Raw genomic sequence first — 54,289 nt, forward strand, 5'->3', positions numbered from 1 at the left:
GCGGGTTAAACAATTACTCAGTCCATAGGTATTATGAATCCCCACGGTCCAAAGGGCGGTGGCCCCACTATAGTTTCTAGCAGCGTCTAGACCCTGTTTTACATTGTGTTTGTTCAATGATCAATTATTCTTTTACATGCTTTCCAACTAATTTCAAATATAATATCGCTGATAGTCTAGTTATTGTGTGAATGTTTCGCCGACAGGATTGTATCCAGTGTAAATATGTTTGCTATTAGCGTATATGATTTGGGTTATGTTTCATTTTAACTCACCGTCCCACTCACTCACTCAATCGTGAGAGGTGTAGTAACCTATAATGGCTGGGATAGAGTACAATTTTTCGCAATCAGTCAGTATCTCTGATCCTTTAGAAGACATCCGTAAGGATCTGGGTTAGAACAGGTCTTTAGTAACCCATACTTGGTCATAAGAGGCGACTAACGGGATCGAAGGTGGTCAGGCTCGCTGACTTGGTTGACACATCGTATTCCAATTGCGTGCATTGATGATCATACTATTGATCACTATGGATTATCTGGTCCAGACTCGATTAAGCTGGAATACTGCTGGAAGAGTCAACGATAAACAACCAACCAACGAGCCAACCAACCTAGTGTCGACCAAGTCAAAACATTGATTACACAACAGTTTCGTTTCCTGCTGACTGGGTTTCCGTCTGAAGTGCGCATATTAGTACAATAACTAGTCCAGAATTTTGATACCAATTCATTCAACTGGATACATAAATATTAATCAGTATTATATGATACATCTAAGCACTTGTATATTGCAACACTACGCTCCTTCTAATCCTTGCAAACACGTCGTGCAGCGGGCTCTGTCGTACAGCGTGCTGTGACAAACGGATATCTGGAAATCGTAGAATCTCAAAACGAGGGTTCTCTGCCGTCTGGTACGGACTTGATATTATATCAATCACATTGTACCTTACACAACTACACTGAATAAGCGCGAAGAACACATAACAGGTGTAACCGGTGAGCCAGATGAATTGTGAATCATTTTTACGACCTCATCAAACTCGACTTCTTAGTTAAAGGCCATGCTGCCAACACCCCATATAAAATATAGAAATACAATGTTATTAAAGTTTAAAATTAAAATTAACTTTTAAATACCATTTTCTCTTATGAAACAAGGAATTGGAATTCAGTGTAACCATAGATGTTTGTAGTGTCTCTTTTCTCTTTCACACGAGAGAATTCGGATCGGCTGAAAAAGTAGGTCATTGTCTGAATAGGTTAATGAGACTCATGTTTCGGTTTGGTGATTTTCAGTGATCTATTCTATGCTTTTCACAGCTGTTTGTCCTTTACGCAAACTGGCATGTATTAGTGTGGATCATCAAAACTCAGCATTCATTTGCGATCACGTTTTAATATTTACCAAACTGCGAGCTCTGGGGATGACACTGGTGATAGTGGAACGCGTTACAGGAGGGACATTATGTGTGGACCTGCGCGTAGAGGTCAGAGTCACAGATCAGTTGAAGTTAAGCAACGTTGAGCGCGGAGTTGTCTTGGATGGGTGACCGTTTTTAGCGAAGTTCGACTCCTGAGAGTTTCTAGGACTTCAGTCCTGCCCCTCAAAGAAACACGTGTGATACATGTGTTTTCTCACCTTAGGCAAGTGAGTTTGTTCAAAATTGCCTCTGTCTCACCAAGCAGAAAATGGGTTATCCGGGGTAATGTTAGCGGTGGATAGTAAAGCATGTTTATATATCAACTCACTTAGCGCTTTAGGAGCACACTTTTGTGTGGTGTTTGAGATTGCAATATAAGAATCCCTATTTTTATCATCCCCAGCCGTACATTTAGCGCGAAGCGGGCCTAAAGTACGAACGTCCGTTTGTCAATTGGAATATCTTAAGAACCATTGACTAGATTCTTTTCATGCTTAGTACCTAGGTCCATCTGGCAGTATGCAAAAGGTCCCAGTCAAGGTTTGGTGACCATGACCTTTATTTCCAAGGTCACTAAGATTGAATTTAACTTTTTTACCCTTTGCCAGTGAGATATCTCAAAGACCGTTCACTGGATTTTCTTTATATAAATTTCAGAGACTTCTCTTGAATATTTTTGATAAGCAAACTCTTTATTACTATTTTTGCATTATACGCATACACCATGACATTCATGTGAAGGTCAAAGTGGGTCTTGAAAATATATGTGTTTGAACAACTTCCGGAACAAGATATCAAGGGAGGTTGCCTGGTCATGTTTTGTTGACATTTAACTTCATCTTAAACTTAAAGTTTGATTTGATAATTTGCGGTGGGGGATTATGTCACCTTAGTGATAACCGCTTGTTCTTAGTATTATTATTTGCTTCAGAGATATTACGTCAACGACAAGTTCTACTACAAAGCCGGGTGGTCCTGCGTTCTTGTACATAGGTCCGGAGACAGCCCTGCCTGCCATATATGCTGAGGAAGGTGCCTGGTTGGAGTACGCCAAGACCCATCATGCCATCGGTTTTGCATTAAGAACATCGGTACTATGGACAAAGTCGACCAACAACGTTCGTACAATTTATAATTTGTTTAAAGATGGATATTGGGATTTCTACTTGAGTATTTGTTCCATGTCACTCGTCTTATAATGAGTCAGGGGCGGTTGGGTAGCCTAGTGGTTAAAACCTTTCACTCGTCACGCCGAATAATAATAATAATAATAATAATAATAATAAGCCTCTTCGTGGTGGGCCTAGACAGGGGAATTTTATTCCCTGAACTGAACGTACTTCACCCAGTTAGGGCTGACCCCCCGAAGCTGGTTTTTCACTGGGTTACAAATAGACAAGAAGAATTTAATCTTTCAACTCCGCAGCCCAGTCAGCCTTCCTCCGGTACAGAAACAAACCATACTGGAGATGGGACTTGCCCCGGGGAAGGCACAGAACCCGGCCAAGAATATCTTGGTCAAACCATCTCAAATCCACACTACTAGAGTGTGCGAAAGCGACAGGATGACCTGATAATCCACGCATCAATGGAAAGTCGCTTAAGCTGCATTGGGACAATGCCATGCCCATGTATGCTTACCTGACGGAGCAAAATCTCCAAGATCAATTCCGGCGGCTTAAAATCTCTTGCCCGTGAGCCAGTTCAACCCACAACTGGTGCCCGTCAGGAACCTTTGCATGAACAGAATGCTCAAGTGGCACCAGACCCAAAACTTCTGTTGGACGTCCGTGTCAACCTCCTCTTTCCTCTTGCTGATGGAAACTCTTCCGGCGTAGAGCCAATTGGCCCCGAAATTTCAGACACTCACTCTTCGTCTTCTTCAGTTGCAGATCTTTCCGAAAACCCTGTGTATATTTTGTTTCATTCTATTTATGATGAAATATCTGGCATACCTTTAGAAAATCGGAGGCCAATTAAACAAACAAATGAATCTTTTCCCAAAACTGAAATCATTTTATTAAATGATATTATTTCTATGAAACTTTCATCGGACTGTTCATTGCATGAAGTTAATTGTTGTGTCTATGCTGCCGCTCGAACCTTGGAGGAAATTCACACAGTTTCCAAGAAAAATCATCTAATACTAAGAACAATACACCAAAGAAAAACGGTTTCAAGTAAAACTAACGGAAACTCGAAAATACATTTCCTGGATAGAGCTGTGCCTACCAGTTAAGATCATCAGTGAGTCCATGTCAGTGAGCAAAGGCAATTTGGAGAAAATTAAAATTACAATACAAGACAACAAAGAAAAGGTACTTTCCAAATTGTCGATTCCTTAAGGCCAAAATAAAGGTTTGGACTGAAAGAAAGAAAAATGGGAAAAGACAAATAAATTTATCAAACAAAATAAACTTTTTAGAAATAATGAAAAGCACTTCTACAGGCAATTGAAAACAAAGGGTGATGGTGAACATGATAAACGGCCTCCCATGGATGCCAATGAAAGGTTCTGGAAACAGTTGTGGTCTGTACCCGGCAACTGTAACCTTGAGGCACCATGGGTCCGTGATTATGACCATGCAATGCATGAGAAAGTAACTAGGTCGTTTGTCTGTTACATCTCACCAGATTGCCTGAAAAGTGTTATAAAAAAGTCCAAATCTAATACAGCTCCAGGGCCTGATGGCATTCGAAATCGGTATTGGAAACTGTTCCCCTGTGTCCAAACACCATTACTACACTGTTTCAATACTATCGTGGACACAGGTGATGTTCCTCCATGGTTCTGCAAAGGTCGCACAATACTCCTTCCCAAAAAAGGAGACTTGACTGATCCCAAAAACTTCCGCCCTATCACATGTTTGAATACACAATACAAAATATTCACAGGGTGTTTGACAAACCTCGTGTCATCTTACTGCTCTTCCAATGATATAATTTACAGAGAGCAGAAGGGAGCAAGAAAGGGATGTTGGGGGTGCAAGGATCAACTTCTTGTACAGAAAATGATTTTGGAAGAGGCTAAAGCATATCACCGCAACCTCTCCATGTGCTGGATTGACTACAAGAAAGCATACGACTCTGTCCCTCACGAATGGATTCTGAAGTCTCTTGATTGTATTGACCTCCCTGAGCGACTACTTGATTTACTCAAGTCTTTAATGAGTTGCTGGTCGACTCAGCTTGAGATGTACTCACAAGGGCAGGTGCAGACTTCGGAATCTATTCCAATCAGAAGGGGAATATTTCAGAGTTCCTTTAGTCCTTTGCTTTTAATAGCAATAGCAGATTGATAGTTAGTTGATGGTAGTTTCACAACGTCCGTTATTGTCACGCTTTCGAGACGATAGCGCCCATTGTCAACAAACATACTCAATTTGAGATACTTATCCACATACCCACACTTTCAGCATGCATGCGCAATCTGAGAGACTGATTCAGATGACAACAGTTTCTGCTCAATAAAGAGGAGGGTTACCATCCCGGACCTCCTCAGCACAGATCCCCAAAACCTCTTACTCATCTCCTTTACATGGATGATATCGAGCTCCTTGCCAAAGGAGATTCCAATTTGAAAGAGCAGGTTCTCCTTGTCGAGTCCTTTTCTAATGATATTGGCATGACATTTGGACTCGACAAATGTAATACTCTTCATTTGAAACGTGGCAAGGTAACTAATGATGGCTCGGTCAAGTTACAAGGGGGAGGAGTTATTGAGCATCTTGTGGAAGATCAGGCCTACACCTATCTTGGAATGCAAGTTCGAGACAAGCTCCAGGATGCCCAGATTCAAGACAAACTTCGGGCCGAGTATAAATCTCGTTTAAAGAAAATCTGGAGCTCAGAGCTAAATGCTCGAAACAAGGTCAAAGCCACCAATACTTTTGCTGTGCCAGTCCTTTCCTATTCCTTTGGAGTAGTTGATTGGACGAAACAAGACATCCAGAGTCTTGACCGTCTGACCAGAAGGATCATGTCTGATAACAGAGCCCACCACCCTCGTTCCTCTCTTAACCGTTTATACATGCCAATCAATTCTGGAGGTTGGGGTTTGATTAATGTGGAGGCTCTTCATGATAGAATTTTATTGTGTACTTTTGCACATATTTATTTATCAGATGATCCTCTGGTGATGCATGTGAAGACTCATGATGAAAGCAAGGAATTCCACAGCTATTTTAAGCGTGCCAAGGTTGTTGGACAGAATCTGAAATTTGAGGTTGACTTTGTTAATGGCGATGTACTGCTGGACGGTACAGTGATGGGAGTAAACCAGGTGAAGTCCTTCACCAAGTCTGCCCAGAGTCGGTCTTTTGTGGAGAAGCTTTCTGAGAAGCCATTGCATCGTGTGTACATGCAGTGTGTTGAACAGAATAGCAATCCCACCGACTCCTTTGCCTGGATGAAGTCGGCTGGTCTTAAATGTGAAACTGAGGGCTTCCTTTTTGCTGCTCAGGACCAGTCACTTCCCACTCGTAATCGCCTAAATGTGATTCTTAAAGAGAATATTAACATGAAATGTCGACTTTGCAATGAATTTACAGAGACTGTCCAACACCTTGTCAGTGGATGCCCTTCCTTGGCACAAACAGCATATCTTAAACGACATGATGGCATGGCTCGTTGCTTTTACTACCGTCTCCGACATGCCTGTGGCTTTGACTCCGAGGTCCATCCATGGTACGACCCTGAACATGTCCAGGGCGTCATGGAAAATGATGCTTTCAAACTTCTGTGGAATAGGCCCATATACAGCCTCAGAAGAATTCCAGCCAACAAACCTGATCTTGTCCTTTTTGATAAAGCCAATGAATTTATTTATATCATTGAATTTTCTGTCCCTTTTGACACCAATGTGATTGGCAAGATTAAGGAAAAGCATGATAAATATGCAGACCTCGCCTTTGAAATGTCTCGCTTGCATCCCAAGTACACTGTCGTCAGGCTCCCCATTGTTCTCGGTGCCCTTGGTTTGGTACCTCCTGATCTCTTGGCGCAGATCAGGAGAGTGCCCGGGTTCTCCACCGGGAGTACAGCCCTTCTGACACTCTGGGTAATGCAGAAGGCTGCAGTGTTGGGGAGCCTTCATATTCTCGGAAAGTTCTTGGTGGGTCTGACTAGGCAGCGTTTCCTTCGACTAGGCAAGGGCCCAGCTGATGATGAGCCTTACCAGCCAGGATGCCAGGATCCCGAACCCTCTCTGCTGCATACAATCTTTAATCTTTAAAACATAATAATAATAATAATTCGACTAGGCAGCGTTTCCTGGGAGAAGTCCCATTCGCTGTCTGGGCTGCGTGTAGAGGGGGCAAGGGCCCTGAGCTGATGATGAGCCTTACCAGCCTGACTGTGCCAGGATCACCCGAACCCTCTCTGCTGCATATTATCTTTAATCTGTAAAACATAATAATAATAAATGCATTTATAACGCGCCTGCTTTCCAGCTTACAGCTGTTCATCGGCGCTAAACAAATCTAGGGTAGAGAGACTCCAGAGAAAAGGAAGGTTTTTAAGTGAGTTCGGAAGGATGAGACGTTGTCGATGCAACGAAGTTTGAGGGGAATAGAGTTCCAAAGAACTGGGTCTGTCACTGAGAAGGTGTCGCTGCCCATGCTGGTTTTGGTCACAGGAATACGCAACAAACGACTTCTTTCAGATCTGAGTTCTTTCATGTAGATGGGAAAGTCATCCTCATATAAAGATATGTGTGTTAGTAAGAGAATATTGAATCTTATCCTTTGTTGGATTGGTAACCAGTGCAGTTGCTGAAGTACGGGTGATGATTCTGGCTGCACCGTTCTGAACTATTTGGAGACTATGAATATTGCCAGATCCGTTGATGAGGGAATTGCAATAATCAAGGCTCGAGGCAACGTAGGAGTGGACTAGGAGCTTAGTTGTCTCGGCGTCTAGGAATCTCCGTATCTTGCCGATGTTGCGTAGATGGATGTTAGCGGCTCTACAGGTGTTCAGCACTTGCTGGTTAGATGACATGGTGTTCGTGAACATCACTCCTAGGTTCTTGACTCTTTCACTTGGATCAACCAGAGCATCTCCAACTACAAGGGGACAATTTGGGACCTTGTTCAGTTGCTGTTTGTAGCGATGACCATGTACTCGGTCTTGTCAACTTTAAGAAGTTGCTAGACATCCATTTGCGAATGTCCTGAAAAAATCTAGTCATCTTGTCCTGGGATCTTGCAACTGCGGTTGGTTTCACACTGATGTACCACTGGTTATCATCAGCGTATCCATGAAACTGCAGGCCGTGTTTTCTGATGACGTTCCCTAGTGGGGAGATGTAGACAGAGAAGAGCACTGGTCCAAGCACTGATCCCTGGGGCACGCCAAATTTGAGAGGGTGTGTCTTCGAGTAGGCCTCAGCCACTTTTACCTGCATTACTCGACCTGACAGGTAAGATCTGAACCCCCCGCAAGCAGTTGCGCGAATACCGAAGGTGTGCTGTAGTCTTGAAAGCAGCGTTTCGTGGTCCACCGTGTCAAATGCTGCTGCCAAGTCGAGTAGAACCAGCAACACCACTTCCTGTTTGTCAATGCTGCGAAGGATGTCATTCTGCACTCGCACGAGAGCAGTCTCGGTGCTGTGCTTCGCCTTGTATGCAGACTGGAACGCTTCATGTAGACTACAGCTAAACAGGTGGGCGTTGAGTTGCTTCAGCACAACTTTCTCCAAGATTTTCGATAGGAAGTGAAGATTTGATACAGGGCGGAAGTTCATCAACACTGTTGGATCCAAGTTTGTTTTTCAAGATTGGAGTGATGACAGCTCTCTTGAAACATGACGAAGGCCCGGGTTCGATCCTCCACTTGGGTACGATGTGTAAAGCCCATTATGAGTGTTCCCCGCCGTGATATTGCTGAAAGCGACGCAAAACTACACTCACTCACACTCACTACAACGAGTTGTCTCAAAGTGATCGATAAATGAGTCAGATACATTTCGAAACGAGTAATTGAAAAGTAAATTGTATCGGAAAAAATGCGTTTGCGTAAAATCGCATTTTTTCGAAGAGTCGGCTCTTATTATGTCTATTCTCATGATCACATTGGCATCAATACTAAACAAACTGTCATTTGTGAAGTGATTCTTTTTATTGATTATTACCCATGCTTGTGTGAATCTACGCGATTCACCAGATGTTTTGATTATTAAGGCGACAATGATAATGCAATTTAGATAAGACGTTAGCACTTTTGTTGACACTCTAAAACCAGATAGATGTAAGAATGGCAATGTAAGACATTGTTTTGACATATTTAATCCGCAAAATTGCCTAAATATGGACTACTGTTTCATGATGGCGGAGAGCAAACTAGATTTGGCGAAATATTCCATACTGTTTAAAGGTACGGTTTACACATGAACTGATGTATTATGAAACAAATTCGTAGCGTTGAAAAGATTTTTGTCATGAGGTCGATAAATGATGAAACTCAGTGAAAATTGGCGAATTCTTAACAAAGCCTTACACCAAAACACAGCTGTTCACATACACGATATTTGCACAGTCATGCTTTTCAGCAATTTCATGCATGATCCTCGTGCAATTCATCTGCATAAGGTTTGCAGTTGCTTCCCCCAAGTCAGTGGAGAAATTCATCTTCGATGTAACCATATATATATTCATAACATACAGTGTGTGCTTTAAGTGAGTCTAAACTTTTGATGGGTAGTATATGTAAGGAGTAGTTTTTTTTGCGATGACATTATTAACCAAAAGCTATATGTGCATATATGCTTCGCGGATTTACATAAATGAAAAGAACTGAAATGAAAATAAATGAAAAACATATGATATTGAAGTATTTTTTTCAACGTTTCAAAATCAGTGATGTGAGCACGGCTAACCTGCGATACCTGACCGTTGAACAAGTGTTAGAGGATCTTGCCAGTTTCATCGTAGCAAACAACAAGGAACATAATTTCAAAGACATCAAATGGATCACATTTGGGGCATCGTATGGAGGTAATGCAGATGCAATGTATCCACAGCTAAAGGACCCACTAACTCTACTTCGCTATAACAATAGTTCGTAAAAGGCATTTGAACTAAATTAGACACCACGAAGCCGTGATAAAAATATAGTTCGTTATATCCATTAGCTGTGTTTAAGCTTGTACGATATAAATAAGCTTATTGTATAATCGAGATCGTCCATATAATCTGAAAATACATTCCCCGGGAAGATCTGGTCCGGATACATGCACTCCGTGCGTGCCGTAAGAGACGACCAACGGGTTTGGCTCGCTGACTTGGTTGATTCATTCCATCGTACCCCGATTTCGTGGATCTCGATACACATTTATCAATCACAGCCTGTCTGAACAGCGAAAGTTTAGCATGTGTCTGAACATTCAAGAGATAAGTCCACTACGTGAGTGAGTGAATGAGTTCAAATTAAACGTCACCTCGGCATCATTTCAGCCATATAGTGACAAGAGGTTTTGCATACACAATAAAGACAAGTTGTTAAATAAACAATCATCAAAGGCGATTGTAGGAAAGTAAAGCCATAATTTAAAATCACAAAAACGCAACGTTTAAGAATCTGGTAAGTTTTCATGTACTTTGAAAGTGTTGGGACTTATCTACCTTCTCAGGAGGACAATAATGTGACGATACAAGTCCACTATGTCTTGAAATTTGTGGCATTATAACTTTAGATTAGACACTGCTAATCTGGAACATGAAACATAAGTAGAAGTGATAACTTCCTGATTTGTTGAAGGACTATTGTCAACATGGATGAGGCTCAAGTTCCCACACCTGGTCGCGGGCGCTGTAGCACATAGCGCACCCCTCGCCATGCCTACGTTTGCTCCAGGTGAGTCCAACAACAACCCTCAAGGGTAGTCGTGTTAGGTGTCACCAGCATCTTTCAGTATGTCTGAGTAGGTCGTAAGGCCCTGTGACATTTCATGTTGTCAAAAAGACTCGTCGCTACTGTCTGTTTAATATTAATATTGAAACTGCTCTTTTTGTACGCTTAGCTAAGCGTGCTTGAAGTAACGTGGAAGCAATAGCTGGGCATGCATAACATAACGTGGAAGCAATAGCTAAGCGTGCCTGACGTAACGTGGAAGCAATGGCAGGGCGTGCCTGAAATAACGTGGAAGCAATACCTAAGCGTGCCTGACGTAACGTGAAAGCAATATCAGGGCGTGCCTGACGTAACGTAGAAGCAATAGCAGGGCTTGCCTGACGCAACGTGCAACCAATAGCTAGGCTTGCCTGACGTAACGTGGAAGCAATAGCAGGGCGTGCCTGACGTAACGTGAAGGCAATACAGGGTGTGCCTGACATAAGGTTGAACCAATAGCTAACGTGCCTGACGTAACGTGGAAGCAGTAGCAAGGTGAGCCTGACGTAACGTGGAAGCAATAGCTAAGCATGCCTGACGTAACTTGGAAGCAATAGCTAAGCGTGTATGAAGTAATGTGGAAGCAATAGCAGGGTGTGCTTGACGTAACGTGAAAGCAATAGCAGTGGTGTGCCTGATGTAACATTGAAGGAAAAGCAAAGCGTGCCTGACATAACGTGGAAGCAATAGCTAAGAGTGCCCGACGTAACATGGAAGCATTCGCTATGCCTGCCTGACGTAACGTAGAAGCAATATCAGGGCTTGCCTGACGTAACGTGGAAGCAATAGCTAGGCGTGCATGACGTAACGTGGAAGCAATAGCAGGGTGTGCCTGCCGTAACGTGAAAGCAATAGCAGTGGTGTGCCTGATGTAACATGGAAGGAAAAGCAAAAGCGTGCCCGACGCAATAGCGTGCCTGTAACTTGGAAGCAATAGCTAAGCGTGTCTGAGGTAATGTGGAAGCAATAGCAGGGTGTGCTTGACGTAACGTGAAAGCGCAGTGGTGTGCCTGATATAACATTGAAGGAAAAAGCAAAGCGTGCCTGACATAACGTGGAAGCAATAGCTAAGAGTGCCTTGGAAGCAATAGACGTAATGTGGAAGCAATAGCAGGGTGTGCTTGTAACGTGAAAGCAATAGCTGCCCTGACGTAACGTGGAAGCAACGTAACAGAAGCATTCGCTATGCCTGCCTGACGTAACGTGGAAGCAATAGCTAGGCGTGCATGACGTAACGTGGAAGCAATAGCAGGGTGTGCCTGACGTAACGTGAAAGCAATAGCTGGGCGTGCCTGACGTAACATAGAAGCAATATCAGGGCTTTCCTGACGTAACGTAAAACCAATAGCAGGGCGTCCATGAAATAACGTGAAAGCTATAGCAGGGTGTGCCTGACATGATGTGAAAGCAATAGCTAAGCGTGCCCTTACGTAACATGGAAGAAATAGCTAGGCGTGCCTGATGTAACGTGAAGGCAATATAGCGCGTGACTGACATAAGCTTGAAGCAATAGCTAAGCGTGCATGACGTAACGTGGAAGCAATAACTGGATGTGCATGACGTAACGTGGAAGCAATAGCAGAGTGTGCCTGATGTAACATGGAAGCAAAAGCGAAGCGTGCTCCACGTAACGTGGAAGCAATAGCTAGGTGTGCCTGATGTAACGTCGATAGCAATGACAGGGCGTGCATGACAAAACGTGGAAGCAATAACCAAACGTGCCTGACGTAACGTGAAAGCAATAGCAGGGCGTGCCTGACATAACGTAGAAGCAATATCAGGGCTTGCCTGACGTAACGTGAAATCAATATCAGGGCTTGCCTGACGTAACGTGGAAGCAATACCTAAGCATGCATGAAGTAACGTGGAAGACATTGCAGGGTGTGCCTGACGTAACGTGAAGGCAATACAGAGCGTACTTGACATAAGGTGGAAGCAACAGCCAAGCGTGCCCGACATAACGTGAAAGCAGTAGCAGGGTGTGCATTACGTAATGTGGAAACAATAGCTAAGCGTGCATGACATAGCGTGGAAACAATCGCTATTCGTGCCTCATGTAACGTGGATAGCAATGGCAGGGTGTGCCTGACGTAACGAGGAAGCAATAACTAAGCGTGCCTGACGTAACGTAGAAGCATCATCAGGGCTTGCCTGATGTAACGTGGAAGCAAGAGCAAGGTTTGCATGACGTAATGTGGAAACAATAGCTAAGCATGCATGACATAGCATGGAAGCAACATCAGGGCTTGCCTGATGTAACGTGGAAGCAGTAGCAGGGCGTGCATGAAATAACGTGAAAGCAATAGCAGGGTGTGCCTCACGTAACGTGAAAGAAATATCATGGTGTGCTTGACGTAAGGTTGAAGCAAAAGCTAAGCATGCCCGACTTAACGTGGAAGCAATAGCAGGGTGTGCCTGATGTAACATGGAAGGAATAGCGAAGCGTGCCTGACGTAACGTGGAAGCAGTAGGCGGGTGTGCCTGATGTAACATGGAAGCAATAGCAAAACGTACCCGACGTACCGTGGAAGCAATAGCAGAGCATGCCTGAGGTAACGTGGAAGCATTAACTAAGCGTGCCTGACATAACGTGAAAGCAATAGCAGGGCATGCTTGACGTAAGGTTGAAGCAAAAGCTAAGCATGCCCGACTTAACGTGGAAGCAATAGCAGGGTGTGCCTGATGTAACATGGAAGGAATATGCGAAGCGTGCCTGGCGTAACGTGGAAGCAATAGCTGGGCATATCTGACGTAACATAGAAACAATATCAGGGCTTGCCTGACGTAACGTGGAAGCAATAGCTAGGCGTGCATGACGTAACGTGGAAGCAATATGAGGGTGTGCCTGACGTAACGTGAAGGCAATAGCATGGCGTGCTTGACGGGAGGTTGAAGCAATAGCTAAGCATGCCCGACGTAAAGTGGAAGGAATAGCTGGGCGTTCCTGATGAAATGTGGAAGCAATAGCTAAGCGTGAATTACATTACCTGGAAGGAATAGCTAGGCGTGCATGAAGTAACGTGAAAGCAATAGCAGTGTGCCTGACGTAACGTGCGTGCTTGAAGCAATAACTAAGCATGCCCGACATATCGTGGAAGCAATAACAGGGTGTGCCTGATGTAACGTGAAGGTAATATAGCGCGTGCCTGACATAAGTTGGAAGCAATAGCTAAGCGTGCATCACATAACGTGGAAGCAATAAATAAGCGGGCCTGAGGTAACGTGAAAGCAATAGCAGGGCGTGCCTGACGTAATGTAGAAGCAATATCAGGGCTTGCCTGACGTAACGTGAAAGCAATATCAGGGCTAGCATGACGTAACGTGGAACCAATAGCTAAGCGTGCATGAAGTAACGTGGAAGCAATAGCAGGGTGTGCCTGACGTAACGTGAAGGCAATACAGGACGTGCTTGACATAAGGTGGAAGCATTAGCTAAGCGTGCCGGACGTAACTTGGAAGCAGTAGCAGGGTGTGCCTGACGTAATGTGGAAGCAGTAGCTGAGCGTGCATGACATAGCGTGGAAGCAATCGCTATGCGTGCTTGACGTAATGTGGATACCAATGACAGGGTGTTCCTGATGTAACGAGGAAGCAATATCTAGACGTGCCTGACGTAAAGAAGAAGCAATATCAGGGTTTGCCTGATGAAACGTTGAAGCAATAGCTAGGAATGAATGAATGAATCTCTTTATTTCCTCCAGATTATATTCCAAATATCATTATAAACATGTACATGAAATATTTACAGCAACATAATCACAGCAATATATTCACGACACATTCATATAGTCATATATACTGAGTCAAAAAAGAAACTTCACAAAATGTAATTTGGAAAATAATGAATTTTTTTTTCTGATGATACATCTATGTATCCGAAATGGGATCCTTATCTTTCGACTCTCGAAAAACGTTAGCAAAACCACTCAAACCCATCCATTCGTCGTGCAAATAACGTTAGTGCCAAATCAGATTTTGCACGTGCAGTCGATCACGTGATCTTCGCATCGAAGTTTCTTCATATGCACGTGTTTGCAATGGCCTCAAGAATTGAAAAAACACTTTTAAACCACAGTTCTAACGGTACTTGAAATGCCACGATTGTCAAATGTGCAACGTGAACGTGCTGTTGGCATGTTGCAAGCGGGAAGATCAGTTATTGACGTCGCAAGAGCAATGGGATGCAGCCATTGTACTGTGTATGACTTGCGAGGTCGTCTACAACAAACTGGCACCACTTCTAATCGCCCAAGGTCGGGTCGTCCACATGTGACGTCACGAGCAGAAGACCGTCAAATCGTCCTACGTCACCTACGTGACAGATTTCTTCCGGCTACACGAATCAGGGCTGAGATGTTTAGAGGTCGACTGTCCTCACAGACCATTCGAAATCGGTTGCGGGCTGCCAATCTCCATTCTCGACGTCCATATCGTGGGCCAGGTTTGACGCCGTTTCATCATCGTCAACGTCTGCTGTGAGCCCAACGTCAACGTCTGCTGTGGGCCCAACGTCACCTCCGATGGACCCAGAGAGACTGGAATCGAGTCGTCTTTAGCGATGAATCCAGGGTTACCCTCAGATTCGCGGACGGCAGGCATAAAGTCTGGAGACGACGTCGTAAACGGTATGCCCAATTTTGTGTACAGGAAGTCGACAGATTCGGGTGCGGAAGTTGCATGGTATGGGGTGCTTTCTGTGGGAACAACCGTTCCCAACTTCTGGTCATCCGTGGAAACCTCACAGCTGCTGCTTACCGCGACCAGGTGCTCACCCCTGAACTCGTTCCTTTCATGGCGGCTCATGGCCCAGGTCTACAGTACCAGCATGATAATGCTCGGCCGCATACTGCGATGTTGACACTAAAAATTCCTTCAAAACGCTGGAATCAACGTCATGGACTGGCCATCGACGTCCCCTGACCATATTCCAATAGAGCACGTTTGGGATGCACTTGGGAGAAGGCTTCGTGGTCTTGGGAACCAACCTCAGAATTTGCAGGAACTTGGCACTGCCTCACAAGAGCAATGGCACAGAATCCCCAACCACGTGTTCACAAGCATCAGGCAGTCGATGAAGAGACGGTGTCTGGCAGTGGTGAATGCGCGGGGCGGCCATACACGATATTGAACTGAGATATTTCGCATTTTTTATTCTTGTGACTTGACATGCTGTATACCCATGTTTTTGAATGGAACTAATTATGGCACTGTCAGTGTATCGAGTACATCACACAGATCTAAGCAATGAAATAATAACAATTGAACCATCTTACCATCTCTTGTTCTTTTATAGTTCCCTGAAGAAAGAATGTGAAGTTTCTTTTTTGACTCAGTATATATGTACACAGAAAAATGAAAAGTCTAGAATGCACAGTTTAGTGAGGGAAGCAAGGAATATAGGTATTTACAGAAGAGGACAATCATACATCTCCATGAAATTTCATAAATATCGTTAGTAACTAGTAGTTCACCCCCCAGAAAATAGTGATAACATTTCATCTTCAGATAAAAATTCTATTTGTACATATACATCCACATCAAAGAGATCTATAAGTTTTGAAAAGAAATTATTTCTGTTGTACATATTGTGTTCACAGTGTAGAATTACATGGCAGTCATAATCATTACAATATATTTTGCAGAGTTCACAACGTTTTGAGAATTTTCCCCTTGAGCTGATTTGTACACAAAACTGTAATATATCTTATATGATGTAAAAATACATCAAACAATACAATCTATGTACACCAAAGAAGTTGTGGGTCAAGCGATATCTATTCATATCGTGCCTTACACACACTTGGGAAACCCATCGTTCAGTTTCAGATTTATTTATGCAATTAATAGCTATTCTTCGCCATGACGATTTACATGGAAACCTTCCAAAATCGAGATAGTCACTAAGATAATTGAAGAGATTGTATTTTAAACTGGTTTGAATAAGTGTGTCACATATACTGTGTAAGACAGCTGTTCTGTTTTGAAAGGTGGCTAAATGTACACAGAAAATATCCTTAAATGAAGAGTTACACTTGCTGTTGCACAGCTTGCCGAGAAATAATAGTCTACATTTATCTATATAACCATCCATGCTCCACAATCCAAGGTTACCTAGCACTGAAGCAGAGGAAAAGCGCTTACCGAAACCCTGAATGCATCTGGCAAAATATCTCTGTGTACTTTCTACCAAGTCATAATCTTTACCTCGAAGAATGGGTAAAAGTTCACAACCGTAAAAGCTCGTTGGAAGTATCATTCTTTTCCATATTTTTACAGAAGAAGTAGGGTGGAGATCTTTACCATTTACACCAAGACCTTTTAGAGAATTTACAGATTGCCGTGCTTTCTGGCAGTATGAATATACTCTAGATTTTGGGGATAGATCAGACGAAAGTAAAATGCCTCCATACTTAACACAGTCACCTATTGGTATGTCTGAATCACCAAATTTGAAAGAATAATTACCCAGACGTTTCTTATATTTGAAGAAAATGACACAAGTGCTTTTAGAACCGTTATACGTTAGACGCCACTTACAAGCATAGCTATAAACAGTATCAAGTGATGATTGAAGACCTTTTGATATAGCTTTAAAAAGAGTCCATGATGCCATATGCGATCAAACGCCTTCTCATTGTCCATAAAGGCTGTATAAACTGGAGAACCTCTGCTTAGATAATATGATAAGCTTTCTTTTAGAGTAAAGACTGAAGTGGTTGCTCCATGTTCCTTTCTAAACCCAAATTGGAGCTTGTCTGGAAATGAGGGTATGTATTCTTGTACCCAGATTTCTAGTCTAGCCAATAAGACTTTTTCAAAAAGTTTACCAATACAAGAAGTTAGAGTTATTCCTCTATAATTTTTTGAATAATTTTTCGCCTTTTTATCTTTATATATTGGGATAATAACACCTCTTCTGAAAGTGCTAGGGACATATGCAGATCCTAAAATAGAGTTAAAAAGTGCCGTTAATGTATTTACGATGTCATCACCACCATAAATAAGATGTTCATTGTGAATACAGTCCGGGCCAGGAGATTTATTTTTGTGGAGATTACTGATATGTTCCTTTACTTCATCATTTTCAATATGTTTACATAGAATATCTTCTTTGCATGAGGATTGTTTCTGGCTTACATTTCTAACCTTCCTGTCAACTGTTATTAGAAAGTTGTTATCAAATAATGGAGAGTAATGAGGTTTGGTGAGATCTGCAAAGTAATCACCCCATAGTTCACAAATATCTTCTGCTGTGTTTGCACATTTATGACCAAATAATAGCTCTTTAATAACTGGACTCTGTCGCCTCATTTTGCGAACTGATTTAAAGAGAGTACCTATATCAGCGTCGGAGCACCTTTCTAATTCGCTACTTAAGTCTGACCGCTGTTTCCGTTTAGACTAACGATGTAATTAGCTGATTTGTAATTAATATACAAAGGCTAGTTAATTGTGCTTGGTTTACCATCAACCAACCACTCGCGTCTAACTACATGCAAGTTGTAATGCAAATCGTTTAGTCCGTCTGATTTCCAGAATGGCTTTAAATGTGCTTTAAAAACACCCGAAGGAATACACCGGGAACTGGCGGATTGTAAAGCATTTATAACATTACATGTGTACGATTCAATTTCATGGGGAGGTTGGGGATGAGAGGGGATAGTAATTTGTGAGAGAAGTCGGGAACTCTCCTCGCTGTATACGTTAATGTCACATTGGTCCGCTTTATGCCATTTTGGAAAATAGAGGCTATCAGATTTGCGTACATCGTCCTGTTGTCTAGATACATTAGTAAGACATGGGTAATGGTCAGATACAGCGTAGCTACAATCACCCATTACACAACAATAGGCAAGCTGATCGGTCAGGTGTAACGGGAGGAGTATGTAATCAAGGAGCGATTTAAATCTGCTGTCCTTACTTCTAAATGTATGGTCAGGCCCATGGTTGCGTAATGTACTAACAGCATGTATAAGATGCCGTTCTGTGATATAGTTATAAAGCACAATATCACGTGGGGATAATATGTTTTTACAGATATCTGCATTGAGGTCACCCAGTATAAAAGTATCACCCTTTTGACTAAGGATATCATACATATCAAAGAGTTGTTCAACTGCATCTACATACACAGAGTGCTGAACATTAGTAGAAGGTAGTCGGGAAGATATGACATACATATCAGGGTATCCATGTGCATATACAACTGCAGCAACAAAAAAAATCTGTCTTGGTCGCAATTCTGCGCAGCCTCCAGGTGGACTTATTGTTACGCAGTATGGCAACACCGCCAGCACCTCGAGAAGAAGTTGCTTTGTTACATATAGATGAAATGAGTGAAAAAACCATTAATATCATTGTGACTGTGGACATTATCTGGATTGAGCCAATGTTCTTGCACAGCAACAATATCAACATCATCTGGAATATTATTGACAATATCTTGACTATCATGTGTTAAGCCGCGAATATTCCATGATATTCAGCTTAAGCATGAAAGCAATAGCAGGGCGTGCTTGATGTAAGCTTGAAGCAATAGCTAAGCATGCCTGACGTAACATGAAAGCAATAGCAGGGTGTGCCTGATGTAACGTCGATAGCAATGGCAGGGCGTGCCTGATGTAACGTGGAAGCAATGGCTTGAAGTGCCTAGTTTAACGTGGAAGCAATAGCTCAGCGTGCCTTATGGAACATGGAATGAATAGCTAGGCGTGCATAAAGTAACATGACAGCAATAGCAGGGTGTGCCTGACGTAACGTGATGGCAATATAGCGCTTGACTGACATAAGGTGGAAGCAATAGCTGAGCGTGCATAACATAGCGTGGAACGAATCGCTATGCGGGCTTCACGTAACGTGGATAGCAATGGCAGGGTGTGCCCGACCTAAAGTGAAAGCAATAGCAAGGCGTGCTTGACGCAAGGTTGAAGCAATAGCTAAGCATGCCCGACGTAACGTGGAAGCAATAGCAGGGGGAGCCTGATGTAGCATGGAAGCAATAGCGAAGCGTGCCTTATGTAACTTGGAACCAAAAGCTAGGCGTGCATTACGTAACGTGGAAGCAATAGCAGGGTGTGCTTAATGTAACGTGAAAGCAATAGCTAAGTGTGCCTTATGTAACATGGAAGGAATAGCTAGGCGTACATGAAATAACGTGAGAACAATAGCAGTGTGTGCCTGACGTAACGTGAAGGTAATATAGCGCGTGCCTGACATAAGTTGGAAGCAATAGCTAAGCGTGCATCACATAACGTGGAAGCAATAAATAAGTGGGCCTCAGGTAAAGTGAAAGCAATAGCAGGGCTTACCTGACGTAACGTGAAAGCAATAGCATGGCTTGCCTGACGTAACGTGGAAGCAATACCTAAGCGTGCCTGACGTAATGTGGAAGCAATATCAAAGCGTGCATGACATAGCGTGGAAGCAATCGCTATCCGTGCTTGACGTAATGTGGATAGCAATGGCAATGTGTGCCTGACGTAACGAGGAAGCAATATCTAGGCGCGCGTGACGTAACGTAGAAGCAATAGTAGGGCTTGTATGACGTAACGTGGAAGCAATAGCAGGACATGCCTGACGTAACGTGGAAGCAACAGCTTAGCGTGCCTTATGTAACATGGAAGCAATATCTAGGCGTGCTTGAAGTAACGTGAAAGCAATAGCAGGGTGTGGTTGAAGTAACGTGAAAGCAATAGTAGGGCATGCCTGACGTAACGTGAAAGCAATAGCATGGCGTGCTTGATGTAAGCTTGAGGCAATAGCTTAGCATGCCAACGTAACGTGAAAGCAATAGCAGGGTGTGCCTGATGTAACATGGAATCAATAGTGAAGCGTGTATGACGTAACGTGGAACCAATAGCTAAGCGTGCATGAAGTAACGAGGAAGCAATTGCAGGGTGTGCCTGACTTAACGTGAAGGCAATACAGGACGTGCTTGACATAAGGTGAAAGCAATAGCTAAGCGTGCCTGACGTAACGTGGAAGCAGTAACAGTGTGTGCGTGACGTAATGTTGAAGCAACAGCTAAGCGTGCATGAGCTTGAAAGCAAATGCGTGCGTGATTGGAACGTGGATAGCAATGGCAGGGTGTGCCTGACGTAACGAGGAAGGCAATATCAGGACTTGCCTGATGTAATGGTGGAAGCATTAGCTTAGCGTTCATGACGTAACTTGGAAGGAGTAGCAGGGTGTGTGCCTGACGTAACGTGGAAGCAAAGCAATAGCGTGCATGGACATAGCGTGGAAGCAATCGCTATGCGTGCTTGACGTAACGTGGATAGCAATGGCAGGGTGTGTCTGACGTAACGAGGAAGCAATATCAGGGCTTGCCTGATGTAATGTGGAAGCAATAGCTTAGCGTTCATGACGTAACGTGGAAGGAATAGCATGGTGTGCCCGACGTAAGGTGAAAGCAATAGCATGGCGTGCTTGACGTAAGGTTGAAGCAATAGCTAAGCATGCCCGACGTAGCGTGGAAGCAATAGCAGGGTGAACCTGATGTAACAGGGAAGCAATAGCTAAGCGTGCCTTACGTAACATGGAAGTAATAGCTAGGAGTGCATGAAGTAACATGAGAGCAATAACAGTGTGTGCCTGACGTAACGTGACGGTAATATAGCGCGTGCCTGACATAAAATGGAAGCAATAGCTAAGCGTGCATCACGTAATGTGGAAGCAATATATAAGTGGGCCTGAAGTAACGTGAAAGCAATAGCAGGGCGTGCCTGACGTAATGTAGAAGCAATATCAGGGCTTGTCTGACGTAACGTGGAAGCAGTACCTAAGCATGCCTGACGTAACGTGGAACCAATAGCTAAGCGTCCATGAAGTAATGTGGAAGCAATAGCCGGGTGTGCCTGACGTAACGTGAAGGCAATACAGGACGTGCTTGACATAAGGTGGTAGCAACAGCTAAGCGTGCCTGACGTAACTTGGAAGCAGAAGCAGGGTGGACTTGACTAAATTTGGAAGCAATAGCTAAGCATGCATGACATAGCGGGGAAGCAATCGCTATGCCGTGCTTGACGTAATGTGGATAACAATGGAAGGGTGTGCCTGTTGTAATGAGGAAGCAATATCTAGGCGTGCCTGACGTAACATAGGCGTGCCTGAAGCAACATAGAAGCAATCTCAGGGCTATCCCGATGAAACGTTGAAGCAATAGCTAGGCGTGCATGACGTAATGTGGATAACAATGGAAGGGTGTGCCTGTTGTAATGAGGAAGCAATATCTAGGCGTGCCTGACGTAACATAGAAGCAATCTCAGGGCTATCCCGATGAAACGTTGAAGCAATAGCTAGGCGTGCATGACGTAATGTGGATAACAATGGAAGGGTGTGCCTGTTGTAATGAGGAAGCAATATCTAGGCGTGCCTGACGTAACATAGAAGCAATCTCAGGGCTATCCCGATGAAACGTTGAAGCAATAGCTAGGCGTGCATGACGTAACGTGGAAGCAATATAAGGGAGTGCCCGATGTAAGGTGAAAGCAAAAGCATGGCGTGCTTGACGTAATATTGAAGCAATAGCTAAGCATACCCGATCTAACATGGAAGCAAGAGCTAGGCGCGCAGGAAGTAACTTGAAAGCAGTAGCAGGGCGCGGTTGACATAAGGTGTCAGCAATAGCAGGGTGTGCTTGACGTAACGTGAAAGCAATAGCATGACGTGCTTGATGTAAGCTTGAAGCAATAGCTAAGCATGCCCGACATAACGTGGAAGCAACAGCAGGGTGTGCCTGATGCAACAGCATGGTGCCTGATGTAACATGCAATAGCGAAGCGTGCATGACGTAACGTGGAAGCAATAGCAGGGCGTGCCTGACGTAACGTCGACAGCAATGGCAGGGCGTGCCTGGCAAGGCATGGAAGCAATAACTTAGCTTGCCTGACATAACGTGAAAGCAATAGCAGGGCATGCCTGATGTAACGTGGAAGCAATAGTGAATCGTGCCTTACTTTACATGGAAGGAATAGCTAGGCGTGCATGAAGTAAGATGAAAGCAATAGCAGGGTGTGCCTGACGTAACGTGAAGGCAATATAGCGCGTGACTGACATAAGGTGGAAGCAATAGCTAAGCGTGCCTGACGAAACGTGGAAGCAATAGCAGGGTGTGCCTGATGTAACATGGAAGCAATAACGAAGCGTGCCCGACGTAACTTGGAAGAAATAGCTAGGTGTGCCTGATGCAACATGGAAGCTATAGCAAAGCGGGCCCGACGTAACGTGGAGGCAATAGCAGTGTGTGCATGACGTAACGCGAAAGTAATAGCAGGTCGTGCCTCATGTAACGTGAAAGCAATAGCATGGCGTGCTTTAAGTAAGGTTGAAGCAATAGCTATGCATGCCCAACGTAACTTGGAAGTAATAGCCAGGTGTGCCTGATGTAACATGGAAGCAATAGCGAAGCGTGCATGACGTAACGTGGAACTAATAGCATTGCGTGCCTGACGTAACGTCGATAGCAATGGCAGGGCGTGCATGACGAAACGTGGAAGCAATAAATAAGCGGGCCTGAGGAAACGTGAAAGCAATAGCAGGTCGTGCATGACGTAACGTAGAAGCAATATCAGGGCTTGCCTGACGTAACGTGAAATCAATATCAGGGCTTGCCTGACGTAACGTGAAAGCAATAGCTAAGCGTGCCTGACGTAACGTGGAACCAATAGCTAAGCGTCCATCTAGTAACGTGGAAGCAATAGCAGGGTGTGCCTGACGTAACATGAGTTAAGTTGAGTTGAGTTGGGCTTTACGTCACATCGGCATTATTCCAGCCATATAGTGACGAGAACAAGTCTGCATTAATATACATTGTAAGTACCAAGTGGTTTCATTTCAAAGACACACATTCATTACATTGTCATTTTGGAACAGAGAATGTCATAGCACTAAATTGAAAAGCAGGTAAAATCGTTAGTGACATTACACAGTTACAATTTATGATATAGATCAACTTCCCTCAGGTAATTCAGTATCAGATGAGCGCTCACGCGGGAGAACAGATCTTTCAGATTGGTTGCGTGATAATGCGAGTCCCTTGCAGGTTTAAAGTCCACACAGTCAAGCAGAATATGTTTGACGGTGAAAGCCTCATCGCAGGAGAGACATATGGGGGTTCCATCCCCATCCGTTTTTAGCAGATAGTCATGTGTAAATCGACTGTGGCCAATACAACATCGTCGTAAAATTATTTCATCACGTCTTGACTGGCAACCCAAGTAGGTATAACCGATTGTTGGCTTCAATTCATGGAGTTTGTTTCTTCCCACTTGAGTTTCCCACCTTTTTTGCATCAGGTCCCGAGTATAGCTTTTGATAGTGGGTTTGAAATCACTGTACGGGATTAGCAGTGGAGATAGGGGCTTTTCAAGAGCTGCTTTTGCTGCAGCATCGGCCTTAGTGTTACCTGCTATGCCGACGTGACCCGGCAACCAGCAGAGGACGATGTCATATTGACCACTAGAAAGGTCGTTGTACAGTTCTAGTATGTTCAGGATGATTGGGTGACTTGAAGTCACGTTTAGAAGTGCTTGAAGGCAGGATAATGAATCTGTAAAAACGATGAAGTTTTTGGACTGATTTTGCTGTTGAATGTAGGTCAAAGCTGAGAAAATAGCTTTGGCTTCAGCGGTGAAAATGGAGCTGTTGTCGGGGATCCTAGAGGAGACAGTCTTGGATCCAATGACTGTAGCGCTGGCAACTTGGCCATCGTCCTTGGATCCGTCTGTGAAAATGGATCTGTGAGTGTTATACTTCGAACGTAACTGGTTGTATTCCTGTTGGAACACCAAAGGATTTGTTTCAGACTTTTTGAGTTTGGTGAGGGTGCGATCGACCTGTGGTTTCACCATTTGTCATGTTGTTGAGGACAGAAGTCGGTATGGTGCAATGATGTTGAGATCAATTTTAGCTGCAGATATGTGTGGTTTGATCCTGATTCCAAGTGGTGGAACCAGGCTTGGCAGTTTAGGAAATAAGTTTTCATAGGGCGGGTTGAAGACACAATTGTATGCTGGATTGGACTCATTTGAACGTAATTTAGTGATATACTGCAGTGAGAGTTTAATGCGGCGTTGCTCAAGGGAAGGTTCATTGGCCTCCGCATATAGACTGTCTACCGGAGAGGTCCTAAAAAGCTCCCAGGCAGAGCCTCAGCCCTTGGTGGTGGATAGAGTCTAATTTTTCTAAATTGCTTTTGCAGGCTCCACCGTAGACAATGGAGCCATAATCTAGTTTACTGCGAACTAATGATCTGTACAAATGAAGGAGGGTGGTCTGATCCCCTCCCCACTCTGTATTTGAGACTACTTTTAGCAAGTCTAGAGCCTTCAAGCACTTTGTTTTCAAATATTTTATGTGTGGTAAAAAATGTCAGGTGGCGGTCGAATATGAGTCCAAGGAATTTGGCCTCTTCTACTACCTTGAAGGGAGTACCATCTAAAGTTAGGTCTGGATCCTTGTCTGGTTTGTATTTACGACAAAAGTGAATACAATTTGTTTTGGATTTTGAAAACTTAAAATCATTTTCATTGGCCCATTTTTGGATTTTGTTAAGGCAGAGTTGTAGCTGCCTTTCTATTGCGTGCATGTTCTTACCACGACATGAAATATTGAAGTCATCCACGAAAAGGGACCCATCAACGCAACTGTTCAGAACGTTTGTGAGGCTGTTAATTTTGATGCTAAAAAAGTGTGCATGACATAAGATGAAAGCAATAGCTAAGCGTGCCCGACGTAACGTGGAAGCAGTAGCAGGGTGTGCCTGATGTAATGTGGAAGCAATAGCTAAGCGTGCATGACATAGCGTGGAAGCAATCGCTATGCGTACTTGACGTAACGTGGATAGCAATGGCAGGGTGTGCCTGACGGAAAGAGGAAGCAATATCTAGGCGTGCCTGACGTAACATAGAAGCAATATCAGGGCTTGTCTGATGTCATGTGGAAGCAATAGCAAGCGTGCATGACGTAACGTGGAAGCAATAGCAGGTTGTGCTTGACGTAACGTGAAAGCAATAGCAGGGCGTGCATGAAATAACGTGAAAGGAATAGCAGGGTGTGCCCGACGTAAGGTTGAAGCAATAGCTAAGCATGCCCGATGTAAAGTGGAAGCAATAGCAGGTTGTGCCTGATGTAACATGGAAGCAATGGCAGAGCATGCCTGATGTAACGTGGAAGCAATACATAAGCGTACCTTACCTAACATGGAGCAATAGCTAGGCGTGCATGAAGTAACATTAAAGCAATAGCAGGGTGTGCATGACGTAACGTGAAGGCAATATAGCGCGTTTTGACATTAGGTGGAAGCAATAGCAAGCGTGCATGATGTGAGGACGAAGCAATAGCAGGGTGTGCCTGATGTAACGTGAAAGTAATAGCAGGGCGTGCCTGACGTAACGTGGAAGCAATAGCCGGGTGTGCCTGACATAACGTGGAAGGAATAGCAGGGTGTGCCAGACGTCACGTGAAGGCAATATGGGGCATGCCTGACATAAGGTGGAAGCAATAGCTAAGCGTGCATGACGTAACGTGGAAGCAATAGCAGGGTGTGTCTTACGTAACGTGGCAGCAGTAGCTGTTTGTGTCTGACAACGTGGAAGCAATAGCTAGGCATGCGTGATGTAACGTGGAAGCAATAGCAGGTTGTGCCAGACGTAACGTGACAGCAATAGCAGGGCGTGCCTGACGTAACGTGAAAGCAATAGGAGGGAGTGCCTGACGTAACCTAGAAGCAATATCAAGGCGCGCCTGAAGTAACGTAAAAGCAATAGCCAAGCGTGCCTGACATAACGTGGAAGCAATAGCTAGGCGTGCATGACACAGATTGGAAGCAATAACATTGCGTGCCTGACGTAACATGAAAGCAAAAACAGGGCGTGCTTGACGTAACATGGAAGCAATCGCTATTCGTACCTGACTTAACGAGGAAGCAATGGTAGTATGTGCCTGACGTAACGTGGAAGCAATAACTAAGCGTAACTGACGTAACGTGAAAGCAATGGCAGGGCATGCCTGATGTAAAGTAGAAGCAATATCACAGCTTGCATGAAGTAATGTTGAAGCAATAGCAGGGTGTGAAGGACGTATCGTGAAGGCAATAGCAGGGCGTGCCTGACATAACGTAGAAGCAATATCAGGGGTTGCCAGACGTAACGTGGAAGCAATAGCTAGACGTGCATGACGTAACGTGGAAGCAATAGCAATGTGTTCCTGACGTAACCTTGAAGCAATAACTAAGCCTGCCTGACGTAACGTGGAAGCAATCGCTATGCGTGCCTGACGTAATGTGGAAGCAATGGCAGGGCGTACCTCACGTTACGTAGAAGCAATAACTGAGCGTGCCTGACGTAACGTGAAATCAATAGCAGGGCGTGCCTGACGTAGCGTAGAAGCAATATCATGTCTTGCCTGACTTAATGGTGAAGCAATTGCAGGGTGTCCTGACCTAACATGAAAGCAATAGCAGGGCGTGCCTGGCCTAAGGTGAAAGCAATACCATGGCGTGCTTGATGTAAGGATGAAGTAATAGCTAAGCATGCCCGACGTAAGGTGGAAGCAATAGCAGGGTGTGCCTGATGTAACGTGGAAGCAATAGCTAACTGTGCCTTAAGTAACATGGAAGCTAGGCGTCCATGAAGTAACGTGAAAGCAATAACAGTGTGTGCCTGACGTAACGTGAAGGCATTATAGCGTGTGCCTGACGTAAGGTGGAAGAAGTACCTAGCTGTGCATCACGTAACGTGGAAGCAATAGCAGGGTGTGCCTGATGTAACATGGAAGCAATAGCTAAGCGTGCCCGATGTAACGTGTAAGCAATAGCTAAGTGTGCCTTACGTAACTTGGAAGCAATAGCTAGGCGTGCATGAAGTAATGTGAAAGCAATAGCATTGTGTTCCTGACGTAACGTGAAGGCAATATAGCGCGTGCCTGACGTAACGTGGAAGCAATAGCTAAGCTTGCATGACGTAACGTGGAAGCAATAGCAGGGTGTGCCTGACGTAACGTGCACCTACATGTCTTACCCCAGTTTGTCTCAACCCTGAACATTGTTCAAGATGTTAATCTGGCAGTATGATCGTAGATGCACGAACCAGTTAGTTTTTTTGTTGCAATGCCACACCGGGACACTTGCGTTTCCCGTTTGTGTTATGTGAGATTGGATAACAGTTTCCTGTGAATGTTTGCCTGATATGATGAAGATGATATTATGTGTCAGAGCTCTGACTGACATACTTTTGTCAGGATGAGCGGTTCGTTGATTTCTTATTTAACGCCCTACTCAGCAATATGCCAACTATGAGGCGGCGGTCTCGATCAGACAATCCAGTGATCAACATCATGAGCATCGATCTACACAATTGGGAAACAGTGACGTGTCCACCATACCCGCGAGCCCGACAACCCGTTAGTTGTCTTTTACGACAAGCATGAGTTGCTGAAGACCAATTCTAACACGGGTCAAGAGCGTTTGTAAGTATCAGGACATTGAACATGTAAACAAGTGAATGAGCAACGAAGGAAGTACGAGCGTGAGCTTCCGTCCAAGGTGGCGACAAGGTGTTCAATCTCACAAAAAAACTATTGTCCAATCTCGCATGAAACGTTTTTACAATCTCACATGAAACTATTGCCCAATGCAATCTCACATGAAATTATTGTCCAATGTAAAACGATATCAGGTATCAAGAATATATAAATTCATATGGATAACGGTTTCCTTTTTAGGTGAACTTAGGTCTCGATCAAGACAGCAACAACTTACATGTTCCTTTAATCGATTTTCTTTTCGTTATTCCAGACTATTTAATAGGGGCCGGAGAAGACATCCGCGTGGTGCCAGGATGTTACGAGACTGTGTCTGCTGCTTTTGACAAAGTTCGGGAAAATCTGAAAACGGATTCCGGTGTGAAGAGTCTACAGTCTCTATTTAGGTACGGATAACTCGAGAACTGATTGTTACAAACAGCCTATACCACTGAACGTTGTCTCTCAGTGATCGTCTTCCTGGGCAGGGGAACTGTCTACAAAAGTTCAGTTTCCACTAATGCCGAACTGGGATCCGGGTTAGAATTGATCTTCAGTAACCCATGCTTGTTGTAAGAGGCGACTAACGGGATCTGGTGGTCAGACTTAATTGACTTGGTTCACACATCCCAGTTGCGCAGACCGATGCTCATTATTGTCTGTTCCAGACTCGATTATTCACAGGCCGCCGCCCTATTGCTGGAATATTGCTGAGCGCGGCGTCAACCTAAACTCACTCACTCACTATGATCAATTAACATGTAATACACTCTTGAAAGGGAAGGTTTGGTAGCCTAGTGGTTAAAACGTTCGCACGTCACGCCAAAGACTCGTGTTCGATTCCTTATATGGGTGCAATGTGTGAAGTCCATTTCTGGTGTCCCCATGCGTGGTCTTGCTGGAATATTGTTTAAAAAGCGGCGTAAAACTAAACTCTCTCACTTCTTGAAAGGAGACTCTGTGGTACTAGGATTGTAATGTAATGAGTGAATGAGTGATCTAGTTGGGTTTTACGCCGTTTTAATTAGCAATATTCCAGCAGTACCATGGCGGGGGACACCAGAAACGGGTTTCACTTTTTGTACCCATTTGGGAAACGAACTCGGCCTTTCGGCCAGACAAAAGGCTTTAACTACATGGCTACCCCACCGCGTAATGTAAACAATAATGATGACATGAAAGTGTTTTTCTTTGTCTGTTTAGAGTTTGTGATTTTGACCAGACAAACAAGCGGGATGTTGACAATCTGATGATGGATCTGGTCGCACCAATCGTATCAACAATACAATTCAACAACGTCCGTCCAGGTTCACTGGTATGTTTGTACATATCTTTTAACTGTGGAGTCGGATATCTTTTTAATTATGGTTTTATTCATTTCATAGTTACATAGTTACATATTTTAGTAACAGAGGTGAGTGAGTATGGTTTAACGCCGCTTTTAGCAATATTCCAGCAATATCACTGAGGGGGACACCAGAGTCGGATATTTGCATTATCCTTACAAACATTCAGATACAACAAATGGATGTGTATATTGTTCACTCATCCATCAATGTCGACTGAAATTATTCATGAAAGACTTCTGACATATGTGTCATATATTTAACGTACCCTAGGTCCATTAGACCATGATTTTTTTCAGTTTAAAAACATAGCGTATGCGCACGGTTGCTTGTGTGTGTGTGTGTGTGTGTGTGTGTGTGTGTGTGTGTGTGTGTGTGTGTGTGTGTGTGTGTGTGTGTGTGTGTGTGTGTGTGTGTGTGTTGTCTGTACCACATAATGTGTGTGTTTGTGGCTGCACATACTGATAGTCCAAAGACACACCCTGTCATGGTGCGTGGACTTGCGTGAGAGTAGTGCTTTTGTAATGGCCAATGCCGGTTTTCTAATGCAATCTCACTTAGAAACCCTGCCATGTATGTGTTGGCGTGTGTGGCGTGTGTTTTCGAGGTTGCCGAAGGACATATCTGCTTCACACTACATGCTTAATGCGGGGCGGTGGGGTAGCTTTGTGGTTAAAGCTTTCGCTCGTCACGCCGAAGACTCGGGTTCGATTCCCCACATAGGTACAATGCGTGAAGGCCATTTCTGGTGTCCCCCGAGGTGATGAACTAAACTCGTTCACTCAAGCTTAATGTGGTCGTGTGTGTATTCTGTAGATGGTCATTCCAAATCATACGATATCCTCAATGTGCAACGTGCTGGCCGACAAGACCACGGGACTCCCTCTCCAACGTCTTGCGGAGTGGGCCCGCATCTACAACCAGAACTACACAGCCCAGAAAGATCAGTGCCGCAACTCGACATTTGCCTCCCTTGTCAGCACAGGCAGCGTCATCAACTACGGCAACGATGATGCATTTTCAAGTGCGGTAACCCTTGTGTAACCTATAGATTTCACTTTCTCAATATATCAAATAATTCTAGAGGGGTTAAGTCCCACTGGTTTATTGGCACTCAATCCCCATAAGTACTCTAACTGTACTTTAATGAAAAAGTGTAATGCCAGATGTAACATATAATTTGACCACTTTCTTAAAAGAAATGTGTTTTCAGACACTTACCTATGTATGATGTTTAAGATTTTCTGTTTTCTCCCTGGAATGAAAAGTGAGTGAGTGAGTGAGTGAGTTTAGTTTACGCCGCAGTCAGAAATATGCCAGCTATATGGTGTCGGTCTGTAAATAATCGAGTCTGGACCACACAATTAAGCGATTAACAGCATGAGCATCGATCTGTGCAATTACGACAAGCATGGGTTACTGAAGGTTCATTCTAACCCGGACCTTCACGAGTTGGAATGAAAAGGCCAACGATTGTGGACACTACTACAATCAGTAATTGGGTTTGCCACCAAATTGATAGTTCCTTAACGCTCGTGATAGGAAACGTCCGTCTGTCAGCTTTCTTATATGTACATATTTTAATTTAGATGTCTATGTCAGTATCTTACCTATGATTGGTTTGTACAATGTAAGGACATAACGAAACGTTTAGGAGACGAACGAACACATCGACGTCCTCAACGTCCTCAAAGTTGTCGATGTTGCCCGCTTTCGAGTGAGTGAGTGAGTGCGTGAGTAAGTTATAATTTAAACTCACATCGGCAGTATTTCCTCCATATCGTGACTAAGAAAGTTGTAAATTTATACATTAATAAAACAAATTTAGATAACATACTTACCTGGCTGCAAAGGACAGTAAAATAACTAGAATGTCATAGTTGTAAAACTAGAATGAAAATCTAAAACATCTTAAAGGTCACATGCAACGTAAAATACAACTTTGCAGAATCTGATACCTTTCGGTGTGGACTTACTGAAACAAATCATCAAAAATGCAAATTCAACTTATAAAGTTGAAAAATAACGCGATGAAAAAAACCGGGCGAATTCGGAGTTCAAACGATTCACTAATTTTCCCCCAGCGCTTGGGGGAAAAGTGGTTTCAACAGCTGGGCTGCGCTCATAGCACATGCGCAGTGAAATATAGGTTCGCGCGCATCTTGGATTGTCCGGTGAATAATCAGTAAAGGCTTTGGTGTGAGCTATATTTTTTAATGTTTTGTTGATATTTCACAGGCGCGAGCTTTTAATATGTTATAACAGTAGATTACAGATTTAACTGTTTATATAATTTCATTTGTCTATTTCACCACACGTTCTTCTTACCGAGTCACTTTCTGAGTTCGATACTTAAAAGCAATGTCATTATTTAGCGTTGACAGAATTTCTAACTGTGATATAGATATGTCGTTGTCACAGACAGTTTCTAGGGAAGTAAACCCAAGTACAAAATATTTCACTTTTGATTTGCGATTGTATGCTTATAATTTTGTTTATATGTTTTTCATAATCAGCAATGTATATTATATGTCATGAATAAGTGATAATTGTGTTTTAATTATGTTTGATTTTTTGGTTGCATGTAACCTTTAACTATGAAACACAATACAATATATAAAATACAGGCTATAGATTTCCAACAACTGAAGGTAGATCACTGCCCACTTCGGAAAGCCATCTCGTCCATTTGTAAGTATATAAATAGACATGTGGACCTGGGTAGATCCTAACGCAGAACTGTTCAGAACATGCAACATAAAATGATCATTATCTTTACATAAAGTGAGTATTTTAGGTCATGGCCTGTATTCCCCCCACATTTTAAACTAAAAATGCTGAACCAATTAATATGCATAATTTATCTTTACATTGAATTTGAAATTCCAGTTCGTCAGTGGAGATATCAACAATGCACCCAAATTGGGATGTTCGTTGCGGCAACTTCAGACAGGCAGCCTATAGGAAACGCAGTAAGTGAAGAGTGAGTACACAGCCTCAATTATTCGTAACATATATACTTATATTCGTAACAGAAACTCTCACATAAAAAGTTTTGGTTTTTTTTCCAGGCGATCCTGAAATACTATATACTCAGAAATTCTAACCGACACGCCTTTGGACAATATTTTAGTCACGATTTTGTCAGCATATATGTTGGACAACTCAAAGTGGTGCAAGACGAATATCTTGGTTAGAAAACCAGGGCAGCAATCCGCAGGAGATAGAGCGCCAAGATCAGCTTAAAACCCTTACTTTACATAGTCTAGCTTTGTATTGAGGAACGCAGGAGTGAACTTGACGGTATTTCAATCAAAACTTCTAATCATGGCAAAACTGGCAAACAGCAGTCATTGACTGTGTGCGAGTATGGTGTTACACTACTTTAAGCAGAAATTGGACCCATGTAGGGAATCGAACCCTGGTCTTCAGCGTGACAAGCAGACACTATAACCACAGAGCTACAACACTACCACTTGCAGTGCCTAAGGCAGTTATTCGTCAATATTGTCTTATGTCATCAATAGTATCTAACAGGTGGGAATATGGTATTGATATAGCGAGTAAACATTGTTTAACGTCGTACCAGCAATTTTGCAGCATTTGGAGACGAGAAACGCGTTTCATTGTATCATACACTGAACGCAATCAAAGATATTTGGAAATTTACTAATATCTCAGTCAAATACAATATTAAGGGTAAAAGACTTACTTGAAAGACAAAAGATACATATTTTTCACACAGTTTGATTTCTTTTAAATATGCTAAAATCACGTGGTTTGAAACTGCCCTAAATTGTTCAGATGACGAAAGAACATCATCATTAAAACTTTGTATGATCTGTGAAAAATGATATCTGGCTAGGGAAATATTGCGGTGGATCTTCTCCGTTTAATAACAAGGAATGTTTATAGTAACTACGCACATCGTCGTATCACAACCTCATCTTGACGAAACAGTCCAGTGAATGGATTCTGTCCCATGTTGGGTTCAATTGAATGGTTTAATTGCAATGATGTAACAAAAAGTGGAATGCTGAATTATGTTTTTGTTGATTTTTTACAGTTACTATTACAAACTATGTGAAGGTATGTTTGGTCCGGCGTTTACTCAGTCCTTGGTGAAACGTGGACATGACGACATCATTATGAACTACGGTGGCCTTGACATCCGGGTAACTAACATCATCTACACTCAAGGTACAGATGATCCATGGATCAAGTATGGGTTCACCAGGAATCCAAACCCTAGGGCATACGCAGTAGTTGTCAAAGGTATGTGGCTGATGTCTTCAAGTCAAAACATTGATTACACAACAGTCTCGTTTCCTGCTAGGTGGGTTCCGTCCTTTTGCGCAACTTGTACAATAACCAGTCCAGAATTTTGAGACCAACCCATTCAACTGGACATATAGATATTAATCAGTATTATTTGATACATTTAATCATTGCAACACTACGCTACTTCTAATCCTTGCTAACACGTCGAACAGCGTGCTCTGTCGTATAGCTTGCTCTGACAAAGGGAAATCTGGAAATCGTGGAAATCTCAAAACGAGGCTCGGTCGCTAGAAAAATTTAGAGGTCTTGTACAGCCTTGATATTCTATCAATTACATTGTACGATACACGAATACACTTAATAAGCCAAAAACAACATACCAGGTGTTACCAGTGAGCTAGATGAATTGTGAATCATTTTACGACTTCATCAAACCTGGGCAGTCTGTGACGTCTTAGTTAACGCCATGCTACCTACACCTCGCCATAAAATATAGAAATACGATTTTATTTTAAGTTTAAAATTAAAATTCATTTTCTTACAAGGTATTGGAATTTCGTGTAAACATTGTTGTTTGTAGTGTCTTTTTTCAATTTCACACGAAAAAAATCGGATCGGTTGAAAAGTGGGTCATTGTCTGAACTGGTTCATGGGACATGCACCATCGTGGTATAGACCACTTCCGTGGCCCAATGGATAAACTGTCTACACTGAGTGCGTAAGTCTGAGGTTCGATCCCCCATCGCATCATATACTGTCACTGACGGGGTCTCACCACTATATAAATGGAATGAGAAGTATCGCGGTCAACAAGTGTCAACAGTCCTCACTTTCAATACCCACCTAAAACTATAAAATCCTTTCAAGCCAAATATTAACAAAAGAGGGAGACATATGTCACAAAACCAAATTGAATGAGGGAGTGAGTTAATATTTTGAGGCACATCGGCAATATTTCAGCCATACCGTGACTAAAAACAAGCTATAATTTCATAACTAAAGGTAAATTATAAAAAAAACACATTTCGGCCAAGGGCAGTAAAAACAACTAGAATATCAGAGATATAAATGTAAAACTAGTAATTAAAATCTAAAACATTTGAACTACAGATGACAAAACAATATAAAAACAGGCTATACAACTGAAAGCAGATCAACATGCAAGGGATCATGGGGACTTACAGTACATTCAAAAGCTAAAGTCGTACCGTGGGAGCTAACGTCTTCAGTAGATCTATCGTGACTCTACGATTCCGAGCAAAATTCCTGCTCAGAATTTGTACCGATATCTCACGGAAATTCCTGTTTACTGTATCGTGTACACACACGACACACACCAAAACACGCTGAATCGATGGCATCTTTGAGCGTACTCTCATCAATTATTTCTGAGCCATAATGGGTTTACAAACATTCATTTATCGCAGTTGGGACCGATCCGTCTCCGTTCGCCATTGACGACTGACACGCACACACGCACACATCGTAAATTCCTTGCACACATCGTGTATTTCTTGCATACGTATAGGCAGATAATGAATATATGCACGAAATTAATTCATGACACAGTAATGGCACTTATTAAGTTATTCATTTTCACGAAGACTGGTATATTCGAGATACTTTCAACTGGCCTCGTTCACTGCAAATACTGGGTGATTGAATATGGGTTTTACGCCGCTTATAGCAATATTCCAGCAATATTATGGCGAGGGACACCAAAAATGAGCTTCACATATGTGGGGAATCGAACCAGGGTCTTGACGTCACAGGCAAATACTTTCACCCGTAGGCTACCTCACCATCTGCATTCAGGAAACAGTCACGTGGATGCAGTTGTGACGATGTCTCAATTGTCCGCAAAAATGGCTACAAGTCTAGGTGTGATAAAGTGACGTGAATGATTCATGTAAAACCTTTCAATCCATTTGTGATTTTCTTCAGCACCGTTGCACATTGCTAGTGCTTGCAGGTATACGTACTGTCGTAGTTTTCAAATGGTTGCCTGTTCTCTTCACAGTTCATGCTTGGAGTCAGGAATAACATTGATTTGCTGAGGAATAAAGACAATGACGTGGAGCGTGGATGGCAAAATAGTTTTATTTTAAAGAATTACCTTTTAGCTATTCTGGGCTGGATTTTTTTACGAAACTGAATATGTTTTAGATCTATAATGTAGAATATTTCTTACACATGGAAAGACGAAGAACATCAACTAGGTGGTCTTATAGAACTTGACCATGGTGTCAGGGTGCATGAAACTTCTAGGATATATAGGTTACACAAAACCAAATATTTCCATTGACTTCTATAGTAACGTTTTAATTTATTTTTCAAATTAACTAAGCCATTTGCAGCTATTATATGCAATTGTGTTCATAGTCCGGCCTTAATGAACAATGAAAATATAAAAAATGACAAACTCAGCCAGGTTTTTTTCCGAGTTAAGGAGGCTAAACAAACCTGCTAGACAAACAAACAAACCGCTTGAAAATTCCTGTTGTCATATTTAGCATAAGTCATCATGTAAAAAAAAGCAGCACTTAATATTAAAAATATGGTCAGTTTAAATTACAGGATGGATGTACATTTACAAATTAAACATTCTGAATAATCAAAAAATCCTCCAATCACAGCTGCCATAGGACTCAGTCTGCAGTGAAGACAAATCACGGATTCTCATTTGGTATAGTATAACCTGTGCATAGAGTTCTTGTTGCTCTTATTACCAGGACTACTGAACATATTATTCCTTTAATGTGTTGCAGGCGTCGGTCACGTGGCAGCCATGTTCCCATCCTCCACTTCAGACAGTGTTGACTTGAAAAAGGCTCGTCTGGAAATCCAGCGCCTCATTGGTCAGATTTTATCATCACGAGATGCAGTCATTGTGGGATGAACAGCTGCTCACTGTGACATGAAGATACATGTAGTGACAATATAATGCATAATCGTACAAATGAGTGAGTGAGTTAAGTTTTACGCCGCACTCAGCAATATTCCAGCTATATGGCGGCGGTCTGTAAATAATTGATTCTGGACCAGACAATCCAGTGTTCAACAGCATGGGCATCGATCTATAAGTGAAAAGGCCAATATACACGAAATTCCTCAATAAAATCAAGTGTTTAAACGAAACTGATGTACATTTTCACAATGTTTGTTATAGTTTATGACACTTATCTGTTGAGCAGTGCCTGTTTTATGAGAGAATGCACACAAACATATCGATGCAGAAGTGGTCTTGATCATAATCCTTACTTGACACTCAATATAACACAATCCTGACAGGACACTCAAGATAACATATTCCTTCATGGACAATCAAGATAACATAATGCTTACCAGACAATCAAGATAACATAATCCTTACTGGACAGTCAAGATAACATAATCATTAGCAGACAATCAAGACAACATAATCCTTACTGGACAATCAAGATGACATAATCCTTACTGGACAATAAAGATAACATGATCCTTACTGGACAATTAAGATAACATAATCCTTACTGGAGAATCTATATAACGTAATCCTTACCAGACCATCAAGATAACATAATCCTTATTGGCTAATCAAGATAACATAATCCGTACTGGACAATCAAGATAACATAATCCTTACCAGACAATCAAGATAACATAATCCTTACTGGACAGTCAAGATAGCATAATCCTTACCAGAAAATCAAGATAACATAAACCTTACTGCACAATCTAGATAACATAATCCTTAGCGGACAATCAAGACAACATAATGCTTACTGGACAATCGAGATAACATGATCCTTACTGGACAATCAAGATGACATAATCCTTACTGGAGAATCTAGATAACGTAATCCTTACCAGACAATCAAGATAAAATAATCCTTATTGGCTAATCAAGATAACCTAATCCGTACTTGACAGACAAGATAATATAATTCTTACATGACAATCAAGATAACAAAATCCTACTGGACAGTCAAGAAAGCATAAGCCTTACTGGACAATGAAGATAACATAATTCTTACCAGACAATCAATATAACATATCCTTACCAGACAATCAAGATAACAAAATCCTTATTGGTAAATCATGACAACATAATCCTTACTGGAGAACCAAGATAACATAATGCTTACCAGACAATCAAGGTAACATAATCCTTACCAGATAATCATGATAACATAATACTTACCAGGCAATTATGATAGCATAATCCTTACTGAACAATCAAGATAACAGTACAAGAATCTGTATCGAAACGTCGCACTCACGAAATAAAGAAGTTGTTATCCATAAAAACTTGTTCCATAATGATTCTAGTTTTGTTGGTTACATTTCCATCCTGTTTTGTTTATAGTAATTATTATTGCTAATACATCGAAGAAAGTACAGATGACATTTTCTGATATAAATGGAAATTTACTCATACAGAAGCATTCTGGCCTGCTAAATATAAATGTTCACAATAAAAAGACATTTTTTTTAAAGCAAGTGTACAACCGGAAAGGTACTTATGACTGCTATAAACTTGAAAATACATAGAATTGTTGGTCTGCCATTCAAAGAAAGTGTGTTGACATTGGTAACATTCACACAAACTTAGACGTGGGTAATCTGGCAGCATACAGAATTAACCAGGACCATTTACTTAGGTAAATGTATTTATAGGACAATGCTAACCAGCTTCGGATGAAAGCTAAATATATGAAGATACAATTGAGAACAAATAGCCACGTAATCACAGAAAATAAATGGATACGTCGTTACTACAAACGAATTATTTCAAATTCAAGTATATCCACTGAACAATACTAGTGTATTCAGCAAAGGTGGAACCATATAATGACAATGTCAACAACAACAGTAATATATCAACACTCAGTCTAATAACGCAGTGTAATAATTGGACCAACTCTTTAGTATGATTTATAAACATGGGAACTGTTCAAGTAATGCCTGTACTAGGTAAGCATATAACTAGTAGGCACATGAAGAAAAGATGTATTTATGGATATTGATTCTGATATCATCCAAAGAAGTGAATCTACATTTGCTGAACCACTGAAAGTCACTGAAAAACACCAACGATGTCCGGCATAAACAGATTCATATAAAGTCAAAAGATATAAATTGATGGAAATCCACAGAAAGCAGCATCAGCAGCTTCTGCTGCAAAGGCAAAATCAGTACTAATGACGGCTCTGAGCATTAGGTCAAGGTCGTGTGGTCGTCCACAGGAATGTTCAGCAAGTATCTTCCAATTTCAAAGGCTAATCCAACAATCCATTTCAACCCCACATCACATGAGTCATGTTGTCATCGAATCGTCACGCTGTGGGTGTTGACCTGTCAAGCGATGAGTATAAGCTTCTTGTTGCAGAATACGATTACGTTGGACCTTAATGATTTAACAGTTCAAGGTTGCTGTGAAGATCAGAGACTGCATGAAAGGCTGCATTAACTTGAAGTGAATTTCGGTATAACAGAACGCCTGATTACAGTTGATTGGTTCATTCTGTGAACAAAATACCAGGATACCTGGTCGCAGGTTGGGTGTGGTCTGGTCTGGTCAGATCACCTCCGGGATCTCATCAAGAATAATGATTTGTTTAATATTGCAATGTATGTTTGGAGTGAGTGAGTTTAGTTTTACGTCGCTTTTATTATTCCCTCAACATCACGGCCGGGGACACCAGAAATGGGCTACACACATTGTACCAATGTATGGAATCGAACTCGGGTCTTTGGCGAGACGAGTGAACGCTTTAACCACTGGGTTACCCCACCGATCCGTTTGTTTGGAACTCGAGTGTATTTACCGTGTATGTTATATTGTCAAAAACTATACAAAGTGTGGACTGTAGCTTATGATTAATGGTTTTAATTAAAGAGCAAATTTAGAGAAGTTTTACACTCTCGGATCAGGCTTTGCAATCTCTGGAAAACTGGGACATAATTGTACGATCCGTTACTATTGTGTAGTCTGATGCGGCAACAGTCAGGAGAGTATGGGTGGTGAGGTCACATCTCCCGTCAGAGGCACGCCTATCAGCTGTCCTGCAGACAAAGGCGACGTGATTGGTGCAGTGGTCCATGCACTGTTGTTCAGTCACCCCGGTGTAGGTAGCCATGTTGTTGTTGCCGATATAGTAGCCACGGATTGTAGTGTAATGAGGACCGTACTCTGTACAGGCTGCAAACAAATTAGTTATGTTGTATATTTCTGAGACATGATGCACAAGATGGGTTAGGGTACTTAAAATGAAGTCAGATGAATGTCAGTTAAAGACTGGTTGAAGTTGATGATGAAAGAATAGTTTGTACACTGAACAGAAGCCCGCCAATAATTTTCAGCTTTTGTTCACCCATCACCCAGCAATAATTTGGTTGTTCTGCACAAGACAGTCGTCAAAAACGATTATGGTCCATGAGGTACTCGCTCTATTTCAGGATGTAATTTTGAATGCACATAATCACACCAAAACAACCTGGCAAGAGTCCTTTCGTCTCCTTCATAAAATATATTCGACCCTCAAGTGTCCATGGCTGTGCTGATCGGGTCGACACGAGTTTACCACTATGTTTGGACTAACAGCCTTGAACTAGCTCATTCTGCAAACATAATGGTGACTGTTCGGACTATATCTTTCACTTCTGTTGGGTTTTATTATACACTCTGCAAAAACGTGACGTGTGAATTTTCACCATTTTACCATTGAAGCTACATGAAATAATTGCTCTTAAACTAACGCAATAAATTCTTTAAAATGGCTTATGCGTTTCTTGTTTTTGTTTGTATAACTAGAACGGCGTTGGCATGTCTAGCAGTATTCTCGATGCTTTACGATCATAAAAGCAAGTTAAGCGTCAGAGCGTCAGCTTGGTTTCTTCCAGACTACACAAAGAAGCAGAACTAGTTAATCATTTTGACTTCAAAATCAGTAGTTCAAAATGTGCAGTTAAAGGCATAATGTGTTCCCTAATACTTATTACCACTAATAAAACGGTATTATTCAAATCAACCAAATGACGGATGAAGGGGAGTGGGGAATGGAAATGCAGCACGTCAGAATTTACAAAAAAATTAAAACCACCAGGAAGCATCCCCTTGTGAAGGGTTTACAAAGGAGTATGTCCGTAAGTAATTTCACTTGGACCTTTGGTCGTTGGAAACAAAGCGGGTTTACAAACCCACTTGTCAGACAGACAGACAGACAGACATATTTATTCAATAAAGAGGCCTTGGGCCCATGATACATGCTTTCTTGGTGATATCTATAATAATTTGGGTGAGAATATAGCTGCAGAGCAGGCACAGGTATGCAAATTTGTAATAAATATTATATTACATGGACGTCAAGTGGGTGAGAATATAGCTGCAGAGAAGGCACAGGTATGCAAATGTGTTACAAATATCATATGGACAACAAAATGCATTTATAAATTGTTGGTTTGAAATGATGAGCCTTACTGTGTACCAGAAATAACTGAAGGGCTAAATGCTTTGGGTTAATAGTATTGAGTCAAAGTTTCCATACTTTGTATAAACACATACGTATACTATGCATGGATAGAGACAACACAGTGTACCAGTAATAACTGCAAGACTAAGTGCTTATGAATTAATAGTGTTGGCTCTCAGTTTACTTACTTCATATGAATACAAACGCATACTATGCATGGGTAGAGACAACACAGTGTACCAGCAATAACTGTAGGGCTAAGTACTTGTGGGTTAGTAGTGTTGGCTATCAATTTCCATACTTTATATAAATACAAACATATACTATGCAAGGTACGAACATTGCGTGATGTCAGTAAATTCACCATATCTTGCGACACATAATGAGATTTAACATAAGGTATAAGCGGGTATATATATTTCTTTCTAAGAACATCAAAGGTTTCACAGACAAACAGTATGTGAAGTTCAACTTCAATAAAATATTTTTTTCTTAAATTTACAAAATAAACAAACCCTATCCTTAAATTCTGTCTTATTGTATCTACCAGTTTCTATAGCAAGACCGTAATTTTGGCATCTGAATCTAGCCATTGAAGATCTTAAGTAATAAGGAATATCACCTGACAAATATGATTCTACATTTAACAATGATTTGAACTGTCCATAGTAGTTACACTTGGAGGAAGGGCTTAAGCTTGAGATCCATAACTGTTGCAAATTATCTGATAATCTTTGTCTGAATAGAGAAATGAAAGATTTTATGCAATCAACCTGCTGGGAAACCCAGGCAAAACCAAACCCAAATCTAAATAAGATATCTCGGATGTGTGTGACCCAGGTAGTACGGCCTACATTATCAAGGGACATAAGCATCTGATAACACTGGTTTTGCAACCTACTAGGAGGTAGAGTAATGAGTCAACACCAGTATTTAACTGCTCTGGTCAGGTATACCAGCTGTAGAGGCAAACGCCCACATTCCCCCAATACCATATTATCTGATGTAGATATACCAACTCTAAGAATCCACTTACAGAATTTCAACTGTGCTCTTTCTACTTCTTTACTTTAGTATATACCCCATAATTCTGAGCCATAACACACAATTGGCACGACCATACTATCAAATATCTTTAGTAAATCCTTACATGGCATACCTCCAACCCTCTTAGGTTCCTAGTATGTTGATCTGCCTTCAGTTGTTGGCGATCTATAGCCCGTTTTTATATTGTATTGTCTTCGTAAATAAAATAGTTTTACATGTTCATGCTAGTTTTAGACTCCATCTGTGATACTCTAGTTATTTTACAGTCCTTCGATGACTGATTATTTAGCAACTTTAATTTATTGTTTATGTAAAACATTTCTCGTCACTATATGGCTGAAATATTGCCGAGGTGACGTTAAATTCTAACTCACTCACTCACTCCAACCCTCTTAGAATACCCGTAAATTGACATCATAGGTTTGTTTGCTTGTGAGCGAAGACAAAATTGCGCCTTGCTCCAAGATAATTTTCGAGTGAAAACAAGTCCTAAATATCTATATGAGGACACAATATCAATTCGTTTTCCTTGAAAATACAATTTTTCATATGATCGAAGCGGACCACCATTGCGAAATACCATTATTTTAGCTTTATCCAAATTTATCTTCATTCCAGTTTGATCACAGAATGTTTCCAAAGCATAGATCTTACGCTGCATTTCTAGGCAGGAGCTGGCTACTGAAGACACATCATCAGCAAGCATGAGAAGACATAGGTTATTAAATGTTTGGGAAATAAACACACCTCTCCCACCGCATTCTTGCATTATTTTTTCTAGTTTGTTTATAAAGATTATGAAAATCTGTGGACTCAAAATACAGCATTGACGGGTACTGATATTGCAACTGAAATACTCGGAAATACCATCCGACATTCTCACAGATGCACAAAATTTTGAATACATTGACAAAATTATTGGGAGAAACTTGCCACTAATACCAACTTCGGAAAGACTGTTCAGAAGTACATCATGTCTTATTGAATCAAACGCTTTGGAAAATCAACAAAAAGACAATAAAACCTACCACCTTTCCTTGATGAATATTTCTGACATATAGAATATAAAGCAAAAACGTTATCAGTGGTTGAATAATTTTCCCTAAATTCTGCCTGCACCTCACTTATACAGTTTTGGTCATCACACCACTGTTTAAGTCTAGAATTCATAACTGAACAGAACGTTTTACATAATGCACCTATTATTTGGGTTTTCTTTGTCACCAGATTTATGCAATGGACAAATAATACTTTTCCCCCACTCTGCTGGAAAATCCCCAGTATCAAAGATCTAAACCCACTTGTAGCAAATTCGTACTTTGATAGGGGCTCCGAATAAATTCGCAAATATTTTATCTCATGCATACTTGAAACACAAGCCTTTTGTTGAGGTGAGAATGCCAGTCCAGGGTCGCACATGCACTCGGAGTTGACACAGACGGAGCTAGCCAAGTAACAGTCTGTGTTGTTCTGACACGAAGATCCAATGAAGCCTTGAGCTGAAAAAACAACAACGAAAAATACCATTAAAAATGAGATTATCGTATTTACAAACATGAACCAATATCTATTGCAACACGTACGATATAAAGGTTAAAAGTGTAACCTCATAAAACGTGTGAAAGTTAAAACAAGTTTGAATTGACAAGTAAATATAGGAGTCAAGATTACTGAACACACTGAGACAATGGGAACTACAAGAATACAAAATCTCATTTCAAACGCAAAGTTTCATTACAAGAATATATGCTTTATGGGCACATCAGTCTAAGAAACCAAGGTTTGTTTGACATTTTGTAACAGTTTCACTGAAAAAAATATTGATAGCAGGACGTAAACTGTATATATATTTTAATATATTTTAATTGTTAACAGGGCGGTAAACATTTAGATACTTTTTTCTCACAAAACTAACATCATAAGACCTGCACACATAAAGTTAGTTACGTAATACAAGAGTCATATTCCCTTGGCCTCGGGCAATTCGCATGTGGACCTTGGCTTCTTAGACTACAAAGTGGTTGCTTGCCACTGGATATCTTCAGGTCATTGGAGAAGAAAATACTAATGATAAGTATTTTACAATATATTTAGCACTACCCTCGTTTCCATAGAAGACCACCTTGTCGTCATGAACACATAAAAGTCCCAAATCATTTACTAAGCACTACTTCGCCATCTGGCTGACGTGTTTACAAATTGTAACGAGACATATTCAACGCTTTTTGAGTTCAGATTTAGAAAAGGAAAACGGACGGCAGATAACTGTATACCACCGTTTTTCAATATGCACTTTTCTTGTTGAGGTAACCATTTATCAGAGAATGTTTTCTTTTGAAAATGTCTCTGAAATTTGAAGGTTACACTTTCCTGAGACTCATGAGCCAGTCTACTCGAGAAGAAAAGGATGGTTTGTTTGGGGGTGAAAACAAGGGCAAAAGCTAATAACAGGCAAGGAAGGTAATCAGTTCATGTGGTGAGAACACTCCAAAGACTTTCAGAACTACTGTGGCGCCATCTCACACCAACCTATTAGATTGAGATGAGTTGATTTGTACGTCGCATCGGCATTATTTCAGCCATATAGCGATGAAGAGCCTATTCGGTTGCCTAATCCCCAGGATGTTGTACGGTCATACCATATACCAACTGGAAGAAGACATCAAGATTTCCAATAGTCCTTTGGCATAGTATGTTATTATTATTGCTTTGTCATGCCAGATCTGATCTATTAATAATGAATTAAATCTGCCATCCTTTTAATTATTGGAGTGTTCCGTTGCTTCAACAAACCAGCAACATATACACAAAGAGTTTAGTTATTATTAAGCACCCCCCGACATATCTCACGATTGAATGAACCCCGATCGTAACACTTTGGTGCCATGACCATGATTTTGCAGAATAGGCTGCAGGAAAATCCTGCTCATATCTTCACTTCCAATTTGTTAGAATGAATTAATAACTTTGGCTGTTAGAGGCAATACCTTCAAAGCGGGTCCAAGTTGCGCAAAATGATTGTTACCCCGAGAGGGTACGTAAGTCCAATTCCATTCAGAGATTTGTCATACTACGTTCCTCATAGGTGTTCTCTTAATGTTTGCCTAAACTGGAATACAATCACTACCGACTGAAGGGATGATATAAACCCAGCTAGGGTTCATGCAGGTAGTAAAAGCACTGTAAGTCCCCATGGTCCCTAGTATGATGATCTACCTTTAGTTGTTGGCAATCTACAGCCTGTTTTAATATTGTATTGTATTAATAGTAAGAACGTTTTAGATTTACAAACTAGTTTTTCATCTAAACCTTTGACCTTCTAGTGCTTTTTACTGTCCTGTGTTGACAAGTTTTTAAAATTCAGCTCTGTATTTATCATATATTTAGAACTTGTTTTAGACATGATACTGCTGAGTAATTGGTGAAGTGACTTTAATATTAACACACTCTCAGTCACACTCACTCATACCTTCACTTGCATTAACACAAAGTATTTTCAGGTCAGAGCACAAGCCAAGTGTGTTAATTGACACCGCACTATGCATCAATTCAGCTACATTAAGGTAATCTTTATGTATGCGGAATAAGATGGGATACCAAATTGAAATGTAGAAAGGTTACAGTATATTGAATGAAAGCATTATCTTGGTAAAGGCATCCCATTGTAATGGCTTCTGGGGGATGTAGAGGGTATCCATTTCTTATACAGTTTTGGTGAAATGCATAGAATACTGGCTAAAACTACTTCCAATGGCATCTAATAGACTTTCCCATGAATGCCACTTAACCACCTGGAATCAGTTGGTAAATAGAACAGGACAAGTACATCTTTAGTTCAAGTCTTGGCTGTGCACAATGTTGGATATATCGTTAGTTTTCGTAATCAAGTCAGAATGAAAATATGTACAGTAGTAATGAACAAATACGTTAGCATCAATCAGAGATGAATTTTATCCAAGTTTAAAGATAAGCCAAGAAGCAGAGAAATATTTAATATATTTTCCCGTGTGTACATTTGCTATCGATTTCCGCACAAGACATTTAAGTACAGGGCATTTCCGTACAAGGAATACTATTTATACCAGGAAATATCACAAAATTAAAAGATCTGAAATTTTATAATTTGGGAAAACAACATACAAGATCTGTTTCATTTCAAATTGATGTGTCTACATCTTGAAGACCTTTCAAAGCAATAGACACCAAATATGTTATTAAACATTTTATTGGGAGGGAAAGACTTACATTACTCCCTTCGAGGATATAATCCGCACTTTTCAATGGTTATTTATGGGTACATGGCTAATTGTATGAACAGCATCATCGTATTGTGGGTTGTTTACGTCTTACAAAAAAACATGGAAGTATAATACCAACAGTTGGTTACATGCCATGTAATTGTTCATATCTAAGTATTGTCACTTATTATGTTTCAAAGTGACACTCCTGCTCTAGACAGTATGTCATCAATGTTTCAAATATCACGAAAAGGCCCAGAAAAGTGTAAACACGCAAACATGTATCATACTACATGTACTTTGTGTAATACTCTGACACGTATATGTTTCATAACATGAATTACCTTTCTCCGATACATACAGCATATATCCCGGGGCTGATTCGCTTTCGGAGTTCTCGTTAAAGGCGACGGCGTAGCCTCTACAGACTGATCCTCCTGAATTCACTTGAAAGGCAACGCAGGCTTTCTCTTGGAGACAGAAGGTGGCACATTCATTTCTATTCACTGATGGTTTTGTCCAAAACAACCACCTTGAAAACAGTCGATTGTCAAACGTCATGACATGAGAGTATTTGATATTCTCGCAACCTGGATTGGCTTGAATTCTCTCTTTCGAAACTCGCAGAAATAGAATCAAGATGAAAACGCCAATTTTCTCCATGATTTGGCCATCAGGCTTAATGGCATACATCTTAAGCGTGTTCACACGGTCTCCAAATGGATCACTGATCCGTTCACATGACCAACCTCCTGTCAGTCTGCAGACTCGAAGAACCATACAGTGTTGTCAGAATTGATTCTACTTTATTATAAATGTATGTCCCCATCGACATCACTTGTTTTACTTCGTTGGTTTGTATTCATTTTTGATTGATCCAGCCATCTGTAAAGTAGTTATCAGCCAAGAGCACATTTGGAACTTAGTGATTCTTTCCGTGTGTTATCAGGGCCTTGGGACAAGCACAGGGTGAGTTTGATTAAGACTGTGAAGAACTGAGTCTGGACCAGGCAACCATGGGTTATCGACATGGGCAAAGCAGCAAGTAGTCACAATTAATTATCATTTTGTAAAATGTAAACTGCAAAAACCTCACCCCCACATGGTTGTTCGTACACCTTTAAGAACGTAAAATATGTGGATGTCTATTAGGGCACCATTTCGAGGAAAAAATTAAAACAAGACATAATAAAGACCAAATGACATGAAGAATGTTGGGGGGGGGGATACAAGTAGAAAGGTTGGCCGTTGATGAAAAACACAGAAAATAAAAATGCTGCTCTTATTGAACAGTATCTTTTCCTGCTCACCAAACTGTTCTGAATGCAGTTGAGATATTCACACACACACGCACACACACACGCACGCACGCGCGCGCGCACACACACACACGCATCTGTATAAGACTTTTGATTATCATCTGAGGAATATCAGTGCCATTCGTCTTGTTCACCAACCCAGGAAGATTTTGATCTTCTGCAACCCCTGCTTGTTAGTGACAACTAACAAGATCGGGTTGTCTGGCTCGCGGGCTTGTTTGACACATGTCACCGTACCTCAATTGATGGATGCTCATGATGTAAATCACAGGACTGTCTGATTGACAAACGTTAACGTCATGTCATTACCTTAAGACCCTAGTATGGTGATCTAGTTGCTAACAATACTTAGCCTGTTTTTATACTGCATTGTCCTCATACACTTTTAGAAATATATGCTAGTTTCAATTCTTGTTTCTGTGATATTCTAATTGGTTGTACTGTCCTTTGTCAACAGGATGTTCTAATTTTGGTGTAGTGATTATGAATCTGTAACTAGTTCTGGTTACGATATGACTAAAATACTGCGGATGTGACTATAAACTGTTACTCACTCACTCACTCACTAAGTAGTGAGTGAGCAGGGTTTGACGCCCCTTTTAGCAATATTCCAGCAATATCACGTGTGGGGACACCACAGATGGACTTCACACATTGTACCGATGTGGAGAATCGAACCCGGGTCTTCAGCGTGGCGTGTGGACGCTTTAACCATTAACCTACCCAACCATCCTTACACACTCCAGGAATCAGACAATTGCTTCAGAATTGATTTTACAGATACGCATGTAGACACGACCATATCTATTCCCATTGAGACTTGCTTTGCTTTGTTAGTTTGAATAGATAATTAACTGGTTCAGTCATCTGTTGTACTACGTATCAGCACACTGCATAGAGTGTGGCTCAAGGTTTCCTATTGTATAACATACAAACTTTCTACACCACTGTGGATCAATTTCTTCACCCCAGAGGCTATAGCCAAACGCGGCATGAAATCAAATTTATCATATCTGAGTTACTGATGTGTATTAGGATTTTAGTCACATCGGCAGGATCTCAGCTATATCGTGACTGAAGTTATAGATTCATGTCACATACACGCAGAGTATAAAAAAAACTGTTGACGAATGAAAGTAAAAACAACTAGAATATCATCGGTAAAGATCCAGCATGTAAATCTAAAACAGTATACAAAACAGGCTATAGATCGCAAATAACCGAAGGTCAATCACCATACTAAGGACCCTAGTTTGAGACGGCAAAGTTTTAGGGATGGCTCATCAGCCTCTACATATAAACTACGAACTGGTGAGATTCTGAAGACCGGTGAAGGCCTGGATCAGAATCGGTCTTCAGCAACCCATGGTTGTCGTAAGAGGTGACTTACAGGATCGGGTGGTCAGGCTCGCTGACTTGGTTGACACATGTCATCGTATCGCAAATGCGTAGATCGACGCTCATGCTGTTAATCTCTGGACTGTCTGGTCCAGATTCGATTATTTACAGACCGCCGCCATGGAGCTGGAATATTGCTGAGTGCGGCGATAATTAACAAAAATCCCAAACTAACACATGATACAAATTCAAAAATCGAATCGAAATTTGGAAATGGACTACACCTGCTACCATTAAAGCGTTATTGTAGTGTGGAATGGTGAAAGATTGATCAACCAACAACAAAGCAAGATTCGTATGACGCACTTTGAAATCATCGATTAAAGAGGATGTTCAATTATACAGAAGCATGGGAAATGTAGACAGCAAGCTTTTTAAGGCTGGAACTAATAGAGTATTACTCCACAGAAAAGGAACGCCGATTGTTGGAAAGTTCGTGGAACTCTCTTGTCTCATTTTCATCAAAGAAACATCTTGCTAGACAACAGCAGCCCCCAAAATAGAAATCACAACCATCTTATACAGTGTTTTCAATTACCACCAACACGGTGAAGATGTCTGGGGACATCCATGTTCAATCGCGTAAACCTAGATTTGTATGTCCCCTTCTTTGCACTGTTTCAGACACCAAGAAGTTGATGGAAAAGAATTATATATTGTGCCACATCTCTAGAGTACAAGAAGCATACGGGACACTTCCGTTACTTTCACGAATACATGAAGTGTTATGGCATAAGCCGTGTTGACATGATCGACACTTTTGTTTTCCTCTCTAGATGATTGATACGTGACGGTACATGATGACTCCCTGTTCAAACGTTCTCAATAAGACAATAGCTCAATTTTTAAAACTTATACTGAAGGTTTGTATTGATTCATATTTCGTCTGATCGGTTAAGATTGATAACGTTTGTTTGTGGGTTGTTCAACGTCGCACCGAGCAATATTAGAGCTATATGGTGGCGATCTGTAAATAATCGAGTCTGGACCAGACAATCCAGTGATCAACATCCTTAGCATTAATCAACGCAATTGGTTTACTTTGACATGTGTCAACCAAGTTAGTGAGGCTGACCACCTGATCCTGTTAGCCACCTCTTGCGCCACCTCTTGATTGCTAAAGATGAATTCTAACCCGGATTGCTGAAGACGAATTCCAACCCGGATTGCTGAAGACCAATTCTAACCCGGATTGCTGAAGACGAATTCTAACCCAGATTGCTGAAGACCAATTCTAACCCGGATTGCTGAAGACCAATTCTAACCCGCATCTTGACGGGTGATTGCATGATAGTACGCATGATAGTACGCATGATAGAACGCAAACATAGTGGCATACGAAGGTATGACGTCGACGCTGACAAGCATAAACTTATTTGTTCAGCAAACTCAAAAGGCAGAGTATGCAAAAATCAGTTCAAACAGATGACAACAGTCGTTCGCGTTAAGAATGTTCTGTTTTTCCTGTAACACTCGCCTTTGTGTCTGTTGCTCAACCCCGCATCCAAGTCATTAATAGAGCTGTTCTAAGACAGATAGACTTCACATGTGACTGTAGTGTGTATTAGAGAATCACAATGGTTTGTCTATGAATAACATGAGTGTATTTTATTTATTGAACCTAACATACGACGTCTTTACCCTGGCCTTAGGCAACTGCACAGACGAATGCCACGATGTTTTCTTTGCTCTGAACTGCTTTATTAGCTTTCATCGTACCATATTTGGCTTGTTTGTTGTTTAACGCCAGACTCATCAATATTCCTAGCTATATGACTGCGGTAGGTAAATAATCGAGTCAAAACTATAGTAAATCTTTCGAAACTTTTCAGGGAAGCATACGGACATTTTTAAATCTAACACTCTTAGCATATGTTTCTTTGGGATTTTCACTATGTAATTCCGCACTCAGCAATTTTCTAGTTATGCGGTGGTGGTCTGTAAATAAGTCTGGGCCAGACAATCCAGTTATCAACACCTTGAGCATCAATCAACGCAATTGGGTTAGTAGGACATATGTCAACCAAGTCAGACAGCCTGACCAGCCCATCTTACCGTACGACAATTATTGGATGCTGAAGAACAGTTCTAATCCTGATCTTCACAGGTGATTATACTCAGACACAGCTATACCTGAAATATAAGACTGAACGTAAATATGAATGATACCAATATTGTTCATACAATCTACCCAGTCCCTTCACCTATTTGCAACAGTTTCTCATGATGATGTTGGTGTTTCTCTGCTATCAACCATATATTGTGCAATTTGGAAAGATTTCCTCGCAGAGTACAACTTCTAGTACTTAATGTGCACCTTATTATGAACTTATTACAATTTACGTGCGAGAAAGGATTGAGAAGGCACAGCACAAGTTAATGAATCAATAACTTTGTCGGCGCTTGTGCACGTGCTTTTCGAACACCTGGCTGTCCCTTTCTCTGCACTCATCCCTCGTAACCAATAGTACTGTGTCAATATTTTAATGATAGTTTGTTGTTAAAAAACCTTTTTCTATTTTTAGGACATAACTTCTGCAAAAACCTCAAAGAGTTGGTCTGATGTTTTGATTATGACAAGCGATTCATAGAGTATGATATGTTTATTAGTCTCGAGTTAGATTCCTATTCATCGGTCCGCTTTTGAGGCAAAAGGACTGTAATATCCGGGTTAGAATTGGTCTTCAGCTACCTATGCTTGTCGTAAGAGGCAACTAACGGGACCGGGTGGTCAGGATCGCTAACTGGGTTGACACATGTCATCGTACCCCAATTGCGTAAACTGATGCTCATGTTGATCACTGTCTGGTCCAGGATCGATTATTTACAGATAGATGGCTAGGTTGACACACGTATCCCAGCTGTGTAGACCAGGATGTCATTCACTGGATAGTCTGATCAAGACTAGATATTAACACACCGCAATCATGTAGCTGGATAGTCACTGAGTGCGGCGTTAAACTACAACAAACAAACAAACATCTTCAGAGAGAATATTTCTTCAAACCAATAAACCAAAAAATGTTGAAAGAAGCGTGATGATGCCTCCAGTTACGCCATTAGTTGTGTTTTGGCGTAACCAAGAAATATATTTTCTTTTCATATACGCCAAATTGTTTGATCATGTACGAGACACTTGCACAAGGCTATAAGTTCGTAAACATTAAAATTGTAGTATTTATGTGATGTTTATAGTCAGACCTTTTCATCTATGTATTTCCAAAACAAAAATATTGAAGTTTGATCAAAGGCTATTTCCTTGTCCATTGGGCAAAATATTTTGTTATGCCTATAAATAATTTAATTTTAGTCAATATGGCTCTATCATGTGTCTCAATACTTGTTGAGACAATTTAATCCATTTTCATAACAAACTTGAGTTTTATGAAACATGAAAATAGCCACGCTCATGGACGATGGCTTAAGGACACTATAGATTAGAGGAAATACGTTAAATTGTGTTGAATCGAGCTTTTCAAAAGTTTTGCGATGGTCCGAATAAACGTCAAACCTCATTTCCAAAAGAATACAATGACAAACTTATAGATTCCATTCTAAGACTCGAATTACTTGCAGAATAACAGTTTTCAAACAAACCTGAAACCCACACGTGTAGCGATGACCGCCGGAACAACGTGTAAAACATGTCTTTGTAAGTAAATATGTAAGCTGTACCTCGCCATATTAACGGGATCGGGTGGTGAGGCTCAACGATTTGGTTGAAGTATGTCTTTGATCACTGGATTGTCGCGATTATTTTACAGACCGCCGCTATATTGGCCGCAACGGTTTCTCGGTGTAGGATAAAGCACGACTCCGAGGTTATGGTTGGGAAAGTAAGACCCGAGACCGGAAGGTGGGGAGAAGTAAGACCGAGAGCGCGTAGCGCTCGAGGTCTTACTTCTCTCCACCCGATGGTCGAGGGCTTACTTTCCCAACCATAACCGAGGAGGAGTGCTTTATTATACATATAAACCGTCAATGATGGATAATTAGATGATCATGTAATGAAGCTACATAACAGTAACAGAAGCGCTAGTAAAATCAATTGAATGACAGTAGACCTAACTTTAAATACATAATTCAACCCTCGTTCTTTGTCGGCCCGGTGCCTGTGAGGTAGAGATTCCGCTTATGAATCTGAAATATACAGTTCCAATCGGAAAACATTTGCTCATTTAAGTTGATCTTAGACGATATTTTTCAATTGATTTCAAACACTAACATATCATCTGCATTTGAATGTTGATGTTAATATAGAGTTGGGAAAAGTAAAAAAAGTAAAACCTGGGAAGAGGTCTTACTTACGAAAAAAAGTAAAACCGGGAAATAGGTCTTACTTACGAAAAGTAAAACCTGGGAGCAAACAAAACCTCAAATGCGTTTGTTCCGGGAAAAGAAGCCATGTATAATATATAGTGAGAAGCAGCCTTCAGGTTTATATTTCGGATTTACTTCCTCTTTTTAATTCCAGTGTTCGTAACCTCGCTGAGAGAATTTTATCTGATTCCAGCCACATTTTATTTCCTGAATAGAATCTTTTACCTTCAGGACGCCGACACCAAATGCCCCGTTTTAAAAGAAAAATAGTTCAAAATTCATTTTATTCCAGCCAATATTCGCTTTTAAATGACTGTTAACTTTGTTTGTCCATTGTGTTCTTTTGTGTTTTCTTAACCCTTTCTGTCAGTTTTAATGTTTAATTATGTGATCACTTTCAAATGTAAAGAGATTTCCCCAAGGGGTAATTAAGTATTGTCATTGTCACCATCATTCATGATAAAACAAGTTCAATTATAAAAACGAAGGACAGTAAACACATCTAGAATATCACAGATATAAATGTAAAACTAGTTATTAAATATAAAACATTTCAACTATAAATGGCAAGACAATATAAAAACAGACTGTAGATTGTCAAAAAGTGAAGGTAGATCACCATACTAGTGACTATGGGGACTTACAGTATATGCTTACGCCATCTCTTCATCTGTTAGCCATTGTAGATAACTAAGTGAGTAAGTTTATTTTTACTCTGCAATATTCCAGCTATATGGCAGCGGTCTGTAAATAATCGGGTCTGGACCAGACAATTCAGTGATCGACATCATGAGCATCGTCCTACGCAATTGGGAACCGATGACATGTGTCAACCAAGTCAGCGAGCCTGACCACCCGATCCCGTTAGTTGCCTCTTCAGAAAAGCATGGGTTACTGAAGACCACTTCTAACCCGGATCTTCACGCGTCCAATTGTGGACGAAGCTAGCCATATATTTTTATAACACATATACTACGGTAGACATAAGTGAGTGAGTGAGTGAGTTTAGTTTTAAGCCGCACTCAGCAATATTCCAGCTATATGGCGGCGG

General features: G+C 41.3%; 3 protein-coding genes across 3 annotated transcripts; 2 read left to right on the plus strand and 1 right to left on the minus strand.

The window, feature by feature from the left end:
- Positions 1-10,189: 10,189 nt before the first annotated feature.
- LOC124264703 (lysosomal Pro-X carboxypeptidase-like) lies at positions 10,190-32,168 on the plus strand. The gene is made up of 5 exons (XM_046699471.1): positions 10,190-10,279; positions 28,110-28,242; positions 29,039-29,150; positions 29,998-30,205; positions 32,071-32,168. Exons 1-5 carry the CDS (start codon positions 10,201-10,203, stop codon positions 32,166-32,168), a joined length of 630 nt encoding a protein of 209 aa, XP_046555427.1. The 5' UTR covers positions 10,190-10,200.
- Positions 32,169-33,266: 1,098 nt separating this feature from the next.
- Positions 33,267-36,600, plus strand: LOC124264648. The gene is made up of 2 exons (XM_046699390.1): positions 33,267-33,456; positions 36,231-36,600. The coding sequence occupies exons 1-2, from the start codon at positions 33,273-33,275 to the stop codon at positions 36,359-36,361; spliced, it is 315 nt and encodes a 104-aa protein (XP_046555346.1). The 5' UTR covers positions 33,267-33,272; the 3' UTR covers positions 36,362-36,600.
- Positions 35,545-46,981, minus strand: LOC124264641. The gene is made up of 4 exons (XM_046699382.1): positions 46,546-46,981; positions 43,331-43,462; positions 39,366-39,646; positions 35,545-36,372 (listed from the first exon to the last, which is right to left on the minus strand). The coding sequence occupies exons 1-3, from the start codon at positions 46,979-46,981 to the stop codon at positions 39,375-39,377; spliced, it is 840 nt and encodes a 279-aa protein (XP_046555338.1). The 3' UTR covers positions 35,545-36,372; positions 39,366-39,374.
- Positions 46,982-54,289: the final 7,308 nt, after the last annotated feature.

This window comes from Haliotis rubra, unplaced genomic scaffold (assembly GCF_003918875.1).
Source record: "Haliotis rubra isolate DU_JTF1 unplaced genomic scaffold, ASM391887v1 Scf1208, whole genome shotgun sequence".
Lineage (NCBI taxonomy): Eukaryota > Metazoa > Mollusca > Gastropoda > Lepetellida > Haliotidae > Haliotis > Haliotis rubra.

What these genes read in the sequence shown, in the direction of transcription:
- LOC124264703 (XM_046699471.1), top strand. Translation starts at nt 10,201, where the DNA reads ATGAGGCTCAAGTTCCCACACCTGGTCGCGGGCGCTGTAGCACATAGC. An exon ending in CATGCCTACGTTTGCTCCAG is followed by an intron (nt 10,280 to 28,109) that starts GTGAGTCCAACA and finishes TCGTTATTCCAG; the next exon opens with ACTATTTAATAGGGGCCGGA. An exon ending in CAACGATGATGCATTTTCAA is followed by an intron (nt 30,206 to 32,070) that starts GTGCGGTAACCC and finishes TTGAAATTCCAG; the next exon opens with TTCGTCAGTGGAGATATCAA.
- LOC124264648 (XM_046699390.1), top strand. Translation starts at nt 33,273, where the DNA reads ATGTTTGGTCCGGCGTTTACTCAGTCCTTGGTGAAACGTGGACATGAC. An exon ending in ATACGCAGTAGTTGTCAAAG is followed by an intron (nt 33,457 to 36,230) that starts GTATGTGGCTGA and finishes AATGTGTTGCAG; the next exon opens with GCGTCGGTCACGTGGCAGCC.
- LOC124264641 (XM_046699382.1), bottom strand. Translation starts at nt 46,981, where the DNA reads ATGGTTCTTCGAGTCTGCAGACTGACAGGAGGTTGGTCATGTGAACGG. An exon ending in GCTGTATGTATCGGAGAAAG is followed by an intron (nt 43,463 to 46,545) that starts GTAATTCATGTT and finishes TTGTTTTTTCAG; the next exon opens with CTCAAGGCTTCATTGGATCT. An exon ending in ACAAAAGGCTTGTGTTTCAA is followed by an intron (nt 39,647 to 43,330) that starts GTATGCATGAGA and finishes ATTTGTTTGCAG; the next exon opens with CCTGTACAGAGTACGGTCCT.